General features: G+C 42.5%; 4 protein-coding genes across 7 annotated transcripts in view; 1 reads left to right on the top strand and 3 right to left on the bottom strand.

Annotated features, from left to right (window-relative positions):
• The window catches only part of ttc14 (tetratricopeptide repeat domain 14), an 11,083-nt gene extending 724 nt beyond the window's left edge, over nucleotides 1-10,359 (bottom strand). Inside the window, exons 1-12 of one of the 3 annotated variants that reach the window (XM_041935851.1) lie at nucleotides 9,793-10,359; nucleotides 8,668-8,795; nucleotides 7,817-8,016; nucleotides 7,438-7,522; nucleotides 6,383-6,512; nucleotides 5,656-5,811; nucleotides 5,421-5,492; nucleotides 5,121-5,240; nucleotides 4,526-4,648; nucleotides 3,376-3,493; nucleotides 1,206-1,312; nucleotides 1-1,073 (exon numbers count right to left, since the gene is read on the bottom strand). The exon at nucleotides 1-1,073 is cut by the window's left edge and continues 724 nt beyond it. In XM_041935851.1, the coding sequence (XP_041791785.1) occupies nucleotides 59-1,073; nucleotides 1,206-1,312; nucleotides 3,376-3,493; nucleotides 4,526-4,648; nucleotides 5,121-5,240; nucleotides 5,421-5,492; nucleotides 5,656-5,811; nucleotides 6,383-6,512; nucleotides 7,438-7,522; nucleotides 7,817-8,016; nucleotides 8,668-8,795; nucleotides 9,793-9,926 (2,388 nt within the window). In that variant the 5' untranslated portion in view covers nucleotides 9,927-10,359 and the 3' untranslated portion in view covers nucleotides 1-58. Of the gene's footprint in view, nucleotides 1,074-1,205; nucleotides 1,313-3,375; nucleotides 3,494-4,525; nucleotides 4,649-5,120; nucleotides 5,241-5,420; nucleotides 5,493-5,655; nucleotides 5,812-6,382; nucleotides 6,513-7,437; nucleotides 7,523-7,816; nucleotides 8,017-8,664; nucleotides 8,796-9,792 lie in introns of those variants that run through there. The other 2 variants (XM_041935852.1, XM_041935853.1) reach the window with 2 other exon arrangements.
• A 19,078-nt stretch (nucleotides 10,360-29,437) lies between these two features.
• On the top strand, nucleotides 29,438-35,783 carry LOC121605652 (mucin-2-like). The gene is made up of 4 exons (XM_041935654.1): nucleotides 29,438-29,553; nucleotides 31,103-32,998; nucleotides 33,964-34,058; nucleotides 34,192-35,783. Exons 1-4 carry the CDS (start codon nucleotides 29,490-29,492, stop codon nucleotides 34,270-34,272), a joined length of 2,136 nt encoding a protein of 711 aa, XP_041791588.1. The 5' UTR covers nucleotides 29,438-29,489; the 3' UTR covers nucleotides 34,273-35,783.
• A 1-nt stretch (nucleotide 35,784) lies between these two features.
• On the bottom strand, nucleotides 35,785-38,459 carry LOC121605653 (G2/M phase-specific E3 ubiquitin-protein ligase). The gene is made up of 3 exons (XM_041935655.1): nucleotides 38,217-38,459; nucleotides 37,951-38,060; nucleotides 35,785-36,432 (listed from the first exon to the last, which is right to left on the bottom strand). Exons 1-3 carry the CDS (start codon nucleotides 38,446-38,448, stop codon nucleotides 36,235-36,237), a joined length of 540 nt encoding a protein of 179 aa, XP_041791589.1. The 5' UTR covers nucleotides 38,449-38,459; the 3' UTR covers nucleotides 35,785-36,234.
• A 7,394-nt stretch (nucleotides 38,460-45,853) lies between these two features.
• hps3 (HPS3 biogenesis of lysosomal organelles complex 2 subunit 1) lies at nucleotides 45,854-63,503 on the bottom strand. 2 transcript variants are annotated; one of them, XM_041935002.1, is made up of 24 exons: nucleotides 63,209-63,503; nucleotides 62,036-62,220; nucleotides 61,847-61,918; nucleotides 61,472-61,565; nucleotides 61,176-61,249; nucleotides 60,430-60,642; nucleotides 60,031-60,100; nucleotides 59,272-59,360; nucleotides 58,687-58,801; nucleotides 58,168-58,321; nucleotides 57,994-58,076; nucleotides 57,285-57,459; nucleotides 56,902-56,983; nucleotides 56,441-56,598; nucleotides 52,709-52,817; nucleotides 52,245-52,507; nucleotides 51,477-51,654; nucleotides 50,766-50,999; nucleotides 50,184-50,381; nucleotides 49,829-50,032; nucleotides 49,463-49,567; nucleotides 48,096-48,302; nucleotides 47,894-47,981; nucleotides 45,854-47,105 (listed from the first exon to the last, which is right to left on the bottom strand). In XM_041935002.1, the coding sequence occupies exons 2-24, from the start codon at nucleotides 62,084-62,086 to the stop codon at nucleotides 46,978-46,980; spliced, it is 3,144 nt and encodes a 1,047-aa protein (XP_041790936.1). In that variant the 5' UTR covers nucleotides 62,087-62,220; nucleotides 63,209-63,503; the 3' UTR covers nucleotides 45,854-46,977. The 2 variants fall into 2 exon arrangements, with proteins under 2 accessions (XP_041790936.1, XP_041790937.1); XM_041935003.1 differs by having other exon boundaries at nucleotides 58,168-58,318.
• Nucleotides 63,504-72,089: the final 8,586 nt, after the last annotated feature.

The following is a 72,089-nucleotide window of genomic DNA, read 5'->3' as shown; positions in this document are numbered from 1 at the left end:
CTTTCAAAGTCTTGGTTCACAGGTATTGGGCACATTCTGGACTTTTGGTTTCGAGTTATTATTTTGGCCTGACTCCTTTCTCCTTCTCAAACTGGGCAATCTGATTGAAAATATCCAGCAGGTTAGAAGGGAGGTTTTTTGTCGGCCCTCCTCCTGACACTGAGGTCAAACCACTCTGTTTGCTATGGTTTCCATCACCTTCTGATGTTTTGCTGTTCCCTCCCTCTGACCTGCTGCTTTCTGCCTCTTTCCCCTTTCTACCGTCCCTCTCTATTTTTGCCTCGTCTACCTCACCCATGTCCTCCCGCCCTCTGCTCTCAAACCTGGAGTTCTTTGAAGAGTCGTGTCTCATCCTACTCTCCACGTGTTTGGACGCAGAACCAGAGTTTCCTAAATATTCAGATTTGAGATTGGATTTCCGTGAATACTCGGACTCAGCCGACGAGCAGGATACTTTCCGCTTTCTGTTCTCGTCTAAGCTCCTCCTCCTCCTGGAGTCACTGTCTCTCCTGTCCTTCCTGTCCTCCTCCTTCCCTCTCTCCCTACTCTTATCCCTCCTTTCTCTGCTCTTGCTCATCTGCTCCGCTCTTTCTGGGCTTCGACTGCTTTTCCCTCTCCTTGTCCTGCCCTCCTCTCTGTCCCTCCTCTTCCTCTCTCTGCGTGCAGAGTCAGACTCTTCGTCGTCTGAAGCTGCCGACAAAGAATACAGCTGACTGACTCTTCTCTCTTCAGCGTCCTTCTCCTCTAACTCCTCCTCATCCCTGTCACCAAACCTCGGGCCACCCTTCTGGTTGAGAAAGGTGCCGGTGGTGTTGGGAGGAGCGGGATACCACTCCACCTCGTCCTCCTCTTCCTCCTTCCTGTCGCTCTTACTCTCCTCACTCCTCCTGCTCTCCCTTGAGGAGATCCTGCGATGGCGTTTACTTCCCCGCTCAGACCTCCTCCTCTTCTTTTTCTTCTTCTTAGACCTCCTGCGAGAGGAGGACGATGATGAAGAGGAGGAGGAGTTCCTCCTGGAGGAAGCGGAGGATGAGGAAGAGGAAGAGGCTGATCGCTTCCGTTTTTTCTTCATCCTGTAGAAAAGACACTCACTGAAAATTTTATCCTCGTAAAACAGCGGATGTTTGAAGTTATGTGATGACCTACATGCCTTAATCTGCAGTACATTTACCTGCCATACCTTAAAAGGATCAGAGCCAACTCACCTCTTCTCCTCTTTTAAGATCTTACGCAATTTCTCAGCGCTGGTCTGGCTGCTCTTAGGTTGCACCTGCTCCTTAGCCAGCGCTTCTTCTCGCAGGCGAATCGATTTCTTTACGGTCGCCGGGCGAGGCAAGGCGAGACATGACAATGGCAGGCAGAAGTCCACAGAGACATATTCAAACACACACACGCCACGACCCAAGACACGCAACAGGGACCCCGAAAACGGCAATCAGGCGTTCATTCATTCAATTATTCAGGCATTCGTGGTGGATTAAAAAGTATGGGGAGGAACGGGGAAGCCCGAGGTTTGAGAGGGACAGAAGAACGCGCCGATCACAAACCACAGATGACAGAATGATCGAGAGGTATGCGGGGTGTTGTTTGTTTACCGCAGAAGCAGTGGTGTGATCCAAGAGCACGGCGGTCGGCACAGAAGCAGATAGATGGGCAGAGGTACAGGCAGAGATGTGCAGAGAAAACAAACAGCATTTGTTTCCCATTGAGACAGAGAAGGTTTCAGTGTTACCGTATTTGCAGCGGGGACACGGTGCGCAGCAGTGTCCGGTGGAGGAGAGGTTGTCATTGTGCAGTTTATTTTTTTTCGCCCCGGCAAGGCAGGTGACAAGACCGCGGCAGTTGGAGGGTCAAAGGGCAGAGTCCCAGGGTCGCACACATACACACACAAACAAAACACTTCATCAGTATTACAAACCACAGTGTCAGGAATGTGTTCAAGTCCAAAATCCACATTCACAGTATGAGAGGATGTTGTTCATCAGGGCTTACTTATTTTGATAGACTTGACATCACCTTCAGTCTCCTGGTAGTTTTATTGCAGCTTTTAGGTCAAGACAAGCTACTCCATATAGTTGTAAGATACAGTACATAAACACACAAAGCTGACTTAGAATATAAATCTTTAACAGCTAGTAAACCATTAGCAGATACACGGAAGTTTCAATCCTACCTGAGACATTTTTTTCCTTTGATTGGTTAATGATCAGAGAGTGACAAACAGAGAGCCAGTGTGACAGGCCATGCATGTATGAAAATAAACGTGCCTGTTGTCCAATTTGTGAAAACTGTCAAACTGCTGTCTGACAAAGTTGGCAGCCAGCACAGCAGGTGACCCTCATTGATTCAGCTGCTAAAGATGTTGCACCCTCGCTGCCTGTATCAAACACCTGTGAGTCTGTATGAACATCATGGCTTGGTCAGGTTTAACAGGCCTTGGTTTGATCCTAGGCTAGGATAAGAGGCACAAGTGTATCCTAATGCCACCCCATAAATAAAACGGTAAAGTGTGAGTGTGTTGAATGTTGCTCTACACGCACACGAACATGTCTCTGCAGTATTAACCTGCTACAACTGTTTTTTTTTTTGGCCATTTGGGCGAAGTGGAAACAAGCTGTGAACTCAACACAGCATGTGTTGTTAGTAAACAGTTGGCTATGTATACTACATCTAGCAGATAGAGCTACATCGGCATTCATTTGGAGTGTCATTACTGGTGACATTGCAAATTTTTAGTCTAATACTCATTCTTTGTTCTTGGACTCCACCAATTCCTGAAGGAAATATCTAGCCCTTTCGCTGCTAAGGGATAATTGTCATTTGGTGCTGCACAGGAAGTGTTCACTCAGCTCCAAGGAGACAAGGGGGAATATCATATAAAAATACTGATTGTATTCGCTTTATGAAAGGCTGGATCACAGATCTTTGTCACAAAGACATAAAACAGATGCAAACAGACATTTTTACATCTGTTTCGGACACCAGGGCACACCTCAGTTGTCTTTATGACAAACTAATCTGGCCTTAGCAAAGTCACACATTCCCACCGTGGTCTGTTGTCTTAAGAAGCAGCTGCTCAATATCTGATTGTGATAAGTGCTGGTGTGCACCATGGAGATAAAATAAAATGTCCAAAAATCCTTGATAGAGCAGGCAATAAAAACACTGAACAATCTTTATTCATTTGCTTCCTGTGATGTGTTTTTCTGAAACCATGTGTAACACCACATTCATAAAGTAACCCATTATTGTTGGCACGAGTTTAAATAGTTAAGCCTAAAATACACAGTCCTTGCCTGCCAACTTCCCTGAACCGCTGGTGAGCGTGTGTGTGTGTGTGTGTGTGTGTGTGTGTGTGTGCTGTGGCCCGCTCACCTGTATAGTGTCTGTGATCTTGTGCAGGGCATCCTGCGCCTCAGGGTTTAAATCATCGAGAGACAGAGCTTTCCTGTACAGTCGCTCCGCTGTTACGAGTTTCTCCTGTTCTTCGAGCCTAGACACAGAAACAAACACAAACAATAGACTTATGAGTAAATTAGGTCACAGATATTAGACAGAAAGATTTTATCAACTACAATATTCCTTTTACCACTCCCACTTCAACATTCACATCTTTCTTATTACGGGAACAAAACAGATTAGTTGATGCTCGCCTGTTCAAAACAACATTTCTGCCACTTCTTCATGAACGCTGACTGAGCCCGAGAATGTCCAAACCCTTTTTGGACTCTGCTGTGTCCTAAGCATCATTTTAATTGTACACTAGTACAAGAATTTCAAATGGATGTATTTTGAGGCAGCAGAGAAAGTGTTAACACAAGCTACAGTAGATAACTGCTGTCGATGGCTGTTCTAACGTACAGCATCATAATAATTACTTTGGGATTCTTGTCCCTTTATAGACACACGTTACAAGACAGATTAACCTCATCTTGATGCAATTAACCAGAGAAAAACAAGCAGGGTATCTAAAGGCACAGGTCCTTGTCTCAGGCTGGAAATACAACTCTACACTTGAACTCATCTTAAAAAAAATAAGATAAAAAAAACGTTTAGTTGGTGGAGCTTGTTGCACAGCCTGGGAGTGAGCTGTGCCTGACGGCTAAAGTCAAGGAAGTCATTTAACCTAAAGTTACCTTTGATGACTGTCTCCCTGGCTGCTTGACTACCTGTCCAGAAAGTTTAATGCTCCCAGCAGTGTCATAAAAGGGGTAGTCAAATCAATCTAATGTGGCCACATTCAATATTTCTGTGCTGACTTAGCATGTCCATTGCACATTCTGGTGAGATCACAGTGAGAGGGCATCGTCACAGGTTAGTTTCAATCATGAAGCAAAAGTTCAGATGCACCTAAACAAAGATGATACAATGAATGGTGTCTTAGTGGATACCGGCATTAAAAAATCTGTTTTACCAACTAAAGTAAATGCTGAAGTGATGCGGCTCTTCAGTCTTTGATCATGAGCTCAACCAATTCACTGTTGTGGGAAAACTTCTTCTACCATCATGAATAAGCACTGCTTACTGCTTTCCTCTCTCCACCAATGTCTGGCAGAGGTACTTCTTAGCGTTGCGGTGATCGGGACAGCTCTCCAGGGCCAATTCAAAGTCCATTATAGCCTTCATGATGCTGCCTTTGTTAGCATACCTGTGAATAACCAATGAGGGAAACACAATAAAAACAAAAAAAAACACCAAATGGAAAAATGACAATCCAGTCATTACTAATGCATACAGGAGGATGATAAAGTCTATTCTTACATGCGTAAAACAGTCAATAATGCAAATCTATACGAGAAAATCTTGACCAGTGAGCAACATTATAGCAATTTTCCACAATAATTATATGCTAATCAACTTATGAAGCAGCTCCCTTTCTGTTACATCATCACAACAGTTCATTATTAGGGTTCAAAGGCATAAATTATATGTGTTTGTGTTATGTGTATACAGAGGACGCACCAAGCCAAGAACACCTTTTCATTATATCATCAAATATTTTCTTTCAAATTAATTGCTGTATATTCTTTGTCTAAGGACTTCTCTGCCAGTCCAACTCTTAACAAACCAGAGTGATGCAGTAATATAACATCAAGCAGGCTGTATAAGAACCAACTCACAGAGCTCCTCGTGCCACCAGTGCTTCTACGTTATTCGTGTCTATATCCAAGGCTTTGTTGTATTCATTCATGGCTTCTACGTGACGACCATGTTTGAAGTGGTCTACACCTGCACGGACACTGAAAGCACAAAGACAGACAAAGAACATGGAAAATGGGTTTATATTGATGTCAAGTCAGAAAAAGAGAAGAGGGTAAAAGGGTAAGTTGTTCACTATGAGAGTCAATGAAATGAAACACAATAAAGGCACTAGACCATCTAGGTATTTCTTGTGGTCAAAATTAAAAGTTTAGCATTACCACTTCAAAGCCCACGATGCAGACTGTTTCTTCCTGATTGCAGAAGCAAAATCCTCCTCTTGGAAAAGTTTGCTGTGGAGAAAAGGGGCAAAAGAGGAAAAGAACTCTAGTGACCTTCAAAGCAGACTCTCTCAACATTGTAGGTTTCTGTTTCCTAATGAAATACAAACCTCCAACAATCCTCAACCTCTAACAACACATGGTGGTACTTTGGGCAACCGGTCGACATGTTTACCTTTGTAGTCCTCTCATCATTGACGGTGGGTGGGTGTCACCAACTCCCACCTTCTCCAGCAGGTAGTCCACTACAGAGGGGTTGTGGTAACCATGGCAACTCCTCAGTATACACTCATACGTCTCACTGGAGTCAGTGGATGCACGAACAGCACGACTAAGAGGAGAGGAGTCAGAGTCCCAAAAGGAGTTATTCATCTTCTCTGATTAAGAAGCTAACAAAGAAAATGTTTACACAGCCATTAGCCGATAATGAGGAAGAGCATAATATGAAGTGTGACAAGACTAGTAAAATGGCACCTACCATCAACAAACAAACAAGGTCAATTTAGTTTAAACAGATTTTATGAGGATTTGATGTGAGGTCACAGTGACCTTGACCTTCGTCCAACAAAATCTAATTCGTTCATCCTTGAGTCCAAGTTTATGTTTGTGCCAGATATAATGAAATTACTTGCAGGTATTCCTGAGATATTACAGCAGAATGTTGTGATCGACTGTGTCAAAGGCGGCGCTGAGTTCTAGAAGAACAAAGGCTGAGCACACCCGTCATCAGCAGCCATGACTCATGGTGTTTCGTCCTCAAGTAATTCTCAAAATACAACCATTTCATTCATGTTTTTATTCATCGTATGCATTATTTGTTTAAATAAGAGCTACCTCTTCAAGTCTTTCAGAGTTTGCTGCTACATTTTTTTGTGTTTTGTCATGTAGAGTTGTGTACTTACCTGTAGTGTATGGGCAGCTCCTCCCGGGGAATGACACCCAGTTTGATGTGCTCCAAGCTGGGGGAAAGAGAGGCCTGGTGGAGGGACACTGTGATTTTCTCCTGGTAGCGGTCGATATCTTTCACTGCAGCTACAGAACGAGAAAGCGCAGAACTTAGGAGAAGATTTGACATGTCTGATGTGTGGAGTGAGAAAACAGCAAGAATTTACAGAAGAAATAAAGACAAGTTGTTCTACAGAGATTTAGGTAGCTTCAATTTATGAATGGATTTCTAGTAGCCAATGTGATTGTTAGCTTACTGAAAGTCATGCACATATATTACAGAGCTTCAATGACTACATTGACATGCACAATGTGTCCCTTATATCCTTGCTAATAATTATTATAAGATTGACGGATTAACTTATCAGTGACGACTGGAGGAGCAGAGAAAATCAAAAGCACTGCGTGAAGCTCTAAAATTGAACAACATTTTACCCAATTTAAATAGTAAAGCATAAAAACCAACAGGTGGTGGTAAATATTGATATTGTAGTGGGTTGCCGCAAACAAATTAGTGAATGGGAAATACAGAGTTTAAAGGCTTATCAGATGCTCAAACACTGCATATTGTTTTATAATATGATGAGCAATTCTTAAAAGTTATCACAAAGACCATCATTTGTCCTCTGTCCTGATGATCACAAGGTGAATGGCAGAATTTGATGTAACACTGCAGTGCACTGTCAGATGTCATTACATTGTGCTGCAGCAAAACTTGAGCCAGGTTCAGCCTTTCCTCCCTGCAGTTATATTTTGTTTTCTTTCATTGCAGGCTGTGCCAACATTTATTGAAATGAATGAGGGCACTGGATTTTAACACAGTGTGAGTGCTGGTCTGAACAAGGATTAAGGCATTTCCAACATAAGCGACCATGCAAGGTGCCTCTCTATCATCTCACACTTTCCTTCAAACCTGTATGTGTCAAAAATCAACTTACTGAGGATCAGAGCCTAAAACCTGGCTGTGTACACTCAGCTGGGTGTTTAAAACAAAGCCAACTCAGACACCAACCTTTGATGAAGTCCCCAATCTGGTAGTAGGACAGAGGATCGTCATGGCTGCCAGTGGAGGGAAGTTCTCTGATGTGACATAGGGCCTGAAGGTAAAGAGGCAAGAAACATTTGGAAAGGATATCAGGGGTTGGTATAGTTTGTATGAGGGAACGAACCAGGTACATGGCATTTGCCGTAAATTTAGAGGAATTACTTTGTATGATAAATAAAACACAGAAGAAGTTATGAAAGTAACCACTGGCACTTCCTGTGTAGCTGGCCAACTGACAGTTCTTCAAGTCTTTTGCATCTATAATGGTTGACTAATTGTTTTCGATCTCTAACAAAGTTTATGACATGGCTCAAGTTTATTCAATCGATTACGCTTGTTGACCTACCGACAACTCCAGGTCTTCTACGTCTCTCTTCAGTCCTCCTGCCGTGCAAAGCAGAGTGAGGAAGAAGCCGTATTCTCTAATGTTATTGATCCTCCCCACCACAGCGTCTCCTCTTTCCAAGTCCCTGTATAGCATGGCTCGTCTTTCCTCGTAAGACACCTCCATGAATAGCTCCAATGGTGGCATGACAGCATATGGCTCTGGAAAAGCACAGGCAGAAAGCTGAATCAAACATGTGTACAAAGATGCATCTCTCTATATTTGACAGGGTCTGCATAAACAGAGTATATCCGCATTAATCCCCTTAGATTTAAAAACATTTTACTATCTCTGCATTTTTCAGTCATCTGTCTTACGCACATCTGATGTAACTACAGTTTTTGTGCATTTGGCTCTGAGCACTTCCAAAACGCAGGTGACCTACACTCAATGCTGTGCCTGAATGCATCCTGTGTAGATGGAGTGCCAAAGCTGCTGCTGCTCTGCTAAGGAGCTGCTCACACTACGACTTCTGTGTAGACACGGTTGTATGGCCACTTAATTGGTTGTCTGACATAGAAACAGGAAAACGTGCAGGAGCACATTTAAATGTGAATTTGGCTCCATAACATGGTGCAGGTGATCACAAAGAGCAGGAGGGGACTAAACAGGTTTGGCAAGCTGAGAGTTCCTCATCAAAACCAACTAAATAGATGTTGGCTATGATGTACATGATGAACATGGATGAAGTGATTTAACTGCTTTGCTATTGATTAGGTGTTTTAGTGTGAACATAGATCTTTACAAAATGAACACATCTGACAACTTAATGTGGCTGGAGCCTGAGATATGAGGTCAAACCAACACACAACCTGCAGCCGCCTCCTCCTCACACTCCTCTTCTTGATGAGTAGCAATCTTCCATGCTGGAGAAAACAGGATGTCAGCCTTCCTAGCAATGAACTGCTCCACAAGAGGGCTGTCCTTCCCTTCACCCCTGCTGCACAAAAAACACACATGTTCAGCAGAGGCTCTTTAGTGAAGAATATTTTGTCACACTAAGTGTTGAGTCATGCACAAAATTATGCAGAAGAATAAGCTGCATTTCTGCACACTACCAACACTGACTTTATTGGAGATACAACTTTTCAGTCCTGGATCTTCATTAGGCACCAAATTCACAATATGAAAGAACAACAACTTTATTCTAGAGCCACAGGATACAACAATCAATAAAAGTGCTGTCAAATTGCAAATACCTCACAATGACACCAACAATAACCCATGAAAACAGAGCCGAAAAAACTGGCTTAGGGAGTTAGTCAAGACAGAAAATGAAGCTGGATAGAAGGGTTATAGAATGCAAATGGGAAAAAAAAAACAGAAGAAAAATATGTAACAAAACATTACATGACAAATGCAAGATAAGTGATTTTCTATCTACAAGAGAAGCTCAAAGAGGAGAACGGACAATAATAAATCAAAGCTCATTATCAAACTGGAAATATCTTCATAACCCCAAAATACAGCTGCAAGGATTAATCAATTAAATAGTCAGTCAATCAAAAGAAAATCAATTGGCATTCTTTGATAACTTAATAATCATTTCAGTCGTTTTTCAAGCAAAAATGTCAAATATTTGCTGGCACCGGATTCTTCAATGTAAAGATTTGCTGCTTTTCTTTGGCATTTATAATAATAAATTAAGAGTCTTTTAGACTGTTGGTTGGATAAAAGAAGCAGTATGAAGGTGCCACTTTGGGCTCTGGGAAACTGAGATGGCATTGTTCACATTTTTTTTAATTTTACAGGCCACATGATTGATTAATAACGAAAATTGGATAATGGATAATGAAAACAATCTTTAGTTGGAGCCCTACAAAGTAAACCATCAGTAAAGTACGTTTCAGACACTGTTGACAAATAAGGGCCTTAGTGGGACATCAGTGAAATCTGCATTTGGAGCTAGAAATCATAAAATGCTGACTTAATGTTACCTTTCGTACGTGGCCTTGCACAGGTCAGACACCACAGCTTGGAAATCAGGATTTTCTGTTTGCTCACATTTCAGTTTGCTGAACAGTGGCTCTCCGTGGTGCGCCAGACACTGCCTCAACAGTTCTCTGTCCATTATGTTTTTACAGGACTACAATCACATTATTGTACAAATCAAAAGTACAGCAACCGTAGGCTCTCGTTAGCGATACTCAGACAGATTTGGCGTTTGCTATTAGCTAATTTTGAATTAAATATTAATATTAAATATTGAATTATCAAGGTAGCAGGCTGAAAAATGCAGTTTAACGGACGTAACTTCAGTAACGACGTTGCTCTGAGTCGATTAGCTAGCTAGCAAAACAAACGCTGGTTCGTCGCGCTAATGCCTGGTACATTGAAGTTATCTTTGAAAAACCTCACAATCTTCAGATGATTTTACAGGTCCGAAGTTCCCCCATAATCTACAACACAAAACACAGCCGTCGTTTTATTTGCGCAAAGTTTTGGTACGCCTGCAAACTCAACTAGTTAGCGTTACCCAAATCTGCGTAACACACAAGTACGAGTGAGCGTGCACAGCCTGTGTTACACTTAAAGTGACCGGGGAAACAAGTTTCCTCTAGGAACTATTAGAGTGTTTTATCACGTGACTACTAGCTAATTTTTCACTACACCAAAATACGATAATTTGCATCCATGAAATATGCTTTCATTAAATAAGTAAGTGGTATCGTCTGTTTTTATCAAAGTAAAAATCTATCTAAAATATATTAAAAAATATTAAATATTAAAATAACCTCGGCAATCGGTTCACAACCATTTGGACATGTGATCCTTTGAAACAATACAAAGTCAACACAGGACCACTTATCAAAGGTTACTTCTATGAGCTGTGAGCACTTCAAACAAGCAAAGATTTTTTTTTTTTCAGAAACAAAAGCAACGTTAAGAAGAAGAACACTTACTTTATTCAAATATATATATATATATATATATATATATATATATATATATATATATATATATATATATAAATGGCAAGAATAAAAGAATACCTAATAATAATTTACATTGGTTGGTTGGTGTTGTTGGGCATGGGTATACAGCAGTTAAGCAGACTATTAAAATTGGATTAACATCATAAATACCCTATAATCATGGAAAATTCACTGTTAAACATTTAAAGTACAATGCCATCAAATGGAAGGATGAGAAAATGCTCGAAGCAAATAAATCCTGCTTATCGAGATGCCCTAATCATAATGCTAATCATTTTATTTTGGCCTTATACATTTGTAGGTTCATTTGTTTGTTTTAAAGAAATTAAATTAAAAAAAGTTAAGAAATTGAACTAAATTCAAAATCAACTAGAAAAAAAAATGCATCACCTGCAATATAACATATTAGCCCACCTTACAGAAATTATATTAAAAGTACAATACTTTTACCACAATTCAGTCCTACAAAATCAAATTCTTTAGCATGCACAAGATACGATTTCTGATTTTCTGTAAACCTTTCAGTGCAAACTGTACAGTATATATTGATTGTTTTGAAGGGAGCCAGATACTGTATGTTGTAAAGAATCAGCACAGGATTTTTAGAGTTTAGCTTAGAGTTCACAGAAAAAGAAAAAAAGTAGAACTGTAGTTTCCACAGACCAAAATCCCCAAGCACCACTACTAATTACAAACTAAAATAGGTGCAACGACAAGCACATCCACAACTAATGTGTAATATGTGTTTTATGATTTAGTTGTTGTTGTTCTAGATTTTGTGCAAATGTGTGTCTGTGACTTAACCTGGTTTTTCAGGTTCCATGAAAGTAGCCACTGTCACCAATGCCTTCTCACTCCCTCTACAGCTGAGGGAGGGGTAATTTGCAAACTAAGTGCAATGTACAATAACTGACTAAATACCTGTCAGTACCTGGAGTGGTGAGAAGTAACACCAGTCAACATGGAAGGGACAATCCTTTGTTGGATATTTTTGCTTGGATATGGACATGCATCCTCTGGAGAAGGTAACCATTTACAAATTTGTTAGATAGATTTTCATGGCTTTGAATGTTTGTATTGTATGACTTTCTATACCCTCTTGTATCAGTTTAGATTACAGACAGTAGTTATGTTAAGGATTCAAAAAGTGAAGTACTTCACTTTGTGTTCTACATTTGACATTCAAAAGAATCTGTAATTACCTGCTATTGGTCTCTGTTTTTTTTTAAAAAAAACTAATAACTGTAGTCTAATGAAATGAATGCATAGCAACAGTTTGAATTATGGCAAGTGGGATAAAAAAATATTGAACAGAAAATGTATTAATTCTTTACAGAAATTGCAATAAAATGACTAATTATACATATATTGGACTGTTAGCCAGAATCATGTTAAAATTAGATCATCAAAATTAATTTAATAAAATAAGTAAATTATGTTTATTATCAAATTATGCTCTTTAAAAAGAACTGATTGAGTTGTGTTGGTAAACTTCCAAGATGCCATCTACTGCCTTAATGGTCCTCTCTCAAGGACATTGGAGAATCATGAACAAGACCATGAATATAAATCCTGGTTTGCACAGAACACTGGGTTTCACCTGTGGTGATTATTTATTTTTTATTGTTTGTTCTTGCAGCCATATTGATTTAATGGATGTTCGGCACTGAAACTTAATATTGCAAAAAAAAAACAAAAAAAAAAACCCACTACATCTAATTGGGATTAATACTGAAACCCAAAAAGCATTCATTACAAATTGAAGCGCATATGAAACAATAACTCACAAATAGCTGTTGAGCTCTTTGGTGATGATTTTACAAACGGACATTCCAACAATACATCCAATTATTTCTCTTTTTTTTATTATTATTATTATTTCTCTATTGATAACTTTGTCACCACAACTGCAGCCTCCACAACTCTGGCTGGAAGCACAAGCACAATTGCAGCCACCACAAATCCAACTCCAACCAGAACTGCTGCAACCCCAAATCCGGCTCGAACCCCAAATGCAGCCACTGCAACTCTAGTTGGAACTACAAGCCCATCTGCTGCCATCAAAACTCTAGTCCCAACTGCAACCACTGCAACTACAGCGCAAACCACAACTGGAGCCACCATAACTCCAGCTGGCACTACCACTACTGCAGCCATGACAACTCCAGCTACAACTACCGCAGTCACCACAACTAGAGCTGTGACTACTGCAAATACAGCCACCACAACTCTGGTTCCAGCTACCACAACTGCAGCCACCACATCTTCAACTCCATCCACCAAAACAGCAGTCGTCACAACTACAGCTACAACTACAATGACTGCAGCAACCACAATTGTGGCTTCGACCATACATGGCACCAACACAACTCCACTGGCAACCACCTCTACTCCAGCTCCAACTACCTCAAATGCTGCCAACAAATGTACAGCTGTAACTACTGTAACTGCTGTCAAGAAAACCACAGCTCCAACCATGACTTCATCTTCAACCACAACAACTGTAGCAGCTGCCACAACTGCAGCCATTGCAACTCCAGCTGTAAAAACCACATCTGCAGCCACCACAAATCTGGCTCCAACCACAACTACATCCACTGAAACTCAAGCTGTCACTATCACTGCACCCACAAACACTCCAGCTCAAACCACTAGAAATACAGGCACCACAACTCCAGCTACAACCATCACAACAGCAGCTAATACATCTTCAGCTGTAACTACTATTACTGCTGCCAACACCCCTCCAGCTCCAACCACCACAGCTCAAGCTCAAGCTGGAACGACGACCACATTTGCCATGAAAACAACTCCAGCACCAACCACAATTCCAGCCACCACACTTTCAGTTGTCACGACCACATCTGCAGCCACCACAGCTCCTGCTAGAACTACTGGCACAGCTTTAGCAACCAAAACTCCTGCACCAACCACAACTCCAGCCACCAAAACTCCAGCTACAACTACCTCAACTGCAGCCACCACAATTTCAGTCATCACTACCGCTACAGCAGCCACCACAGCTCCCTCTGGAACTGCTGGCACAACATCAGCAACCACAACTCCAGCACCAACCACAACTGCAGCCACCACAGCTCCAGCTACCACTGTGACTGGAGCAACCATAACTCAAGTTAAAGCCACCACAACTTCACCTCCAACCATCACGACTCTAACCACCGTTGCAATCACCTCAAATGGAGCCAACAAAACACAGGCAGGAACTACTAGTGCATCTGAAGCTATGACTACTCTGGCTCCAACCAGAACAGCTGCAGCCTCCACAACTCTGGCTGCAAACGCAGCTGCAGCTAGCATAGCTCCAGCTCCAACCACCCCAACTGGAGCCACCAGAACTCAAGCTCCAGCCACCACAGTGACATCCACCAAAACTCAAGCTGTCACAGCCTCTGTTGCATCCACAACAACCCCAGCTCCAAGCGCCACAAATGCAGCAACCACAACTGTGGCTACAAAAACCACAACAGCAACAAGCACGTTTCCAGCTGTAAGTACTATAACTGCAGCCACCATAGCTCCAGCTCCAACCACTCCAAACACAGCCAGCACAACTCCAGCTGGAACTACCACTACTGCAGCCACAACAACTTCAGCTCCAAGTATGACTGGAACCACAATACCTCTGGTTGCAGCCACCACATCTCTGGCTCTAACCAGCACAAGTCTGGCTGCAAACAAAACAGCACCCACCACAACTCTTGCTCCAACCACCGCAGCTGCACCTGCAGCTCCAAACACCATCAAAAATACAGCCACGACAACTCCTGCTCCACCCACCACAGCAGCAGCCCATGGATCTACAGCTGTAACTACTATTACTGCAACCACCACAGGTACAAATACAACACCACCACCTAAAGCAGCCACCACAACTCTGGCTCCAAGCACCACAGCAGCAGCCCATAGATCTTCAGATGTAACTACTATTATGGCAACCACCACAGCTCCAGCTAGAACTACTGGCACAACTTCTGCAACCACAACTCCTGCACCAACCACAACTGCATCCCCCACAACTCCAGCTACAACCATGACTAGAGCAACCACAACTCCAGTGACAGTCACAAAATCTCCAGCACCAACCGCCACAACTGCATCCCCCACAGGTCCATCTGCAAACACCTCAACTGCATCCACCACAGCTCCTGCTGGAACTTCTGGCGCAACTTCAGCAACCAAAACTCCAGCTCCACCCATGACTGGAGAAACCAAAACTCCAGCTGCAGCCATCACAGATCTGGCTACAACCAGCACAATTACAACCACAAAATCTCCGGCTCCCAGCACCACAAATGCAGCAACCACAACTCCCGCTACAAAAACAACAACAGCAACCAGCGCATCTCCAGCTTTAACTACTATCACAGCAGCCACCACAGCTCCAACTCCAACCACCACAAATGCAGCCACCACAACTCGGGCTGGAGCTACCACTGCTGCGGCCACAACAACTTCAGCTCCAAGTATGACTGGACCCACAATACCTCTGGTTGCAGCCATCACACCTCTGGCTCCAACTATCACAGCTGCAGCCGCAACAGTTCCGGCTCCAAACACCACCAAAAATACAGCCACTACAACTCCTGCTCCAACCACCACAGCAGCAGCCCATACATCTTCAACTATAACTACTGTTACTGCTACCAACACAATCCCAGCTCCAACCTCCACAACTGCAACCACCACAGCTACAATTACAACAACCACAACGGTAGCCACAACTCCGTCTGGAGCTACTAGCACATCTGCCATGACCACAACTCCAGCTCCAAACACAGCTGTAGACACTATAACTCTAACACCAACCACAACTGCAGCCTCCACAATTTCAGTTGTCACTACTGCTACTGCATCCCCCACAGCTCTGACTAGAACTACTGGCACAACTTCAGCAACCAAAATTCTTGCACCAACCACAACTCCAACCACCACAACTGAAGCCCATACATCGTCAGCCGTAACTACTAATACTGCTGCCAACACAAGCCCAGCTCCAACCACCACAGCTACAAATACAACAACCACAACAGCAGCCACAGCTCTGTCTGGAACTACTAACACATCTGCCATGACCACAACTCCAGCTTCAAATGCAACTGTAGCCACTATAACTTCAGCACCAACCACCACTGCAGCCACCACAATTTCAATTGACACTACCACCACTGCAGCCACCACAGCTACAGCTGGAACTCCTGGCACAACTTCAGCAACCACAACTCCAGCACCAATCACACCTGCAGCCACCACAACTGCAGCTCCAACCACCACAACTGCAGCCCATACATCTTCAGCTGTAACTACTATTACTGCTGCCAACACAACCCCATCTCCAACAACCCCAACTGCAACCACCACAGCTACACAAACAACAACCACAACAGCAACCACAACTCAGTCTGGAACTACTAACACATCTGCCATGACCACAACTCCAGCTTCAAATGCGATTGTGGCCACTATAACTTCAGCACCAACCACAAATCCGGCAACCACAATTTCAGTTGTCACTACCACTACTGCAGCCACCACAGCTCCAGCTGGAACTACTGGCACAACTTCAGCAACCACAACTCCAGCACCAACCACACCTGCAGCCACCACAACTGCAGCCCATACATCTTCAGCTGTAACTACTATTACTGCTGCCAACACAACCCCAGCTCCAACTACCCCAACTGCAACCACCTCAGTTACACAAACAACAACCACAACAGCAACCACAACTCTGTCTGGAACTACTAACAAATCTGCCATGACCACAACTCCAGCTTCAAATGCAACTGTAGCCACTATAACTTCAGCACCAACCACAACTGCAGCCACCACAACTCCAGCTTCAACCACCACAACTGCAGCCACCACAATTTCAGTTGTCACTACCACCACTGCAGCCACCACAGCTCCAGCTGGACCTACTGGCACAACTTCAGCAACCACAACTCCAGCACCAACCACACCTGCAGCCACCACAGCTCCAGCTGGACCTACTGGCACAACTTCAGCAACCACAACTCCAGCACCAACCACACCTGCAGCCACCACAACTGCAGCCCATACATCTTCAGCTGTAACTACTATTACTGCTGCCAACACAACTCCAGCTCCAACAACCCCAACTGCAACCACCACAGCTACAAATGCAACAACCACAACAGCAGCCACAACTCCATCTGGAACTACTAACACATCTGCCATGACCACAGCTCCAGCTTCAAACGCAACTGTAGCCACTATAACTTCAGCACCAACCACAACTGCAGCCACCACAACTCCAGCTTCAACCACCACAACTGCAGCCACCACAATTTCAGTTGTCACTACCACCACTGCAGCCACCACAGCTCCAGCTGGACCTACTGGCACAACTTCAGCAACCACCACTGCAGCACCAACCACAACTGCAGCCACCACAACTCCAGCTCCAACCACCACAACTGCAGCCCATACATCTTCAGCTGCAACTACTATCACTGATGCCAACACAACTCCAGCTCCAAAAACCCCAACTGCAACCACCACAGCTACAAATGCAACAACCACAACAGCAGCCACAACTCCATCTGGAACTACTAACACATCTGCCATGACCACAGCTCCAGCTTCAAATGCAACTGTAGCCACTATAACTTCAGCACCAACCACAACTGCAGCCACCACAACTCCAGCTCCAACCACCACAACTGCAGCCCAAACATCTTCAGCTGCAACTACTATCACTGATGCCAACACAACTCCAGCTCCAAAATCCCCAACTGCAACCACCACAGCTACAAATGCAACAACCACAACAGCAGCCACAACTCCATCTGGAACTACTAACACATCTGCCATGACGACAGCTCCAGCTTCAAATGCAACTGTAGCCACTATAACTTTAGCACCAACCGCAACTGCAGCCACTACAGCTCCAGCTGGAACTACTGGCACAACTTCAGCAACCACAACTCCAGCACCAACCACAACTGCAGCCACCACAACTCCAGCTCCAACCACCACAACTGCAGCCCATACATCTTCAGCTGCAACTACTATCACTGATGCCAACACAACTCCAGCTCCAAAAACCCCAACTGCAACCACCACAGCTACAAATGCAACAACCACAACAGCAGCCACAACTCCATCTGGAACTACTAACACATCTGCCATGACGACAGCTCCAGCTTCAAATGCAACTGTAGCCACTATAACTTTAGCACCAACCGCAACTGCAGCCACTACAGCTCCAGCTGGAACTACTGGCACAACTTCAGCAACCACAACTCCAGCACCAACCACAACTGCAGCCACCACAACTCTAGCTCCAACCACCACCACTGCAGCCCATACATCTTCAGCTGCAACTACTATCACCGCTGCCAACACAACCCCAGCTCCAAAAACCCCAACTGCAACCACCACAGCTACAAATGCAACAACCACAACAGCAGCCACAACTCCATCTGGAACTACTAACACATCTGCCATGACGACAGCTCCAGCTTCAAATGCAACTGTAGCCACTATACCTTCAGCACCAACCTCAACTGCAGCCACCACAGCTCCAGCTCCAACCACCACAACTGCAGCCACAACAATTTCAGTTGTCACTACCACCACTGCAGCCACCACAGCTCCAGCTGGAACTACTGGCACAACTTCAGCAACCACAACTCCAGCACCAACCACACCTACAGCCACCACAACTGCAGCCCATACATCTTCAGCTGTAACTACTATTACTGCTGCCAACACAACCCCAGCTCCAACTACCCCAACTGCAACCACCTCAGTTACACAAACAACAACCACAACAGCAACCACAACTCTGTCTGGAACTACTAACAAATCTGCCATGACCACAACTCCAGCTTCAAATGCAACTGTAGCCACTATAACTTCAGCACCAACCGCAACTGCAGCCACCACAGCTCCAGCTGGACCTACTGGCACAACTTCAGCAACCACAACTCCAGCACCAACCACACCTGCAGCCACCACAACTGCAGCCCATACATCTTCAGCTGTAACTACTATTACTGCTGCCAACACAACTCCAGCTCCAACAACCCCAACTGCAACCACCACAGCTACAAATGCAACAACCACAACAGCAGCCACAACTCCATCTGGAACTACTAACACATCTGCCATGACCACAGCTCCAGCTTCAAACGCAACTGTAGCCACTATAACTTCAGCACCAACCACAACTGCAGCCACCACAACTCCAGCTTCAACCACCACAACTGCAGCCACCACAATTTCAGTTGTCACTACCACCACTGCAGCCACCACAGCTCCAGCTGGACCTACTGGCACAACTTCAGCAACCACCACTGCAGCACCAACCACAACTGCAGCCACCACAACTCCAGCTCCAACCACCACAACTGCAGCCCATACATCTTCAGCTGCAACTACTATCACTGATGCCAACACAACTCCAGCTCCAAAAACCCCAACTGCAACCACCACAGCTACAAATGCAACAACCACAACAGCAGCCACAACTCCATCTGGAACTACTAACACATCTGCCATGACCACAGCTCCAGCTTCAAACGCAACTGTAGCCACTATAACTTCAGCACCAACCACAACTGCAGCCACCACAACTCCAGCTCCAACCACCACAACTGCAGCCCATACATCTTCAGCTGCAACTACTATCACTGATGCCAACACAACTCCAGCTCCAAAAACCCCAACTGCAACCACCACAGCTACAAATGCAGCAACCACAACAGCAGCCACAACTCCATCTGGAACTACTAACACATCTGCCATGACGACAGCTCCAGCTTCAAATGCAACTGTAGCCACTATACCTTCAGCACCAACCTCAACTGCAGCCACCACAGCTCCAGCTCCAACCACCACAACTGCAGCCACAACAATTTCAGTTGTCACTACCACCACTGCAGCCACCACAGCTCCAGCTGGAACTACTGGCACAACTTCAGCAACCACAACTCCAGCACCAACCACACCTGCAGCCACCACAACTGCAGCCCATACATCTTCAACTGTAACTACTATTACTGCTGCCAACACAACCCCAGCTCCAACTACCCCAACTGCAACCACCTCAGTTACACAAACAACAACCACAACAGCAACCACAACTCTGTCTGGAACTACTAACAAATCTGCCATGACCACAACTCCAGCTTCAAATGCAACTGTAGCCACTATAACTTCAGCACCAACCGCAACTGCAGCCACCACAGCTCCAGCTGGACCTACTGGCACAACTTCAGCAACCACAACTCCAGCACCAACCACACCTGCAGCCACCACAACTGCAGCCCATACATCTTCAGCTGTAACTACTATTACTGCTGCCAACACAACTCCAGCTCCAACAACCCCAACTGCAACCACCACAGCTACAAATGCAACAACCACAACAGCAGCCACAACTCCATCTGGAACTACTAACACATCTGCCATGACCACAGCTCCAGCTTCAAACGCAACTGTAGCCACTATAACTTCAGCACCAACCACAACTGCAGCCACCACAACTCCAGCTTCAACCACCACAACTGCAGCCACCACAATTTCAGTTGTCACTACCACCACTGCAGCCACCACAGCTCCAGCTGGACCTACTGGCACAACTTCAGCAACCACAACTCCAGCACCAACCACACCTGCAGCCACCACAACTGCAGCCCATACATCTTCAGCTGTAACTACTATTACTGCTGCCAACACAACCCCAGCTCCAACTACCCCAACTGCAACCACCTCAGTTACACAAACAACAACCACAACAGCAACCACAACTCTGTCTGGAACTACTAACAAATCTGCCATGACCACAACTCCAGCTTCAAATGCAACTGTAGCCACTATAACTTCAGCACCAACCGCAACTGCAGCCACCACAGCTCCAGCTGGACCTACTGGCACAACTTCAGCAACCACAACTCCAGCACCAACCACACCTGCAGCCCATACATCTTCAGCTGTAACTACTATTACTGCTGCCAACACAACTCCAGCTCCAACAACCCCAACTGCAACCACCACAGCTACAAATGCAGCAACCACAACAGCAGCCACAACTCCATCTGGAACTACTAACACATCTGCCATGACCACAGCTCCAGCTTCAAACGCAACTGTAGCCACTATAACTTCAGCACCAACCACAACTGCAGCCACCACAACTCCAGCTTCAACCACCACAACTGCAGCCACCACAATTTCAGTTGTCACTACCACCACTGCAGCCACCACAGCTCCAGCTGGACCTACTGGCACAACTTCAGCAACCACCACTGCAGCACCAACCACAACTGCAGCCACCACAACTCCAGCTCCAACCACCACAACTGCAGCCCATACATCTTCAGCTGCAACTACTATCACTGATGCCAACACAACTCCAGCTCCAAAAACCCCAACTGCAACCACCACAGCTACAAATGCAACAACCACAACAGCAGCCACAACTCCATCTGGAACTACTAACACATCTGCCATGACCACAGCTCCAGCTTCAAACGCAACTGTAGCCACTATAACTTCAGCACCAACCACAACTGCAGCCACCACAACTCCAGCTCCAACCACCACAACTGCAGCCCATACATCTTCAGCTGCAACTACTATCACTGATGCCAACACAACTCCAGCTCCAAAAACCCCAACTGCAACCACCACAGCTACAAATGCAACAACCACAACAGCAGCCACAACTCCATCTGGAACTACTAACACATCTGCCATGACGACAGCTCCAGCTTCAAATGCAACTGTAGCCACTATAACTTTAGCACCAACCGCAACTGCAGCCACTACAGCTCCAGCTGGAACTACTGGCACAACTTCAGCAACCACAACTCCAGCACCAACCACAACTGCAGCCACCACAACTCTAGCTCCAACCACCACCACTGCAGCCCATACATCTTCAGCTGCAACTACTATCACTGCTGCCAACACAACTCCAGCTCCAAAAACCCCAACTGCAACCACCACAGCTACAAATGCAGCAACCACAACAGCAGCCACAACTCCATCTGGAACTACTAACACATCTGCCATGACCACAGCTCCAGCTTCAAACGCAACTGTAGCCACTATAACGTCAGCACCAACCACAACTGCAGCCACCACAACTCCAGCTTCAACCACCACAACTGCAGCCACAACAATTTCAGTTGTCACTACCACCACTGCAGCCACCACAGCTCCAACTGGAACTACTGGCACAACTTCCGCAACAACAACTCCAGCACCAACCACACCTGGAGCCACCACAAGTCCAGCTCCAACCACCAAAACTGCAGCCCATACATTTTCAGCTCTAACTACTTTTACTGATGCCAACACAAGCCCAGTTCTGACGACAGCTCCAGCTTCAAATGCAACTGTAGCCACTATAACTTCAGCACCAACCACAACTGCAGCCACCACAGCTCCAGCTGGAACTACTGGCACAACTTCAGCAACCACAACTCCAGCACCAACCACAACTGCAGCCACCACGACTCCAGCTCCAACCACCACAACTGCAGCCACCACAATTTCAGTTGTCACAAGCACTACTGCAGCCACCGCAGCTCCAGCTGAAACTACTGGCACAACTTCAGCAACCACAACTCCAGCACATACCACATCTGCAGCCACCACAACTCCAGCTCCAACCACCACAACTGCAGCCCATACATCTTCAGTTGCAACTACTATCACTGATGCCAACACAACTCCAGCTCCAAAATCCCCAACTGCAACCACCACAGCTACAAATGCAACAACCACAACAGCAGCCACAACTCCATCTGGAACTACTAACACATCTGCCATGGCCACAGCTCCAGCTTCAAACGCAACTGTAGCCACTATAACTTCAGCACCAACCACAACTGCAGCCACCACAACTCCAGCTCCAACCACCACAACTGCAGCCACCACAATTTCAGTTGTCACTACCACCACTGCAGCCACCACAGCTCCAGCTGGACCTACTGGCACAACTTCAGCAACCACCACTGCAGCACCAACCACAACTGCAGCCACCACAACTCCAGCTCCAACCACCACAACTGCAGCCCATACATCTTCAGCTGCAACTACTATCACTGATGCCAGCACAACTCCAGCTCCAAAAACCCCAACTGCAACCACCACAGCTACAAATGCAACAACCACAACAGCAGCCACAACTCCATCTGGAACTACTAACACATCTGCCATGACCACAGCTCCAGCTTCAAACACAACTGTAGCCACTATAACTTCAGCACCAACCACAACTGCAGCCACCACAACTCCAGCTCCAACCACCACAACTGCAGCCACCACAATTTCAGTTGTCACTACCACCACTGCAGCCACCACAGCTCCAGCTGGACCTACTGGCACAACTTCAGCAACCACCACTGCAGCACCAACCACAACTGCAGCCACCACAACTCCAGCTCCAACCACCACAACTGCAGCCCATACATCTTCAGCTGCAACTACTATCACTGATGCCAACACAACTCCAGCTCCAAAAACCCCAACTGCAACCACCACAGCTACAAATGCAACAACCACAACAGCAGCCACAACTCCATCTGGAACTACTAACACATCTGCCGTGACGACAGCTCCAGCTTCAAATGCAACTGTAGCCACTATAACTTTAGCACCAACCGCAACTGCAGCCACTACAGCTCCAGCTGGAACTACTGGCACAACTTCAGCAACCACAACTCCAGCACCAACCACAACTGCAGCCACCACAACTCTAGCTCCAACCACCACCACTGCAGCCCATACATCTTCAGCTGCAACTACTATCACTGCTGCCAACACAACTCCAGCTCCAAAAACCCCAACTGCAACCACCACAGCTACAAATGCAGCAACCACAACAGCAGCCACAACTCCATCTGGAACTACTAACACATCTGCCATGACGACAGCTCCAGCTTCAAATGCAACTGTAGCCACTATACCTTCAGCACCAACCTCAACTGCAGCCACCACAGCTCCAGCTCCAACCACCACAACTGCAGCCACAACAATTTCAGTTGTCACTACCACCACTGCAGCCACCACAGCTCCAACTGGAACTACTGGCACAACTTCCGCAACAACAACTCCAGCACCAACCACACCTGGAGCCACCACAAGTCCAGCTCCAACCACCAAAACTGCAGCCCATACATTTTCAGCTCGAACTACTTTTACTGATGCCAACACAAGCCCAGTTCTGACGACAGCTCCAGTTTCAAATGCAACTGTAGCCACTATAACTTCAGCACCAACCACAACTGCAGCCACCACAGCTCCAGCTGGAACTACTGGCACAACTTCAGCAACCACAACTCCAGCACCAACCACAACTGCAGCCACCACAACTCTAGCTCCAACCACCACCACTGCAGCCCATACATCTTCAGCTGCAACTACTATCACTGCTGCCAACACAACTCCAGCTCCAAAAACCCCAACTGCAACCACCACAGCTACAAATGCAGCAACCACAACAGCAGCCACAACTCCATCTGGAACTACTAACACATCTGCCATGACCACAGCTCCAGCTTCAAATGCAACTGTAGCCACTATAACTCCAGCACCAACCGCAACTGCAGCCACCACAGCTACAGCTGGAACTACTGGCACAACTTCAGCAACCACAACTCCAGTACCAACCACACCTGCAGCCACCACAACTCCAGCTCCAACCACCACAACCGCAGCCCAAACATCTTCAGCTGTAACTACTATTACTGATGCCAACACAACTCCAGCTCCAACCACCCCAACTGGAACTACTGGCACAACTTCAGCAACCACAACTCTAGCACCAACTACAACTGCAGCCACCACAGCTCCAGCCACAACTTGGACTGTAAATACCACAACTCCATCCACCACATTTCCAGCTCCAACCTTCACACCTGCAGCCACCACAGTCATGGTTCCACTCAACACATTGACAGTCCCTAAAACTACCACTCCCCTTGTCATCACATCTACAGGAGAACCATCAACCCACAGTATGTGACTTCCTGTTGTATTTGTCTTTTTTATTCCACTCTCCTGGCTATAAAGGAGGACTTTTCTTTGGTGGTTGAAAGCAGTAAGTGAAGGGTAAAGCTCACATTGACGAAGAAACTTCCTGGTGTACATTTTGATCCAATTTTGATAGGCCATCTGTATAGTTTGACTCAACACTTTATAATGTTGCAAAGTTTTCCCCAAGTGTATCAAATAGCCAAGGACTAACCCACACAATTTTGGTTACACATGGATAGATATACATCCAGGGTGGAGATGTAAACAAAAGCTTCTTTATTTCTTTCTTTGTTGCTCGTGGTCATAGCAAAATGAATCATTAGTTGTACTTGACTGAAAATAAAATTCATTTCAAATTCATCCTAAATGTTATTTACAACAAACTGACCCCAATTTATGTGGAAATAAAATTAACCAAAAATGATGAGTAATTCACAGAATGTAGCTTCCAAGTGATCTTCAAATGTGATTTCTTATTCTTTCATGATATGGTCCTGATGTTACCTTTAAGATGAGTAATGTAACTGCAATAAGTATGTATGTTCAAGGACATGAAGCATTTACCAGGAATTCTTTTGGCACTGAAATACACGAGTGCCAAATTTCTTATTACTCTTTCATTAATTTCCAAGTAATGTTTTTTTTTTAAATCCCTACAGACTTGATATCACTGGCACATCTACAAATGAAGATAACTTCTTTTGGAGAAGTCAGCAATGCAACCATCACTGAACTTGTTAAACAGGTAAACAGAATGTGTAAAATAACACCTAACAATATCAATGCTAATGCATGCACACAATAAAAAGGATGGAATGAAGGGGATGAGCTACATCTTCTCATGCTTATTCTCTGTGTTTTCTCTCCATTTAGTTTTTTACAGAGCAGCTCCTGAATGGAACATCCCACACAGTGACAGTGGCAAACATTCAAAGGGTTACAGTTGCCCCATAGAAGCTTCATGTGGACAGAAATAGTCACAAATGAATGTATAAAGACAACAATTCAAAGCTGTGGAGGTGGTTTTGTTTCAACACAATGCAAAGTGGCAGTTGACCTCGACCGCTTCATCATATGTGGAAATAGATGTTTCTTTTGATTTTTCAACAGTTTGAGCACAACTCATCAAATATTGTATCCACAGTGCTGCAATGAGCTACAGCCAACATCTGCAAACTATCAGGAGTACGTTAATTGCAAGAGGTTTAGCTTTCCAGCTCAGTTCCCTCTTATGCCATCTTCATTTTATCAAATTAAATCTTTGAGACCTCCTTACGTGTCAACATTTAGACCCATTTTCACTTTCTGTAATCATCAAACAATATATTCATTTCTTCACTGTTGACTGTATTTCTCAGGAATGTTAGTGGAGATGTGCATTTGGCTCAGGTGTCAAATGATTTGAAAGCACAATGGGAAGTTCAGACCACGCAATCTGACCCATCAAAGGGGTTTTTATAAGAGGTGACAGTAAGTCCCTTGCTTTGTAACTAGAGGAGCAGCTGCCCTGCTGACACGCCTGGTTACCTGGAAACTAGTGAACTATGTTTCTTGCTCACTCCTCCCTTTGATTATATATAAATGAGGAAACATTTCACACAAACCACTGGCAACAGTTCCCTTGGTGAATGCCTGCCTGAAAAACTGCTTTGTTCATCTTCATTGCAAGTAGCGGACGTTTATTGTTAGGTTGCGACCTCTAGTGGCCGTAGCGTTAGGTGACAGAGGGTGCGTCCCAATTTTCTTAAAATGGATCTCCGTTTCCCTCACTTGCGTCTTTTCCTTGCATCCTACTCCCTCCCACGGAGGGGGAAACCAAGCAAGGAGAGAAGGAACCCATCAAAAAGTCAGACTTTTTGATTTTCCTTGAATTTAACACTACATTTATAACACAAGATGAGCAGTTATGTTATTTTATGTTGTATTATAACATTTTGAAAGATGAATAAAGATATATCGATTTTAAGTGCTCTTCTTTGTGTTCTTTCATCAATCCTTTGAAAAGAAACTTTAGCATAAAAGGATAATATCAAGTGAAAATGTTGCTAACTGTGTAAATAATTTTTTCAATATATCAAATTTAACATCAGTCGAGACGCAACGAAAGATGTAAAAATGAAGTGTTCAAATGAGGTATTCTGTGAGATATCAGAAAGAGGCAGTTTGATGTCGTTTGATGTCGTGTTGGAGGTGCATGACTTTAGAATCTGTATCACCAGTATCCTGGAATAACAAGTAAAAGATTAAAACCAAACAAAGATGACTATCTTAACTCAAAGAATTCATCCATGAGAGTTTCATAGTTCACTTTCCTGTATCTGTGTCAACAACTGAGTACATTATGTCAACACAATTCTTCATATCTGATCTACAACAAAGCTCCTAACCCTCCTTATAGTCAAGTACCATTCTCTTCCACTCTTCTAAAAGGCATCACTGTTCCCATGGCGTTACAGTTTGTGCACAGGTGATATTATACACCTGACTCTGAATGAATAAAACCTTTAGTAAGGCAAAAACTGGTCTCGACTCCCTCATCAGGTCACATGACTTATCGTGACTAATGCAACAAACTGCTTCCAGACCAGCGCCTGTGGCGTGGTTTACTTCTCACTCACATTGTTCACATCCTGCAGAAACCTTTGAGCTCCTCAACGTCAGCTTCAGCGGGACGGTACAGAAGAAAGTATCCTCAAGGGTGTCACTTCATGAACATGGTGGTTCTAGATCATTTCCAATTAGTACCAAATATATTAAGCACGACAGTTATGTACCACCACCACCCCAATAAGCTTGGTTCTCAAAAAGACTAATGATGCACATATATCAATAAACATAATAATACTCATTTGTGTTAAAATATTTTTTTTATCACTGTGCATGACTGATTACAATTTCCTCTCTCTCTCTAAGTCTGCCAGGAAATGTCCTTTATTATCTGACTTCAGTGTCTCATCATCCCCCTACATATGTTATCTTCTTCCAACTGAATATTAAAGCCATGGGTGAGGGTGGGTGGGTGGTAGTGGGTGGTACCACACTGACTTGAAGGTCTTTGGGTATAGCTTCAGGCTGCAGTGGTGCACTGCCATTGTCATTGTATGATGTTATCAGCCATCATACCTGTAAATAGTTTTGTTATTTAATATGTCAGTTATATAAATTGGGAGTCACTTCAAAATGTAGACATTTTTTTAAAAGAGAGGCAATCACTTTTATAGTGGAACAAAGACAAGAACCAATTTGATCTTGATTACAGTACACTTTTCAATCAGTTTGAGGGTTATTAATATAGGAATATTATATATAAAATCATATATATATATATATATATATATCAGAGGCTGGCAGAGCAAGTCTTCTTTATCACACTCCTTGATGCTGGAATCATGTGCAGGACAAGCTCAAACTTGAGACCCTTTCAACTAACTAATGCCTAATTTCATGCTGCCTTGTTTATTGCACTGTATTACGCAATGTATTGCTGTAATTGCTTATTGCTTTTATTGTGATTTGATGTTGTCCTGTTTATGTGCTTGATGCTGCTATTTGACACTGCTTGGTCTCAATTGCAAAAAAATCCTTGACAAGGCAACTGTCACAATTTCTAATTGTGACAATAAAAAAACACAGGAACAGCAAGCACGGCAGAAACATCAACAACAAACAACGTCAGCTATATTTAGCGCAAACAAGGGCCTCATCACAGGTTACAAAATAACATATTATGTACGAAAATGCACACTTGAGCTTTAAATATATGGTATACAAGGTATTTCCGCTTTTGCTTTCTAAATACATAATTATGGTTCGTGCAGTACACATACTGTATATCGATTATTTTGAAGGAGGCACATGCTGTATGTTTTTATTAGAGTTGAGCTCAATGGATGCAAATAGTGATATCAGTAAAAAAAAAAAAAAGTAATAATGTAGTGTGGAAGAAGAGTTTGACCAGAAAGAGCGGATGAAGAGAGGAATTGCATTACGTAAATAAGAAACCTGTTTGACAGCCTTGATGAGGGTTTCAAGTAATGGTCTGTTAAGTGCAATGGCATTTTATCTGTAGAAAACCCAGTGTTGATGAGGATTTATTCTCCCCTCCATTTAATTTACAGGTATTCAACACCAGCTAAACTAGTTCTAAAAACGGCATGTGTTACTTGCACCACATTCTGTGTTAGTAATCTGTCATCTGTGTTGAAATTCTGTCCGACAGACTCAAATAATTGACTCTGACGAAACATTTCCCACCTTGGCTGTAGCTTAGAATGTGAATTGTGAATGTGAATTTCTATAGTGACAAACATTCAAACACAGACCCAGCTGTGTTCAGACTATCCGACCTTACAAATCATGACGCATTAAAAATCAAAATACTTTCCAATTATCCTTAAAGTCCTGTTTGAGCTGACTGTCAGCTATTTTTTCCAAGTGTGTGATGTGTTTCATGACTTGGGTTGTAGCGTCCTATATTTTGTAAACATATGTGCGTGTGTGACTTAGTCTACCTGGTTTTTCAGGTTCCATGAAAGTAGCCACTGTTATGTCTTGCTACTCCCTCTATAGCTGAGGGAGGGGTTAATCACAGGCTAAACGCAACATGCGGTCACAGACTGCATACCTGTCTGTACCCAGAGTGGTGAGACGTAGCATCAGTCATCATGGAAAGACAAGTCCTCTGTTGGATATTTTTGCTTGGATATGTACATGCATCCTCTGGAGAAGGTAACTATTAATTACAAGCTTCTTTACAAGTGAGATTTTTGTGGCTTTGATTGTTTCTATTTTACTTTCTACTATACCTTATTATATCAGATTAGACAAGAGATAGTAGTTATGTTCAGGATTCAAAAACTGAAGTATTTCAGTCTGTTTTACATTTGACATTCTACAATATTGAGCTCTGCTTTAAAAAAAACAATGAATTGTAGTCTAATGAAATAAACAAGTACTGTCAACAGTTTGAATTACTGCAAGCAAGATCGAGCAAACAAAACAAGCCTGCAGTACATACATGCACACATGTAGGAAATGATCAAAATTGATGTTAATAAAATAAGTAATTATGTAATTCGAATACATTCACTGGGTTCGAAAAGTGAAAAACAAAATGAAAGCATTGAAATGGTTGCTATTTGTTCTTGTACCCATTTTGATTTACAGTAATCCCTCGTTTATCGCGGGGGTTACGTTCCAAAAATAACCCGCGATAAGTGAAATCCGCGAAGTAGATATATCTTCATTTTTACTATTATTTTACAATGCAATATTGTACTATAGAATGAAACAAAACGCCAAAACTTGTTTTCACGCCTAAAATGCGTTTAATAAATGCAAATATTAACGTTTTTTTTAAACAAAAACTATGATACAAAACAGGAAATATTGTCACTCGCGTATTTCAGTCCATCCAGCTGTGCCTCTTCGTCCTGACTCCGCTGCGCTGTAGCGTCTTTTTCTACTGAAGGCTGCGCAGGAGTCTTTGCCCGAGAGAAGAACATAGTTATGGGTAGTTGTCGGCACTCTTTCTTTTTCTGAGCAAGAAGATTTTTATAAACGGACATCCCACCTTCAATTATATTTGAGAACTGCAATGAACGACTCATCAAAGGGTCCCATTCGTCATAAAAATATCAACTTTTCACTTCTAAACAGTGAAGCCACTGAGCCAAATAGGATTCAGAGTACAATGCACTGTAAAAAAAAAAAAGCGCTGTAAAAAAAAGCGCTGTAAAAAAAAAAACACTGTAAAAAAAATCCGCGAAGCAGCGAAGCCGCGATAAGTGAAGCGCGATATAGCGAGGGATTACTGTATTGGATGTTAGACATTGAAACTAATATTGCAAAAACATTACATCTGATTGTGATTAACACTGAAACCCAAAAAACATTCAATACAAATTGAAGCACATATAAAACAAGAAATCACATATAGAACAATAAAGCATCAACGTTTTAACTAAATCTAAGCTAGACATTAGTTTTACAGTCTGTATTATATTATGTCGATGACAATAGTGATAAGAGGGTCGTTTCCAGATGGTCAGAGCTCATGTAAAGGTGGTAGGGTCAGCTAAGGCTCTTTTTTTGAGAGCATGGATGGTCGCATGACATTTTGTGCCAACCCATAAAAATAGCCGTTGAGCTCTTTGCTGATGATTTTACAAATTGATATCCAACAGACAATAGACCCTATTATTTGCCACTCCTGGATGAAATATCATATAACTGATTTCTGAAATTCTTTGATATCAACAATACACCACAACTCCAGCTCCAACCGAAACTGCAACCACCACAACTCGGGCTCCGACCACACCTGCAGCCACCACAACTCCAGCTCCGACCGCACCTGCAGACACCACAACTCCTGCTCCGACCGCACCTGCAACCACCACAACTCCAGCTCCGACCGCACCTGCAACCACCACAACTCCGGCTCTGACCGCACCTGCAGACACCACAACTCCGGCTCCGACCGCACCTGCAACCACCACAACTCCAGCTCCGACCGCACCTTCAACCACCACAACTCCGGCTCTGACTGCACCTGCAGACACAACAACTCTGGCTCCAACCGCACCTGCAACCACCACAACTCCGGCTCCGACCGCACCTGCAACCACCACAACTCCGGCTCTGACCGCACCTGCAACCACCACAACTCTGGCTCCAAACGAAACTGCAGCCACCACAACTCTGACTCCGACCAAAACTGCAGCCACTACAACCCCGGCTGCAGCCACCACATCTTCAGCTCCAACTTCACCTGCAGCAACTCCGGCTCCGGCCGCACCTGCAGACACCACAAATCCGGCTCCCACCACACCTGCAGACACCACAACTCTGGCTCCTACTGAAACTGCAGCCACCACAACTCTGGCTCCGACTGGACTTGCATTCACCACAGCCCTGACTCCGACCAAAACTGCAGCCACTACAACCCCGGCTCCAGCCACAGCTGCAGCCACCACATCTTCAGCTCCAACTTCACCTGCAGCAACTCTGGCTCCTACTGAAACAGCAGCCACCACAACTTCGGCCCCAAGTGCACCTACAGCCACCCCAACTCCGGCTCCAACCGCACCTACAGCCACCCCAACTCCGGCTCCAACCGCACCTGCAGCAACGACTCTGGCTCCAACCTCACCTGTGGCCACTACATCTTCAGCTCCAGCCACACCTGCAGCCATCACAGCTCCAGCTCCAACTTCATCTGCAGCAACAACTCCGGCTCCATCCGCACCTGCAGCCACCCAAACTCTGGCTCCAACAGCATCTGCAGCCACTACATCTTCGGCTCCAGCCACAACTTCGGCCATTACAGCTCTGGCTCCAACCTCACCTGCAGCAACAACTCTGACTCCAACCGCACCTGCAGCCACACCAACTCAGGTTCGAGCCACACCTGCAGCCACCACAGCTCCGACTTCACCCGCACCTGCAGCCACCACAATTCCAGGTCCAACAGCAACTGCATCAACAACTCTGGCTCCAACTGCACCTGCAGCCACCTCATCCCTGGCTCCAGCCACAGCTGCAGCTAGCACATCTTCTGCTCCAACTTCAACTGCAGCCACAAGTCCGGCTCCAAGTGCACCTACAACAACTCCAACTCTGGCTCTAGCCACAGATGCAGCTATCACAACTCCAGGCCCAACCACACCTGCAGCCGCCACAACTGCAGCTCCAGCCATACCTACAGCTTCCACAACTTCAGATCCAATCATGACTGTACCTCCGACCACCACAGTTCCGGCTCCAACCACAGCTGCAGCTCCAACCACACCTACAGCCACCACAACTCGGTTTCCAAACACTGTAACTGCAGCAAAACCAACTGCAGATATAACTACTTCAACTGAGGCCCTTCTTGTTATAACAACCACATCGCTCACTACAAAAACTACACCACTAACGATCACACCCAAATCTGCTACTCCAATCATTTCATCAGCCCCAACCACCACAACTGCAGCCACCACAGCTCCTGCTCCAACCATCACACTTGTAGCCACCACAATTCCTGCTCCAACCACAAATGCAACCACTACAATTCCAGCTACAACCACTACAGCTGAGGCTCCTGTAGTTGTGGCAACTACACACTCAACCACAGCCCTAACTACCAGACCGATCACTTCAATTACAGGAGAAACAGCAACCCAAGGTACTGGACTCCCTGATTTTCTCTCTTTAATTTCTACCACTTTCATTCAAGTTTTTTTTTAAAGATTCAACTATTTATAGCTGACAACAACAGTAGCTCTACGCCTTTGATGGGTCACTTAGAAATTAGTTTAGAGCATCCAAATGGAAAAGATGGGCAATTGTAGGGGGCTCAAATTCAATTCAATCAGTGCCAAAGTGTTTTAGCCAAAGACTAAAGCACAAAATTCTTGTTATAGGTAGATAGATGTATATCCAGGTAGGACAGGTTTGCTGTTAAAAAGGTACTCCAGACTATGATCCACCCATTCTTAGATCAAAATGTGAAAAAGCTCTGTTGGTCCACATCACAAAAAGTATTAGTCTCACAATAATGGCTCTAAACCTGCCATATGCTTTTTTTTCCCCACTATTTTTTTTCTACATGCCTGCGTTCACTTTATGGGACTATCATGTTTCTTTCTATGATCCAAAAAATGGCAGATATTCTTTTTATTCTCAGTGGAAAATGCAATATTTTAAGGTATTTTCTGCACTAAAATGCATTTTAATTAACCTCCTAGCAAGAAATGTACATTGTGTTTACATCTTCTTTCACTGAATGTGCACGATTATTTATTACAAAGATTCTTTTAGGTCTTGTCAGAAATGTGCAAGGTTTTCTATCGTTGTTATGATAGTGCTGTTTAAAATCACATAGCTTGTATGTTTGAAACATGATTGCCTTCGCTTTTTGAAGTCATTTGCAGTGTTATGTTACTTGTGTAGCTTTTGGTAATTAATGAGGTATTCATCAGTGATTTCATCCTGGTATTGCATTAATATGAGTAATGTAATGGCAGTTATTGTATGTTGAAAGATATGTATTATTAACTAGGAATTGTTTTAGCATTTGGGACATACACAAGTCCCACATTTCTTATTCATCTTATAAGTCTATTAATTTCAGTGTAATGTTTTTTTCAGTCCCCACAGGCTTGATATCACTAGTGCATGTACGGATGAAGATAACTTCTTATGGAGTGGTCAGCAATGGAACCATCATTGAACTTCTTAAAAAGGTATGTCAAACAGAATGTGTAAAATAACACCTAACAATATCAATGCTAATGCATGCACACAATAAAAAGGATGGAATGAAGGGGATGAGCTAGATCGCCTCATGCTTATTCTCTGTGTTTTCTCTCCATTTAGTTTTTTACAGAGCAGCTCCTGAATGGAACATCCCACACAGTGACAGTGGCAAACATTCAAAGGGTTACAGTTGCCCCATAGAAGCTTCATGTGGACAGAAATAGTCACAAATGAATGTATAAGGCAACAATTCAAAGCTGTGGAGGTGGTTTTGTTTCAACACAATGCAAAGTGGCAGTTGACCTCAACCGCTTCATCATATGTGGAAATAGATGTTTCTTTTGATTTTTCAACAGTTTGAGCACAACTCATCAAATATTGTATCCAAAGTGCTGCAATGAGCTACAGCCAACATCTGCAAACCATCAGAAGTACTTTAATTGCACTTCAGGTGATTAAACTAAGAGGTTTAGCTTTCCAGCTCAGTTCCCTCTTCATTTTGTCAAATCAAATCAATGAGACCTCCTTACGTGTCAACATTTAGACCCATTTTCACTCTCCGTAATCAACAAACAATGCATTAATTACAACACTGTTGGTTGTATTTCTCAGGAATGTTAGTGGAGATGTGTATTTGGCTCAGGTGTCAAATGATTTGAAAGCACAATAGGAAGTTCAGACCACGCAATTTGACCCATCAAAGGGGTTTTTATAAGAGGTGACCCTCTCTCAAGAGTCCCTTGCTTTGTAACTAGAGGAGCAGCTGCCCTGCTGACATGCCTGGTTACCTGGAAACTAGTAAACCATGTTTCTTGCTCACTCCTCCCTTTGATTATATATAAATGAGGAAACATTTCACACAAACCACTGGCAACTATTACCTTGGTAAGTATCTCACACCAAATGTGACTATATGCCAATGACTAGTGTGCCCCGTGTCAGGGAATTTCAATATTACTGACAAAATTCCTTGTTGAAAGAGTCCTTTGAAAGAGTCCTTTCAACTAAATGTGAAGGAGTTTTGTCCTGTGTCAACAAGAGGTGAGTTATGAAGCTTGTTGAATGTGTCTTTCCACTTCATTGGAAAACCGGACAATAAAAGCTTTGCATGTTTGTTGTGTGGGAAGTGATCTGTTATGAAAGAAATATTTCAGGACAGAGAAGTAGGCCTACATGGACTTGTGACACAGCCTACATTAATGATTAAACACCCATGTTTGCATTTAGATTAGTTTGGTTTTAGCTCTTTGTCCTCTGTTTCAGTCGCTTGTCGATTTGGTAAACTTGCCTCTCCTGGTATTTTTACTTGGTGAAATATATCGAACTGTACAATATGTAAAAATGTGACACAGCTAAACAGGATAAGCTACTTGTGATCCTGAACTGAGGCAAGGATGTGTCAGTCATTTTTTATTGTTCTTATGTTTATTTTTGCAGACAGAATGTATTCCTTCTAAACATCACTGATTTCAACACTTTTCAAATTAATATTTTTGCACTAAAATTCTTATTTATTGTTCAGATGTAAATTAGACTTTTAAACAAGTATTTAGTGTAACATTCTTGTTACCCACAATCCCTTTCACTTTAGGCTGTATGACCATCTTTGTGGTTCTGCTTTGCTTTAGCATTAGATTTATACACAAGATGAGCAGTTATGTTATTTCATGTCTCCCCTTTGAAAGATGAATAAAGACACATGTCTATTTGAAGTGCCCTTCTTTATTGAACATTTGATTTGGAAGCAACAAGAATTCTATGTACAGCAATGGTAAAGATCTGCCTTAAAACCAAGGATAATATCAAGTGAAAATGTTGCCATTAATCGTCTAAAAATATCCTCAACATATCACATATAACATCAGTAGCGACATAATGCAAGATGAGTAATTAACTATTCAAATGAGGTATTCTGTAAGAAATCAGAAAGAGTCTTAAAATGTCAGCCAACGTGTGTTAGAGGTGCATGACTTTAGAATCTGTATCCCAGGTATGCTGGAATAACAAGTAAAATATTAAAACAAAACATAAATGACTGTCTTTACTCAAATAATTCATCCATGAGACTTTCTTCTCAGTCACAGTGTTCATATCCTGCAGAAACCTTTGAGCTCCTAAGCATCAGGTTCAGCAGGACATGAAGTATCCACGAGGGTGTCCACTTCATGAACTTGTCATCACTTCCATACAGCTGTCCTCTCCATCTTCCTCTGTCTGCAAACATGTAAAGCCCAGGGCTTCGTGCACGGCTCTGCTCAGCAGCATCAGCAGGTCTGCAGCCCCTGCTGCTCCCCTTGGCAGGAAGAGCTCCAGAGAGCAAGTGGAGGTGTAGGGCAGACGCACACCTGACATGCCTGCATCCTGGAAAATGAATTCAAGGCAAGGTTAATGTGTTATCAAAATTTATCTCAAGACAGAAGAAACAAATTTTAATTTAGTAAGAAAGTGAATACCTAATAGTGAATTTCACCTACCAAAGAGTACTTAATGTTAAATACTATTGAATTTTTAGCACTAAGAATTTTGAAAACTCTGAAAACCATCTACCAAAAGCTATGAAGTATGAATTAACCTGTTAAAAAATGTAAACTTTAATAATGTCAAAAACTTTTTTTTTTCCTTTTATTCTTAATTTCAGGGTTTCCAGTGATTCACTGAAGATCTCTTCTCTTGGAACACTGACTAACAATGCCTATCCTGACAGGACAGAGGTCTGATTGCAGTCACATTTTAATGCATGCCCTTGATATTTTTAATCTTGAGTTTCGGTGTCTGAATTCAACCAACTAAATTTGAGCATCTAACTTTTCTGACTTAGCAAACTGAATGCAGTTTTTTGATTTTTGGAACCTGGAAAAGACATATGTTTTTGAAATTGCATTACCTAAACTGAAAAAAGTGAAAAAAATCAAAGATTTTAAGTAATAGGTTTTTTTTTTATTTAAGTAAATTTCATCATTAAATATTTGGTAATGAATAAATGTCACAAAATGAAAAGTGAATGAAGTGTGTTCATTAAAAGACACATTCCAGTTTGAAACAGTGTTCTGTTATAGCTAAGTAGCTAAACTGGACAAGTGAGGACAGTACTGCATGCAATCATTCAGTTTCTTGCTATGATATTTACCAGCTTATGTGATAAGATACCAAAATGTAGCAAGATGTCCCTCTTGCTACATTTTACCTCATGGGTTGAATGTAAGAAAGTAGAATAAACTTGGCTAAATTATGGCAAAACTATTGCAACAGTGCCGTCTACTGGCACTGCAATAAGTGGGTTGGCGTTGGGGTGGAGTGCACTGTACTGTGCAATGTAATTAAAATTCAAACTGAAGTCTTATCTTACACTATTTACTGTTTTGAGCCCAATCTGTGACCCATCTCATCCTTCAAATGATATCTTGGAAACTAAAACATACATGGTCAGTGTTAAACTGGCATAATTATTTGCATGTGTTCTGTTATCCAGACTGTTAACCTGAGATGTGTGACATGTGACACAAACATGACTTCAAATACATGCTAAGGTTGCTCGATGTCTGGATTGGCAAAGCTGTATCAGCTTTATAAGGTGATAATATGGCAGTGCTGTGTTGTTTTTGTTGCTGCCCCCAAGTGGGCAAAACATCATTTAATGCAGGTACAAGTACCTTATTTGAGTAAATGCACTAAGTTGTGTTTTTAACTGCATCTGGCTGAACTGACTCATAATCTGCCCTGCAAGTTACCAGATTGTCTCTCCCACAAGTAAATAGTGCTGTATAAGCCACACAGCCCCCCATTGGCACTGGTTTGAACTGAGAATTCTGTGTAACATGAAGTGGTCACCATCTTCATTTTCATATCATTTGGACCTGTGCTGATCTGGCAGATACCAACCTGGGAATAGAAACGCAGGGAGATCAAACTGGGCAACCCAAGAGGAGGCAGATGATCAGCTCCTGTCGCGAAGGTGAGGAGGTCTTCGAGGGAAAAATCTGCCCCACCACCTGACAAGGACAAATTTTCGTGAAAATATTCTCATAGTAAATCCTGAAACCTTAAGGTCACTTTAAACCTTTTTTCTTCTATCAGGGCCTGATGCAAGAACCATAAAGGGTCTTTAATTCTTTACTGCCATCCTCCATCCATCCCTCCGTTCTTACCGCTGACCAAGGTAAGGGCGGCTTCCCAGTGTCTAGCTGTGACCTCCTCAGCTGCCCTCAGCCGGCTGTCTGGACGGCTGTAGCAGATGGTGAAAAGCTGTTTGAACTCTTCCAGGCTCAGAGGCTGCTGCTTTGCACTCGTCATCACTGGCACAAACACCTCCCAATGGGACCGCACTGTATCCCACAATCCACCACAGCTGTTCAGCCCCTCGTTGAACTGGGCGATCATGCTGGCCACCCTGAAGGACAGCAGAGGCACTGAGTGATTGTGTCATTGGCGAACGAGCTCAGATGCTATTGGGTGATTTGAGTGTTTGTGTCTAAAACAGACTGAAGAATGAGACAGCACTGATTGTTCCTTTCATTTTCAGGGCAGCTGAACTTGCAGCAGCCATGAAGATACAACAGAGGACTGCAGTACTTTATACATAAACATATGAAAGAAGAGACAGAAGAGGGCAACAAGCGCTGAGACAAACAAAGTTAAAAACATTCAAGAAAACAGGGTATGAGATATAAAAGCATTAGTGTGTGAATGCATGTGTCTGTGTGTGTGTGTTCTACCTGTGGTAGATGTAATGTTTGACCAGGCGAACATAGATTGCTGGTATTTCCTCAGACTGGGCTGAATAGATTCCACGGATCCCACAGCTCGACACCCAGTCACACAGACTGAGAGACAGCCGCTTCACATCAGTACAGCTATGCAGCTATAAGAGCAGCAGAGGAGGGTTATTTGTGTGTGTGCGTGTACTCGCTACGGCACGTGTTACAGTTTTTGTCCATTCGATGGTGGACAGATGAGAGGTGACAGAAAACGAGGGAGAGAGAAAGATGAAATGAGACCCAACAAAGGCCCCCTGCTGGAAGCAAACCGGTTTGGTAGATCTATTTGTGTTCTGTTTCTCTCAACTGTGGCAGAACAGCGTCCAATAGAAACAAAAAATGTGGAAAACAGTGACTCATACACATTAAAGCAGAATTAAATCACCAGTTAAAGGCACAGGCCAAGGCACACACGGTATAGAAAGATTTTTCACTCGTTTCATACTTTCCCAAACTTTGTAGAAACCATGTTGTTTAGCAATTCTATTTAATGCATGTGGTGACTGAATTGTATTGTGTGGAAGTTGGGATTCAGGTTCCTTTGTGTGTGTGTGTGTGTGTGTGTGTGTGTGTGTGTGTGTGTGCACGCGCGCTACCTGTTGCAGTCGGATCTGTGCTTCAGCATCAACAATATCAGTCCAGCTGAAGTCCTCCAAAGATGGATTCTGGCCACACATCAACTGTGACACCAGAATAAAATACAATGAGTCACCACAGCTGCTTGGCATAATGTGCGATATGTTTTACTCCAGGCTTTTCTTTTTGTAGCACACACAATGGAACAAGCATCAACAAGCAGTGGCTTAATGTCACATTATGTTTGTATTATATGTTATATTGTATAACCATGCTTTCTGCTACATAAGACATGCATGCACACAACCTGGTAGAGTGTCGGGTGTAGGCAACGAGGTCCAGGCCCGCCTTGAGCCAGAGACCAGCCAATCAGAACACCTGCTTCGTAATACTTCCTGTCTTCAAGAGCTGTGAGGTCATAGGTCAAGAATAGACGCCCTGGAAATCCCTCAAACACAGAACTTTCCTGTAGCTCCAGCAAAGTCAATCTGTGTCAGAAGATATTGAAATATCTTTTGTCAGGGATATAATCATATTTAAAAGATACAGCAGGATTATAGAACCAGAGAGTGTTGACATCTCTGTTTACGTTTCACAGTCAGGTTTGGACACATGATTGAACTCACCAACACAATCACAGCACATGCACTTCAGGAAGAATATGAGGCGAATAAACCTAACCTGAAGAACTCTCTGAGAGGTCCCCCGTGGCCGTCGGTCTCCTCCCCACTGAAGGAGATGATGGGTGTCGCCCTGAAGCTGAAGCCCGGCCTCCTCACTTCCTTCAGGGCGCTGTGGAGCAGGTCTCCCCTCCTCACATGGATGCAGGCCTCCACATCTCGATCCATGTTCTCCTGTCTGAACTGCCTCAGGATGGTCTCCAGGTCGGGGGTGAACTACACATCACAGAGACACAGAGGAAATGGCGTCCGCTTAACGAACACTGACTTTTTCAGATCAATCAAATACCTTAAGGATTAAGATTTGGTCAAAAAGTTGCATTTGTTCTTTTTCTTGTCGACTGTGAGTGAATTAAACTCACCCCCTCTGTGGCGCTGTCAACATGAGGCCGGGTCTGTCTTTCCAGCTGACTGTCTTTGTCCAGGCAGCTCGCTGTGCTGGCCCCCAGACACAACTCCTTCCTTTCAAGAGACAAGACAGATACAGTCGGCTCATTCAGTCATATGGTTTTTCATTTTTGAATGATTCGTTATAGGAGTGGTCAGTACCTGTTCACCACAGGTGTCTCGCCTGCTGACCTCTCAGATTGTGCCTGTTGAGAGAAGACTCTTTAACTTCATGCACTGTAAAACAAATGTGTAAAAGCTAAAATAAAGAGTTTGAATTGACATATTAATGGAAACCAAATACTCTCACATCTATTATTATTTTGACTCATTGAATGGGATGAAATTATAGAGGAAGAGTTCAACGGGAGCAGCAAGTGACTGAACACACATATACAAAAGCCTCCACCATCAGCACGGCAACAATGAAATCAAGCTTAAAACAGAAAACACAGAGCCGCTGTGGTTCACCTGAGGGTAGTCCTGGTGGCTGAGGATGTACAAAGCACCATGTCCAGAGATCCTGAGGACCTGCTCTCCAGTCCAGCCCTCTGCAGGGGTGTCAGGGACAAAGAGCACGCTGGAGCCCTGCACACACTGGAAACCACACACACCATCAGACATGCAGGCAAAAGTTTGGAGACACCTTCTCATTCAGTTGTTTTTCTTTATTTATTATTATTTTCTACATTGTGTGTCAATATTGAAGACATCAAAACAATAAAATTACATACAGTGTGGAATACATACTGTATATTATAAATGTATTATATTTTAGATTACTCACAGTAGCCACCAGCTCTGCACACTTTCAGCTTTCTGTCAACAAGTTTTAAAAAAACAGCTTTTTTTGTTCACTACATAATCCCACATGCATTATTTCATAGTTTTGATCTCTTCAGTATTAATGTACAATGCAGAAAATGATAAAAAGAAAGAAAAAACATGGTTGAGAGAGTGTGTCTAAACATTAACTGGTACTGTATATACACCACAATATGGAAGGGAACCTTGAATTTGCCACCAGATGTCAGATCTCAGATTCAATTTGCTTTGTAGTTAACTAAACTTGAAGTCAGACAGCTCTCACAAGGACAGAAACTACACACGCGCACACACACACACACACACACACCTGTAGATATGTGAAGGAGAACCGTTGTCCTGCCTGCTTTACAAACTGCCGTCGGAAGAGCATCACCAGTCGACTCTGCATCTGATTGGCCGACCAACCATAGTCAATGGTGATGCGAGCAGTCATTCCCATGGCCGCTAGAGCTGCTCGTTCTTTACCTCGTGGAACAATGCATCTGGAAGAACAGATATGTTTTTAGTGGATACATTTAATATATGTAGACATCTGCAATTTAGGTAATGTCACCTGCGTAATTATTGTGTAAATTTGTAATAATTTCTTTAGAAAGAACACACAAGCTGCATATGTGGGCAAGCATGTGTTTGTATGAATTTGGCTTAATGGTGGCACTAGAGAAATTATCAGAGTTTCCAGATTGGTGGGGGTTCATCCTCTGAGGAGCATGAATGGTGATACTGGAGAAAAAGTTCATCAAACAGAGACCAAATTTCATACCAATATAGTTGAAACATTTTAAAAACAACCAATTTTTCCTCACTGAGCCAAATAGCACTGGACAGATGATCTCAAACTACAATAAGAGCTCTCACCTCTCCAGCTGTGCCAGGTGGTGTCCTCTGGGTAGACAGACCACATCTTTAACCACCAGGCCTGTCTTTTGCGGAGTCAGTCTCTTCCATTTGAGACGGCTAACTTTGTTTGGGGACGGCTGAAGCACCCAATACAACACACAAAATGAAGTCAACGGACAGACAAGACAGGCAGATTAGACACATCGATAAATCTCTTTAACACACTGTCTCATACAGAATATAACTTCAAACAGAAAAACTATTTGTTGCTGTTTGATGCAAAACCATCCAGGAAAAGGACAATAAGTCTTAAAATTCAGCTGCAAATGTGGCAGGAATCAACTGCTTTAAGCATGGAACAAAACTAAACATTACCACTGAAGCTATCAGTAGATTAGTCAGTCAACATCAGACAATTCAAATATCTGATTACTGAAATTGTTGTAAATAATGCATCAAATAAAAAATCCGAAATGTTTATAGTAGGTCCCAGCCTTTCTCCTTAAAATCAGTATAAAATAATTAGAAAGTAGAAAATGCTCTGGGAATTAGCAGTGGGCATTTATCCTTTATTTTCTGACATTCTGTATCTTAAACCAGTAATCAATTAAAAAACAAATAAAAAACACATGGATGACACACAAAATAAGAGAAGAAAATGAGCAAACAGCAACACAGTCCATAGTCTAACAAACGCAAGCAGAAATCTTATATGTGATTTAAGATTTTTTTAAATGGTTTCAGCTTCATGTTTGCACACGTCACCCTGCTGGAAGGCAATTTTCTGATCAGGAAATGACTCAATAAAATCTGAAGAGACGTACAGGAGTCATGATGGAAGGATCATCTGATTTTAGCTCCACCAGCTCACTCTCAGACACTCTGAGGGGAGGAAACACCTGCATGGAGCGAGGAGAGAAAGAAAATGAGCTACTTAGATTTGGGTTGTGTTGAAAAATGCAGAGATCACATGCAAACCCACAGGTATGAGCTCCTGAACAGCTGCTCAGCAGTTTGTTTTTCATTCAGAAACTTACATTTGCACTTCAGTCCACAGTATTACACAATGTGCAGATGGGATTCTCTTTTGCATTACAACTCTATCAATTTAATCACTAATATTCACTAACCTCCATTTCTATCTCAATTTCCTCCATGAATCCTGGGACAGGGGGGCAGTGCTTGACCTCTTCTTTGGCAGGAGGCTCTGTTTTGGGCTTGGCCTGCTGCCTTGGTTGGGTCTGGACCTGCGACTCTGATTCCTCTTCACAGTCAGGGACCAGAGGATGCTCCAGGTTTTTCTGGGTTCAAGAAAAAAAGAGGACAATGTTTATAGTGCACGAGCGTACGAATAACCCCAAGAGGGAGCACACTGGAAGGATGGTACGGTATAGTGACTGGTTGCAACATACTTTGATTATTGAAAAACCATGAAGTTTCCATGTATTTGAACTACTTATACTATGTTTGTTTCTTGTTTGAGTTCTTGTGGAGTAATTTTCTATTAAAACACAATAAGTTGTTCTAATGAGGAATCTTCATGGTTTAAAGGGCCAGGGCCAACCTCGGGCAGTGGTGCATTCGACCAAAAAGTGATGTCCATCTTCTTGTGTTTTTATTTTCAGAGGTAAGATTATACAGTAATTCACAAAGAAAAAAGATTAGAAGACAATGTTTAAAAGTAAGTGCACCTTGCTGTAACAGAAATATATTTTTCCTGTTTTCCTATCCTCTTAATCATCTCTTGATCTCTCATACTTGTCATTTTCCTCATATTTTCCATACTTCTGCTGCAACCCAAAACAATTGAAGTGTATGAAATGAAGCATTTGGTGTTCAATGCAATGAGCACATCAATGGCAATGCTTTTTTTTTTCTTTCAGAAATGACAGCCATTGGCAAGAGTACTTGCTTCCATTGTGTCTGTGTAGTTGCGGGATTTTCGCAGAGCCTGGACAAACAAACCCAAAAATGTCTGCACAGCTAAACACTGTATAAGTGACAAAACGTGATTTGGGTGACTTGATTCTTTAATGTTACTTTCAGTATGAGGCTTAATCAAAAGATAAATTTGCTACAATAACATCAGCTATGTAAGTTTTAAATAATGTCACCCTGTGATAGCACATGTGGACCAGTCACATGATCTTTACAGTGATTCATTTGTGAAGTGATCAGCAGAATCTGATCTCACTAAATTGAACCATTTACCAAAGTTCCTACTATATAGATTCCTAAAGGATCACACGGCCCTAACTGTAAATGGAAACCTATAATGTGTGTGAAGCGACACATTTAGACACAGCAATCAGGTGTGTATTTTTTAAATGGCTTCAGTCTGAATGGTTGTATTTTAGGCTTTTACCTGCAGAACATGCGATTTGAGGTTTGTATGAACTGGACAAGCCTGTCAATAAACATGAGATGTTACAAAGCAGCACGAGGATCGCCACAGTTTAAATAGATTCAAATTCATATTCAGGACACACACCTGATAAAAGCTGTTTTCTTCCTCCTTCTCCTGTATCACCACGCAGGGCTCCTCTGTAGACAGCAGCTCCATCTCAATGTTTTCTGTGATGGCCAGCAACACCGCCTTCCTCTCGCTCTTCATCCTCTCTGATACAACTACAATATCTCCTGTAGTTCTTACTTTATTAGTCTTCTTTATTGTTCTGCTGCTTGACAGAATAATTTCCTTTTCACTGTGCCTTTACTCAAGTCCTCTGGGTCCTTTTTGTCTTAGATTCCTGTCCTTGCTCTTGCTGCTCTTTCTCTTTGTTTTGACTGATTTCTTTTTTATCTCCTTGATCGCTTGTCCCTCTTTATTGTGTTCATTCCTGGTACTGCTTTCTATTTCCTCTCTAGTTTACCCCCCAAACAGCTGAACCTCCAAATATTCCTTAGGTGCTGGTGGCCCTCCAAACATCTAAACAGCTGAACTCTCATTACCTCAAGCTGAGATCTATCAGAGTCTAAAGCTCTGATTGGCTCAGAGTTGTGCTCTTGGGCTATGATTGGTTCTGTGCACTGTTCTGAAGCTCTCATTGGTCCAGAGCTGTGTGAAATAGCTCTGGTTGGTTCTGCAGTCTCTTCAGAGCTACAACATGCAAGACTTATGTAAATGGTTGATGTCAGTTTCAACATAATGAAGTGTCGGGTGGCTCATGCAGGCCAGGTAATGTCATCAATCAGGCCCTCTTCACACATCCTTTGTGGCCCGTTTCATCACTGACCTGATGATTGAGTCACTTAACACTATCTCAATTATTTGGTCCCAAGTTAAAAAAAAATAATTATAAAATTATAACACAGATTATTTTATGTATATATGAATGACTTTTGGCCTCCATAACCCTGAGAATGAGCTACTGAAGTGTCTTTTCTAGACTTTTTCAGACTTGCATTCAAACAGCTCAAGACAAAAGACAGACTTACTAATTTCTTATTGACTTCAAGTTAGTAGCCCACATAGCAGATACTACACAACAGTGATCAACTATCTTATCAGGTTTCTTTGGGTCACACTGAAAAGTGTTTGTTTGAACACATGCCTTATATCTCTGTTGAAGCTCTAGCAAACCACTCACTGGGAGATCTGTAATCAATGTTGGCTAACTGATGCAGCAACACCAGGAAACATTTACAACTTCATGTACACAAATATGCAGGAAACGTCATACCCATTCTTAAATGGCGAAACATCAGAGGCATGAATGACAGGTTTCAAAGTTTTCTTTAATTAAAAAAGAAAAAGTTGACAGCAGCAGGGTTGTGTGAGTAATATAATAAGTTTTGGTGACTAGCTGATAGAAGTTTGAAAAATCTTTGGGACAACGAAATGAAAAACATACTCGCTGTTTTAATGATGAGGACATTTTTTTTGTCCAACTGAAAACAATTTGACATCTCAGAGATACAAGGTTTTCACTCAGCAGAGACAGTGTGAATCAAACAGAAACCAACTGATTGATAACTGTTGGGATTGTTGCTGCATAATGTAAATACTGATCTAATCAAATGTTTTTGACACAACAGCTGTGAAACTACATTTGAAATTTAAGGACTGTTTACTCTTGCAAGTTGGGAGAACAAAACATGAAATAAATTATCTTCTTAATTACAACAATTAACTAAAACATGTAGGCTTTTATCACCACATACAATATGGACCACATTAAGAAATGTTTCTGTGCAGCTGTGACAGCATGCAGATACAAGCATTTTATAATGTTACAAAAATTAAAACATACTACAATGTGAATGGCAAACAAAACTCAGTCATATAAAACACTATCCATGTACAAACAGTGAACTGAAAATCCAGGGAAAGAAATGTATACTGGATATACAGGCTGGTCTGTGTGGCTCCCAGGAACACGAACCTGCAGGGGAGCCTAAAACCATTTTTTTAATCATATCTACTCTGCATGACCTGCCCTGTATTAAATGTCCAATCTTAACTGCTTAATACTGAAAAAGTGGTCAAGTACTTGTGCCATCATAAACATGCAAAACCTGTATATGATTGTCTGAGGACAAACAAATTGCTGGTCGCAGCATAGAGATTTGAGAGCCAAAATTATATTTTGAGTTTTGCAAGGTTGAATAATACTCAAACACCTCTGTTGAGGGTCTTATCACTGGACCCCCCCCCCCCAACTGCTCCGGTGCTGCAGTTCAGGTACCGACAGTAGACTGCAGTTGTTCTGTGCATCAGTTTGGATGAATGAATGTTAAACCGATGTTCATGTTGTCTTTGTCAATTCATGAAGTGTGTGTGTGTGTGTGAGTGTGTGTGTGTGAGTGTGTGTGTGTCTATGTGTATGTGTGTGCATGTGTCAGGCCACCAGGTGTCTCTGGCTACATGCCAACAGGTGAGGCAGGAAGTACGAGGCGGTGCCGTCGTCAGGTATCAGCTCCAGAAATTCTGCGGGGCTTGTCTCCATGGCAACAACAACAAGCGTCTCTGTTGGCATGAAAATCAGTTGCATTAAACCCAGGCATCCAAACATCAACACCAGAGTGCATCTCACTCCCTGACACTCCTTTGGCGTTTCAACTGTCATTCTATTTCTGATGAAACATGTTGTCCCTTGGTGTGAGAGAGGGCCAATCAGGGTCGTAGCCTGGATTTTACACATACTGAGGTTAGAAGCTTCCCCGTGCATCCTCCTTCCCCCTCCTCAGAAAGTACTAACCAGGCACTAAAAGAAAGAACTATAAAAGCACTAGTATTACTAGTATTTCATGCTGCTCTGCATGGCTAATCTGTGCAAAATTATTCCATTCACTCGGCTGTACAGGCCCTATAATGGTATTGCTCATTAGTGGTCTGTTGCTTTGAATTTCTGCATATAGGGAATAGATGATAAGATTGTTTTATTATTTGAATTGATCACATTTTATGTATTGAACTAATCAATTATATTTTGTTGTGTAAATCCAATTTACTATCATGAAGAAATAAACTTGAGGTTAGAAAATAGTGAATTCTTTATCGATGTACCTCTTTTATTGTCTTAAAAGTAGTCAAATAAACATTTACATAGGACATCTGTGTCCTAGTATCTAATTTCCTGACCCTGTTGGATGTCCTGATTGTTGTCAATCTTTCTTGATGTTTCAGGCCAAAGGAGCCGAACTGTCACTCTGGCCAGTGTCAAGTCAAAAATGACTCCAGGTAAATACGAGATGCCCTTTGACATCGCCTAAAGAAGTACTGGTACTACATTTAACAGACTGGTGGTGTTATACCTCTGAGAGCAGCCAATAGGATGCTGTTGTCTGCAGCATCTCTCGTCCTGTTACAAAGCTCAGGCAGCAGCTTCTGCCACCATAACACCTGCAGAGATGAGACAGACAGACAGGATGACATTCTTTTGACACTAAAATGCAAACTTGACACAGATTGAATAGATTACACACTTCACAGCTTAAGCTACTGCTCAGCACACACCATATTTTTATCTTGTAACTGATGATTGGCGTAGGCTATGATGGCCTGAGGACATCGGTCAAGCAGCTTTTCAATGCTGCTGTCATACTGCCCCCTTCTGGTGGCACAGAGGAGGTGCAGGCTGAAGCCCCATAAGGTTTCCTCTGACAGACGCTCCAGCAGAGGCACGACAGAGCCCATAGACAGGGACGGACCACAGAGGAGAGACTGGAGGCAGGGACACATAGATGAAAGGAGGACAGTGTCACTTTGAAAAGATGAAATAACACAATGTTGAAAAGTTGAGTTCATTGGCAAAAAAACAGCAGTTTAACCCTCAGGGGTTTTGCAGGCACACCCTCACTTGGCCTGATATGACCAGTAGCTTATAGTGGCTAACATGAGCTAGTTTTAGCAAACCTTGGCTAGATATTGCTGTGGAACTGAAATGATGTAAATTTCCTTTTAACTTTTCTGTATTTGCGCTACTGTTGGGGCCAGATTTTAGAAATACTGAGGTGTTACGTGCAAGCAGCCCCACCATCTCAGATTTTCTATTATTTTGTGTGTTTTTTTGTGTGACTTTTTTTTGTGTGTGTAAAATCTCATGCATTTAAAACAGCTGTGTGTCCCTGAGTTTTTCTACTAAAATTTGATACCGATACCCTCCTCTGCCAATTTAAAGACACAGAATTTAAAAAAAAACAAACACTTATACCCAGCTTTGAAAAGTGTAACTTTAGATTAAACAAATTAAAGTGTACATCAGTTCCTGAAATTCACAGAACAAAAATACTGAGGACTTCATCACTGCACCCTCATCAGTAGCTACAGCTTCCTACTGTTGTACAACCTTTTAGCATTTGGCATTATGCTATAACTGTCCCCTGTGGTCACAGTGCACATTGTTCAGCAAACGTCACCTGGCTCAGCTGAAGGCTACATTTGGGTTGAACAAACAGTCTGTCTATTGGTAGTCATGTCTACATCCCTTATTGCCACTTAGTTCAATTCCCTACAAATGCTGTTGTTTTCTCAAAATGTTATTTTCTATGAACATACCTTATTATATCTAGTTTATTGTGTACATATATGCATTTTTATTTTTTACTTTTACAGCTAAATGTAGCTGCATTTTGGTAGTTTATTATTTGTCTTAAAAATTGAAATAAAAGTAGTGCAGAGGGAGTATTCCTGCATTGCCACTGAAATCTTGTGATCTTAATGATTCATTCAGGTCTTTTTAAGTTTTACTTTACAACTGATAACAGCTTGAAGGCAGATGGTCTGTGTAGTCTCTGTTAATGTCACTTGATTCCAGTTTCTTACTGAGGCAACTTCATTTGTGGCATGCTGAAGCAGAGTTATTTTGTTCACAGATAAATTACCTGCAGTTTGTGTAGCGCCTCCTGGTGTTGGGAGCTAGTGGTGTGAGCTGGGCTGAGAACAGTGAGCCAAGGGTACAGAGCACCGTAATGGGAGCACGAGTTGATCTGAAACACACAGAAACACGAGGGCCTCTGAAAAGGTGTGAAAGACTTGTGGAGCAATTGATTTCAGGAAAAAAGGTTTTTTTTGCAAACATAAAAATGTTTTTAGAACAAACTTGAGTTGACCAATGCATTTCTCACAAGGTGACTTTTAAATTGGATCTGCTTGCCTCATGCATTTATTAAATAATTTCTACACGTGAGGAGAAAAGTGTGTTGTTAATAAACAAAGACAATAACAGCAGTCGTTTTCAGCTACTCTACCAGATCATCAGCGCTCTTCAGCGGCCGGCGTCTTGAAGGTGTGTGTGGGGGGCCGGGGTGTGTATCTGAGTTTGTGTTTGTCAGTCGGTCGATGTAGACGGACACCACTCGGAACAGAAGCTCCTGGATGACAGCTTCCTGTGAGGAGGCCATCAGCATCGCCTCCCAGAAATCCACCTGTAAGCAGTTCTCACAGCCCAGCTCCTACACACACACACACACACACACACAAATCAGTAAATCAGTAACATAATTATAATCATAATAATAACTCGTAGCCCCATAGCCCCATGAATTACCAGGTGCTAGTGACGCACACACACACACACACACGCACACACACACACACGCACACCTTGAACACGTGATCAGCCTGTTCCAGCTGAACTTTGCTGTTTTCATGTAAAGCCACCATGGCAGCCACCAGCAGCCCTGGCTGAGTCTTGGCCAGCTGGCGAGTCAATGCCGTAGGATGGATGTTCATGTGCTGGCCTCCACCTCCACCGTGCAGCAACAGCCTCGGCTCCTCGATGAACCCGTACACCAGCACCATCTGAACACACACAAACAGTGTTTTGGTTTCCTGTCCTGTTAGTTCTTGTTCCCATTTACTCATTCCGTTGCCCTTGAGCACACTGTAGGTGTGTAATAATAACTCTTATACCATGGTCGGCTGAATACTTGTTTCTATAAAAACTTGTAGTGTTTAAAGGATTAAAGATCTATATCATCAATATTTACAAGGTAGCTGGTCTCACACTTTTGACAAGTAGAATAACTTACAGTACTAGGTAATCTAGCTAAAAGGTATTAAATGTTAACGTGTAGTATTGGATTACTGACGTCTATTTAAGGTAAATACTGTCAAAAACAGAACAAAGTAGAGACTTCAGTTCTACCTGATAAATTCCTTAACACACACACCATCCCTTCTAACCTCAGCATGTCTTTCCATCAGCTGTGTGTACTGTGGCAGGTCGCCCAAAAGCAGCATCATGGTTGCCATGGTGATTGTCAGTGTAACCGAGACGCCAGCGGTGTCCTCTAGATGTTGTAAGATTCGCAATGTCTGGGCAGGACTGACATTTATCATGGGCGGGCTGGCACACACACTGACGAGCTGTGAGGGCTCTGATTGGCTGAAAATGTCTATGACCTCATCGGCTGCTTCCTGCAAAAAGAGAGTTCATAAATTCTTCTTTTTCTTCAGTTTCCTCATATGTTAATCATTGGATTTCGGACAACTGGTGGTACAAGTGTTTACAACATATCTGATAAACTGAGGAATAGAAAAATGGTCCAGTTTACTTGAATAAATACTTAATTACATGTTCGTATATAATTTCTAGGCTGTATCATAGCTTTCCCATAGTCACTTCTCCATGTCAGCAAAGGGAAGACCTTTCTGAAGACAACACTGAAATGTTCAGGGAGAGCTGCACAGAGGCAGATAAAGTGTGACACTGTTTGTGGTGATGGATTTGTTCCATGTTCTTCATTCTAATGCAGCAAAGTAAATGTAATAATGACTTATTCCATATGGCACCATCAAAACAGATCTAGTACCTGGTTGTAAAAGCCTCCCATCACAACAAGACGAAGCATAACACAAGCAGCATATTAGTAGCAGCGGGACGTTTGTGTGTACCTGACTGAGGATCTGCTCTGTTTCTTCTAACAGGTAGTGCTTCAGGTAAAACAGGAAGCCGGGGCCGTAGGTGTGAGGGCTGCTGGGGAGTGGGCGGTTCCTGGCCATGACCTCTGTGACTGACAGGCCAGACATCCTGTAGTAGGGCAAAGCCAGGTGGCAGTCCCTCTGACCGCCCCTTACAGAGCAGGGAAGAAAAAAATTAGTGCTGAAACAGCTTTTACTTGATTGACAGTAGCAACTCTGATCATCAATAAATCATTTATGAAGGAAAAATGCCAAAGATCCTTTTCAGCTTCTCAAACGTGACCGCTTGCTGCTTTTCTCTGTTTTATGTCATTATAAAATAAATAATTTGGGGTTTTGGTCTCCTGGTTGGACAAGATCGAATAATACTACACAGGACGGAACAGATTGATACATCACACATAATGATACCCAATACAACTATGTGAACAAAACCTCTTAACTGGAAACTTTTAAAATCTCATTAAAATATAAATACTAAGAGTATGTAAAAAATTATCATAGATTAAGTAATTTAGTGGGGTGGCACAAATGTATTTAATCAATAATAGACCAAAGGACGAGCTCTAAATGTTATCAATATGCTCATCATTCTGCTCTTACTTTAACAATTATGGGCTAAACCACTTACTTTAAAGCGTAACTTAACACCATACTGAAAAGCAGTGTTTTGCTGCACACTCCTGCCTCACCTCTGACCACACCCAGGACCACTGATCTGGTTGGGTGTGTGTGTTTTACCTGCTGAAACTGTCTCCCAGCTGTGCGCAGTTCCGCCTCAGAGCCTCCTCCAGTTCTTGAACGTCTGTCTGCGCCGCTGTCTGTTCCTCGGCCGGTTTGTCTGTATCTGCCTGCGGAGACGCTGCGGGCTCACCCTGAATGCTCCTCTGCTGCTCTGATGCTTGGAGTAAGGAGGCGCGGAGGAGGAGGTGAGCCTCACTGAGGAGGTGCCGAAGGCTTTGGGCCTGCGGGTTGGTCTCCGTGTACCGCTGACTGTATTCAACCTGACACACGAGTCATGTACAGACACACAGGTGAATATACAGACTAATGAATGTTCTTTTCTTTCTCTTCTCTGCATGTTCAACACAGGTTTTATGTTCTGGTTATATTTCTTTGGTCAGTCATGATCATCATTAATAACTGTACATATAATTGCAAGAAACACACGACACACGACAATGAATGGGGCATGTGTGCGTTACCATCTCTTGGTAAAGAGCGAGGGGGGAGACGGTGTCGACCACATAGAGGTTCCAGCCGTGCCCCGCTGTGCTGGTTTCTCTGGGAGAAGAGATTGTCCACTTCCTGCTCCTGAGGTGAGAGGTCACACAGAAACGTCACAAAAAGTAGCTTTAAAGGGAAATAATGATGGTCTGTTCCGCTGTTTATTTGCCTTCAGTGTTTTCACTTTTTGTTGCTATCGTGAGCAGGTTTTTTATTTGTAACAGGCTGTTTCTGTGGATGTATTTTTAGAGGACACTGACAACAGACTGAAGACATACACAAACAGTAAATGTGTCATGACATTGGACTTGCATTAGAAACCACTCAACCAGAGAGGCTTTCATACTGGGTGGGTAAATACTGTCTGCATCTCCATCATACGATATGCCCAGTGAAGAACAGCCTTTTGGATACTGTAGCTATGTAACACAGCACATCAACTGGTTAATACTAAAACGTTTTACTACATTATACATGAGCAAACAAACAGTTAGTGAACTGTTAGTGAACAAGCTAACATGGGACAACACTGATTCGAAAATGGTTGGGATGCTGTGTAAAACATAAATAATGTCATCATTTGCTCATCGTTTTTCACATTTACTCAATTGAAAACATTACAATGAAAATATATTTAATGTGTCACTCATGAACTTGATTGATTTTTGTAAATATCTGCTTATTCTGAATTTGATGCAGCAATATGTTTTTAAACAAGTTGGGACAGGAGCAACAAAAGACTGGGAAAGTAGTGGAACGCTCCAAAAACACCTGTTTGGATCATTCCACAGGTAAACAGGTTGATTGGTAACAGGTGATAGCATCATGATTGGGTATGAAAGAAGCATCCTGGAAAGGCTCAGTCGATCACTAGCAAGGATGGAGAGAGGTTCACCACTTCACTTTGTGAACACATGATTGTATAAAGGAGATGACTACACGGGCTCAGGAACAGTGGCGTGCACAGACTTTTTGAAGGGCAGGGGCGAAAAAGAAAAAAAGGGCACATATAGCGTGTTCTCGCCACTGAAGAGGGCACTTTAGCACGCGTTTTGGCTCCCAGGGGGCACTTTAGCACGCGTTTTGGAGTCCAAGAGGGCACTTTAGCGCGCGTTTTTCAAAAACTGGGCCACGAGGGGGGGCGGTCGCCCCCCCCTTCCCCCCCGTGCACGGCTCAGGAACACTTCGTAAAACTGTTGGTAAAAACAGTTGATTAGCAAACGATCACATTCTGTTTTTATTTATGTTTTACACAGCATTCAAACTTATTTGGAATCAGGGTGTAAAAGAAGATGTTGTATTTGGTCTACTCGTGCCCCCCCCCAAGGAAAGCTGTCTGGAGACTTCGATGTCTGACTGCAGGAAGGTTTATTGATGCAGAGATATTACCAACACAGTGCGAACACTGCCTGATGCCACCACAATTCTGAGGAATGCTTCCTGTGAGTCCTTTAGCCTAGCTGGGAGCGCCAGACCTGGTTCATGCCCAGTTATGGTCGTTCTCCAGGCAATAAGAATATGTGTGATCAATTGATTGGCTCTCCATACCTAAAACAAGGAACTGTGCTCATCCATGTTCCCCAGCTCACGTTGCAAGCGTCTTCAGGTCGCCATCAACACATTCCTCTAACAGGGGACAGACCCGCAATGTCTGGAGGACAGCACAGCTTATCACCTATGTCCTTGATCACCTCAGCAACGGGGCTTCTCTGCCTATCCGAAGGGCGCCAGTTTCTCTAAACAACCCAACAGCTGCATTCTACTCCAGCAGAGCAAAACAGACCTCTCCCTTCACCTGGATCCAGAGCTGGCCTGAAGAAGACCCCTTTACCTGACCACGACCCTGAGGCCCCCACTTAGTGTAGTCCTGTGACAGAAAATTCCATCTCACAGGGTTGTAAAAAGGCAACCTGGGGCTCCTGTGGCTCAAGCCATGACGGATAATCTACTTGTGTGTGTCATGGCAGCTGCTGACACTTGTCACAACATGTGGCCTCAAACCTTTAGTTCAGTTTGGCAGCATGAAAGTGGGAAATGGAGATGATTGTGATGTTGGAAAACGCCATTCTTAAGTGTGCTTTCAAGCAAGCCCTGCTCAGCGGGAGACTTTATAATTTATTTACACATGTAGAATCAAACCCTGAACCATTCAAAGCTGGTGGCAGCTATATCTGGACTCTGCATCTTTGGGTCAAAAGCTTGGCCCAAAGATCTCAGGTCACTTCTGTTTTTTTGGACTGGTAAACAAAAACAAAAAGGAAAAAATGGCAGTATTCTCACCTGTCATGCAACACTGCGAGTAAATAGAAGATTTTATCATTTAATTGTTCTTTCTTTGGGGCCCAAACTATTTCAGTAAGTAATAGTAAGTAATTCATTTTGCATGGTTTACAAGGTCCCAGGAGTCTGTCCTGGATTATGAAGTTAGCTGTGTAAAATCCAACACTTTTTCTGTGCAAAGATAATTAGTTTGTGAGCAGAAAGGCACAGACACTGGGGGCAGTTAGGTAGGTTATGGTTGGACAAGTTTAGGAACTAAAACAGGAAGTGCTGTCACTTTTAGACCAAGGTGCAAAGGCAAAAAGAAATTCAGATTATCAGCATGGCGCTGTCTAAAGTCACTGCCTGAAACTTGACGCAACAAAGACGAGAAAAAAATGTAACAGCGTTTGCAGGTGATGGATGCTTTATATTTCATCTAAGGCAAGAAATGAGGGACAGATTTGGCTGCTGGTAAATATAATTTGATTTTCCTTAGCAGGTTGTAGATTTTCAATATCCATGTCAAATGTTTAGTATGGTTTCATTCTTCATGTGTTGTGGTTATTCCAAAGGACATTTGCAGTGTAATCACTATTAATTACTGCACCAGTGTTTAACTTCTAGTACAGACTTCAGGTCTAAAATTCAAATGCTTGAACTTCTAATTTAATGGAACTTAATAACATTTGGTGATTCATGTTAATTCAAAGCAGCAGAGGCAAGTACCTGGTATTTTTATTCCCTACCTATTTTAAATGCAGTAGTACCTTTCTGCCTCTGAGAAGGGTTAGACTCAAGCTCTTAAGAGAAACCAGGCTGTTCGCTTGCAGCTAGGAATACTGCTTTCAGTGACAAATCCAAAAAACACAAACAAATTGCTTCGATGGAAGCTGAGAGAAAAAAGTCTTTTGTTCCATGACATTGAAGGTGACACACAACTGTTGAGGTTTCTCTTTTAAATAGGGGCTGATATAAAGATTTGGTTAACATTTATCTGTTAAGGTGAGTATTTCAAGGCTTTCCTGGCATTGCAGCTTGGCCTGGAAGTGACAACAGACACTGGGGGGGGGGGGGTTGGGGTTTGTCTTACAGGAAGGGGCGTGACAGAAGGCTCTCCAGAGCCGGCGTGGTAGCGGGATCGATTCCCACTGCCAGGAAAATACCCGTCAGCATGGTGTGTTCTTTCAACTCGCTAAAATAACAACACACACACACACACACACAGTAAACAGGTTTATAAATGCATGTATTCCTGCACGCACACACACATCACCGGTGCTGAGAAATCCCTCTCCGGAGCATTCTGGTAGCGACAGGGAGGCATTAGATGATGCATCCGATGAGGCTTTCAAGACTAAAAGGTGTATGATCTACATACACTATCACAGTCATGTGTGTATGTCTAACTCTGTGTATTGTATGAGTGTGTTAGTATGTGTGTGACTTACAGGCCTCTGCGCTGTGTGGTGCGTTCGGTCTCCTCTGGCGTCTCCGCGTCGGCGGTGGACAGCAGGATGACGTGGCGGCCGTGGACACACACTGACCGCAGACCAATAAACAGCTGCATCCTGAGCGCACACACCTCCAGGCTGCAGGGCGGACAGGCCTTCAAACGCACACAGGTGGAAAGACATGCAGTCCATGATTATTAAATGATGCCAGTGAGAAATACTTAAATACATCATCTACATACCAAATATTCACAACACTCAGAGGCATTTGTGCTTTTGATTGCAACAGAAATTAGTACAATCGCACCAAAACTGAGTGATTTTTTTGGGTCATATCAGCCCCTAATAAACTGCACTGGCTGTAATATTCAATTCCTCTACAATCCTGCTGTGTTTTGGTCTCCACCAACTCCAGAGAACAATATCCACAAAGCTCAGTGTTGAGGTCAGGCTCACACCTTCATGGTGGTGTCGATGTAGGGGTCTTCAGTCCTGGCTGCTACTGCTGCACAGCGCACTGTGAAACACTGCAATGCACTCCTACTGGGCACACACAGAAAACAAGACACAAACATACTTTCATGCTTAACAGAAAACTTGAGACTACAGAAGTAAACATATTCCATCTTAAGTCATTTTGTCTAGTACTGAGGCTTAAAAACTCGATGTCTTTAAAGGGAGGTGAATCATTTAGTCTCAATTCCAAAAGATGGCATGTTAGTTTCAATGATTTTCAGGGCTGGTTAAAGTGAGAGCGATGTGCATATCAACTGTTGCAATGCAAAGTTGTGATTCAGTGAAGATGAACTCATTTCCATATCAAGTCAGACTGCAGACGCACTTTGTTATGACGTGCAACAGGTGGTCCGTCAGCACCGCCTCCAGGACCTTCTCTGGATACTGATAGGCCGAGAGAAGCTCGACACCCCCCTTCAGACTGTACAGGTAGCCGATGGTGGGGAGAGAGAAGAAGCAGAACACGCACGCTGGTTCCTCCAGAGCCGCTGACTGGTTACCTGGAGAAGCAGAAGGACAAACAATGTTTGAATTGATATGACAAGATTAAATGTTATTACTAGGGGCTGCTGTTAATTTCATGCAGGGCTTTGCAGCAAAAGAGCAGGAAGCTCATCAGGGTTAAATCAAATTATAACTGGGTTGAAAAATGCTCATCACAATTTCCCAGAGCCCAAAGTGGCATCACATTGTTTTGTCCAGCCAACAGTCCAAAACCCAAAGACTCTTCATCACTATCATAAATGACAGAAAAGAAGAAAAGCAGCTAATCCTTGTGGAAGCTGGAGCCAGCAAACCTTTGACATATTTACTTGAAAAATAAATAATTTATATTCTTTTGATGGACTTGTCAACTAATCAGCTAATTGTTGCAGCTCCACTTGATTTACTGCTTTATTGATTTTGTTCTGACGTGATGATGATGAGAAACTGAGTAGTAATCTCAACATAACCCAACATCCCATCCCATTCCTATGACAACAAATGCTGCTTCTATATGAGCCTCTGTATCTCAAGCTGTCTGCTGTACTGACTGGTGAACAGCGGGTGGAGCTGTAAGGAGTGCAGCTGAGTCTCCTCCACACTGCAGCCCTGGAAGAAGTCTGGAGTAAAACGCCTGCAAGAGAGAAACCAGACGTGTTAAATACATTTCTCATGGCTACATTACACTCACTGCACAGGTCGAACTGGATCTCAGAAACACACACCTGAAGAGAACATATGACAGCGTGTACTGTCCTCTGTCCTCCAGCCCGGTCTTTTCAATGCTGACAGGGACGTCACAGTCTTTCGCTCGATCGCCGAGCAGCTCCTGGTGTCTCTGGAGGACCAGAAAGTCAGAGTGGTCTTCTAGATGATCTGCTGCACATACACACACACACAAACACAAACACAAACACATCACAAATGACTCCTTCATGTGGTCCACCTCACTAAAGCTCACCGATAGTCAGGTGTGAAGTGAACTGCACAGGCTTGTAGCAATACATGTGCTGATGATTGTTCTTCTCTGTTGCCGGTTTTCTTTAAGGGGAGTTTAGCAGTGAATCAGTTATAGATTAGTTTGTATTTTGTTATCAGGCTGTCCTGGTGCATGCGTCTTAAATTCATAAAACAGAAACACAGATAAACACGGTAACAACCCCTAAACTTCAGCTGTAATGAAGCCTCAGAAAGTTAAAGCTACAGCATCAGTCCCACTGAAAAAGACACTGTGTTGTTACAACCTTTATTTGTGTCCAATGAGTCTTCTGGGATTTCAGGCTCAGATGATGCATCCAATTTCAGTACTAGCACCTCCAGCTCCGCCTGCACCGCCACATATCCCCCACACAGTGCCACCTAGGGGGCAGAGGAGGTGTTAGAATAACCAAGGCAACAGATGGTCAATTTTAGTAGTCTCAACTTTAGAAATATCGAAACAAATGCAAATACGAGTCTTTTGTTAGAGAAATTATCAACAACCATTTTGGAAATTCCCTCATTTTATCTTTGTCCCACAGATATTTCATTTTTTTGGGAGAATTTCAGCAAACATTTGTCAGCTAAAACACAGCATGGACACAGAGCTGATATTTTTGTACTCATATACCAGTATAAACGCCCAATTAGTACGAATAATAATGATTGTGTATGAACAAAATTGATAAAGTAGTTATGCTGTTGTATACATGTTACTTTAGGGATTAGAAACCAAATACCAGACCAGTTTGTATGCGTGATATTTACTGGTATGATTGTGTATATATAGATTGAACTACAAAGAAAATACCACCAAAAAAAGAGTATGAAGGAAAAAGTATTGAAAGTACCTGTTTAGGCTTGATTTTCTGTAGATGCAGGATAACAGAGCGCTCAAAATCCAGGATGGAAACATTTTGGCTTGAACTTGAGGTCTGACCTAAAGTCAAAGAGAGGACAGATCAGTCAGTTAGGCGGGGACAGAACAGGTGTGAAGCATGAGTGGAGTGGGTCAGACATTGGTCAGCCCCCACCTCTGGAGGCCTAATCAGTGGTTATGGTGGTGTCAGGCCCAGTAAAAACCGCCTCAATGTCGTTGGACTATAAGAAGATTGGATGCTCCAGTGACTCAATATTACCTCTTGAGGTACAAAGTGGTATTACAAGACAGGATGGGCAAGGCTAGCTGGTTAGCATGCTAACTTCATTTAGATAGATAGATATACTTTATCCCAAGCTGCGAAATTGCAGTAAATATGATATCTCTGCAATACAATACAGACACCTCTGACATTGTGTCAAAAATGTTATTACTTCCCAGTCTGTTTATAATTTCAGTTCATTTTTGATTTTTTTAACTTAAATTCTTACATATTGCTCCTTTAATGTTGGTAAAAAGACAATATGATTAGTGGTGAGAATTTAATGCTGTTTGAGGTCATCTATAATGACTGAACTCCTTTGGTTTCACAGTGTTGGTGTGCCACTCATGTAGAATATTTTCCATGTGAAGACTCGCTTCTCCACTCCAATTCACAAATTACAGACTGTATTTAAGCTTTGGTACAAAATCAGTCTTTACTTGAAAATAACTGTATGTTCACAGTTACCTTGACTCTGACTGGAGCTCTGCTGAGTGTTCGGCCAGGCGCTCTGAAGGATCTGCTGACTCTGAGTCTGCTGTTTTTTCCAGAGAAAGAAACATTATGCTGCTGCAACAATAAGAGTCCACTTATGCTGTGTACAGTAGGTAACTAACAATGACAAAAAGATGCTGTACAGGAAAGACAAACCTGATGGTAAAGACTTTGAACAAATGTGCTACATTTTAATACTTTATGATGACTCAAAGACACATTGAAATGAATATTTTAATATTGTGGAAAACTGGTGGGTCTGAGCATTCAATCTAACCAATTAAACCATTTAATACATTTTATGGTAATCCTGACCTTCTGCCCCTGGTACGAGATCAAACAGCAACTGTAACTAATCTCATTAGATCTTACCAGGCTCTGCTGGTTCTGCCTCCTCAAAGTAAACAGAACCAGAGTGTTCTCACAACCGACCAGAAGGTCTCCTGTTATGGAGCAACACGCCACAGCGATAGGACGTTCTGACAGAGGGATCTCAATGATCTCCATCTGCACTCCGCCCCGCACAGACGCCCCACGCAGCAGGTGGCCCAACAAGCGCACCCCAACACGGGCCTTCTCCTCCGCCTGAAAAGAAAGCAAGATATAACTACAGGAATACATGGAGTAAAGAAAGTTAAAGGAGGCAAGATTATATTGCAGTAATCAAAAAAAAAAAAAAAAGACATTCGCAGATGATCTTCCAGATGGTGGAAGAACTGACATCAAACTGCTTTTAATTGGGTTTGAAACCTGTCTCAGACCAGACTGCTGGGCTTTACAAAGCCTTTTAAAGAGATTATTTGTCTTTGGTATATTTCAACACACCATCAGGACCAGTTGAAACCAGGCTTAATGTTAATGCTGCAATTGAGTACCTAACTGTCATTCTATGCACTTTGTCTCATAGAGAAATTACTTTCTAAATAAAAGCTGCTGTCATTTTAATTCTGGTCCACAGCTAAGATCACATTAAAGTCATAATTTAATAATGGTTTCAGTGAAGATCACATGTCTTCACTGAAACCATATCAATACCTTATATATCAGACACAGAAAGCATAATAGGGTGCATTTAAGTTTTACAGCGCTATGATAAAGGTGTTTGAGAGAAAGCTTACCTGGTAGCGCCAGTTGGTGTAAGCTCTCAGGTAGGTGGCACTGTTCTTTTCCTCAATGGTTACTAGGTAATCTCCTGGATGTGAGAGGGGAGGCAGAGAGGAAAGCAAGGATGTTAAAAAATCTTTTTTATAAACCAGTCTCTTTCTCTATCCAGCTCACACTGTAACCAGGTATTGCTATCAGCTGCTCCATTCACATATACAACAGAAGACAAATAAAGTGGTGCAGGTGTGCATTGATACTTGGGTAGTTGCAGGGACAGAGGTTCACAAAGGAAGCAATGCAGCATTTTTACCGATCTTGCTGTGCGAGATGCTCTTCACGGCGCCCATGGTGGAAAATCGACAGATAAGAGGGCAGCCCTCCTGCTCCACACTGTAGGCCTCCACCTTGGTTCAATTCATAGTACATAGTCAGTATTCTGCAGACACCTTTCATCTCTAAAACATTAACTCTTAAGAATTAAGACAAACCAATGAGTGATGTGACTCATGAGTATTCTCACAGTCTGCAGACATTGAGGTGTGCTTTTTATGAGCTTACACACTGATGCTGTATATAAGGGTTAATATTGGCTTTTGAGTAGTTATATATCCCTTTAATGAAGCATCATAGCATCACTCAAAAACAGGAAGACTATGGTTTAAAAATGTGCATATTTTAAGGTGACCTTGCATCCTCCAGTTGCAACCACAAACAGCGCTCCACCTCCACAGCAGACCAGTCCAGGCTCCTGCTCCACCTGGAGTACAGCGAGGGATTGGATGAATTAAAACATGATATAGATACAAGATGAAAGATTTTGCTTAAAAAAACAGGCATGCTTTGAATATGCCAGCCTCGGCCAGCCTCCAGTTACCTGCACTATCTGCTGTGAGGAGAAAGGATGGCAGTTGTAGACATGCACCATGTTTGGTTCACCTCCCGAAGAGCAGATTCAGTCCAGGGTGGATATTTAACTAATTGTTTACAGCTGGCAGAGAAACCTAAAAACACGACCACCGCTTTATCTGTGTTTCTTGGAGGCTTCATCCAGCAGGACTCCTAGCATCATTTAAAAAAAAAAATTAAAGCATTTTAATTTAGTCCAAAACAATCTCCCATCAGAATACAGACACTTATTAGAGCTGGATCCCGTCATGATATGAGGCCCGAAATGACTGGGGATTTTTTTTTTGCGCTTTTGCGGGTGTCAAAACATTGTACATTCACATGAGACAGGCACATGATTTTCAGATTTTTCACATTAGAAATGCAAGAGGTGAAAACATCCATTTAACGTGTAATATGAAACTGCTACAACTGGCAGAAAATTAACAATTTCGATTACTGATTAATCATTTCTGTCATTTTTTAAGAAAATGGTCAAATATTCTCTGATTTCAGATGTCAGATGTGAAGACTCGCTGCTTTTATTTACCATAATATTGAAGAAAATATGACTGGAATTTTTTCACCGTTTTTCAAACACACATTTTCATAGACTAAAGGATTTATCGTGAAAATACTCACATTAATCAATAATAAAAACTAATCGCTACTTGAAGCCCTAATGTTATATGGCATTTAAACCACCTTTTACATGTAGTAATTCGCGCATGATCAAATGCTGTTTATCACATGTGAAGCAGCATTTCTCATGTGATGATTTAACATTAAGCACATGTGGTTTTCAGATTTGCATGAATTTAACATGACCGGTAAAATGGAGGTAATGCAGTTTAGTTGTGAGTGCTTAAAGTGTTGGAAATGACAAACAAAACACTCAGCAGCAACCCATCTGTCCAAAGTGACATGTATAGTTGTAGTTCCTATAAAAACTGCTCACTAGGAAAGTGTCATTAAAGCTATCTGCGTTATAATTTACTGACAGTTATTTAAATGTTCTTCAGTAAACTGACCCGTGAATGCGTCCCTGCTTCCTCATCATGACAACCGCAATCATCCCTTAAAACTTTATGTGCTGTACGCCTCTAAAATATTATCACACTGTGGACATGGCGGTATTCAGTCAAAATAAAACCGAACTTACTGAGTGAATTCATCTTTCCCTGCATCTCTGGCAGCTGAAGGAAGGCTGGAGCTGTCCCGTGGGTGTTAGTCTAATCGATATCACATGCCGCAGTCTTGTGAGCAGCAGCGGGTGTACCGATTCAGCTCAGGTGGACATATGTCCGCTTGGCTTGACTCACACTCTAGTTAAATACGGACCAAGTTGATTGAGTCATCATAGCAGCGACAGATTTTTCGTAAAGTACGTACTGGGCTGCCAGATGTTCGGTTTATTCTTTCTTCCGACTTCAGGCTTCACTGCTGCAGGTTATCGATTTCACGCTGAAAGGCAGGAAGTGAACCATCAACCACAACAACAACACACCCGCCCTTTCTCGTTTTTCATTGGTTCTTATTCCTGTCTATATTGCGTTGGATGTTCTCATTGGCTATCGAGTGTCGTCAACCAAAGAGCAGATCTGTCCCCGTTATGGAACTTAATTTTTCTGTTTTTTGAGAAATTTGTTTGTCTGTATTTTCGATTATTTGAGGCTGTGTAAACACTCGTGTTCTACAGTGTTTCATTCTAAAAAATGACGTTGTTGTTTTGTTTTGTTTTTCCTAAAGATCGAATTGAAGATGATTTCAAAGACAGGTACACAAGAGAGGTAACGCTACAAAAGTCCTCAAGAAATGCTTTATGAAATATTGTTTACTAACTTAAGAATAATTAGACAAGGGAAAATGTGACATTAATGTAGGCCCCGGCATATTTAGGAACGACAGACGAGACAACCTGCCAAAAGAAGCAGTCAAGAAGGAAATTAAATAATTAAATAATCAGAATGAGAGCGGAAAGGCACAGCGTGGAGAGCTAAATCAGCAGGGAAACGGCGTTTGGTTAACCAATAACACAATAAAGAGAGAATAAAACCTAAGGGAGGCAGTAATGCAATACTGTGAATGGTGTGAAATCTCGCGAAGAAGAAGAGGAAAAAGAAGAAGAAGAAGAAGGCCGGTTGATCTTCGACTAGTCTTGATGATAGTGCTAGATCGGGGGTGTCCAAACTACGCCCCGCGGGCCAACTGCGGCCCGCAGTCCATTTTTAATTGGCCCACAAGAAATTTTATAAATTGACTAGAATGTGGTCAGCACTTGAAACTTTTGAGTGTATTGCACTTCTTAGTTTTACCACCAGGTGTGCTGTACTGTACTGTGGTACAGGGGGTGCTGTTGAACAAGGCAGCTGCCCCACCAAAAAAGGACAATCACAGAACAAATTTGCCCCAGGTTACCAAACATGGCAGAACCAAAGAACCGCAAAGTAGAAGTCTCAAGGCAGCACCACTGTTCCCACTGAGTGCACTTTAGCTGAGTTAAAAATCTATTCCACAGTATCCATGTGTTAATAAGCATGCATGCACATAACTAGTGTGCAGGTACACGTGCGACAAATAATGCCGCATCAGTTCTGTCACTACTCCGCTTTTGCACGTTATATGCGTGTTTCTTGTTAACACGCAGCGCACACACTTTGCAAAATCAGCTGATCTAAACTGATGCAGATTCGATCGGTCCTTGATGAAGTGAAGTTGAAGTGACATTTGTCCGGATTTTTGGCCCGACTGGCATCGGATCAGCACCGCAGCTGGATGATCAGCGCCTTGCTGATTTAAATACCCAGCGCAGCTGATACTCACCAGAATAACTGACTAAAATTATATGCACTCCTGTTTTTAAATCCAGTTCAGTCTGTTGTTTCCAGCAAACGTTAATAGCTGTGTTAATAGACTTAATAACTTAATAGTAACCTTGAAAAGTACCCATCCCATTTTCCCATTTATTGTTCTTCCTCTGTAAGGTGGGGGATCACCTCACTCAGAAGAAATCTGAGGCTGCTGTTCTGAGAATGAGCTGCCAACCCTTTTTCTGAATAAATCAATAAAAATCCATTCATGGAAAGCTGTGATGAAGGCAGTTTTTTTTCTGTAATCATACTCAGCAATGTAGCATATTTGACCAACTTTGAATTGATTTTTCTAACTTTAATACACTAACGGTGAGGCTATATACCCAGCCCCTCCTATATTTTTCTGTATGTGGCCCTCAGTAAAAAAAAGTTTGGACATCCCAGTGCTAGATCCAGGCCTTACGGCCACAATTGCAAAGAGATACAATTTGTCTGATTGGCAACAGGATGATATGTCTTAATTTTGTAGAGATAAAATAACAGTTGTCTATTTACACATTTAGCAAACATGGAGCGCCATTAGCCGTCATTTTGCGTTGTGAGCACCAAGTGAATGCAGACACATAATATGATGTCTTTTTTCTGAACAACCAATTAATCTACTACCATAGTGTGAGAGCTGAAGTTGATTTTTTTGATACTGTGTTATGTAAATGCAATTTTATGGTTTTTAGATTGCTGTCAGACCATCCCGTTAATACAGGTGTGCGCCTCCCTTTGTGTGCAGCAATAGGGAGAGCAAACAGTTCTTTGACCACAGTGAAAATATTGTTTTTGAAAAGCTAAACGTCAACAAATATGGACTGAAGCAGAATATATCGTTAGATAAAATCATGTTGTGTATCTTCTTTCAATAAATGTTCAATGTCATGTCATGAGCTTTGAACTATTCAGCACAGCCCTAGTGTGTTCTTGTATATACAGTATGTCATCATGTATGTTTTCTTCATAGGAGCCTCAAGATGTTAAAAGAAATTTTTGATGTCAATTTTTTAAAATCGTAAATCAGTCATCCGATGGTTCTTTTAAGACTTGTTGAAGATATGAATTGTGTCATTATGCTTAAACTTGATTCAATTTCTTTTAATATGCAGATGGCCAATATCTGGCACCCGAAGAAAAGGGAGAGTAAGAGACGTAAATGGACCAAAGAAGCCATGGATTTGGAATCCCAAAATCCAGCCTGCATGACCAACTCAGTGGACGGGTGGCTGTTGTCTCTGTCCTTGGCCAGAAACAGTTGCTCACCCCCCAAAGATGAGGTTTCCCTGTTTTTGGACTGTTTATTCTCAGCCAGTCACAGTTTTACACTAACAAAGACTCAGGTTTTGGCCCACGCTCTGGCCATTTATAACTATCGTAATCCAGACAAACCGAAGACCGTTTTTGGACATACATGGTGGATTCATTTCAGGGAGCGCAACTGTGAATGCCTTGCCACCCACACCCCAGACTTTGTTGACCATAGTAAAGAATTCTCCATGAAGAGGGAGCCAGTTAGGCTCTTCGCTGCCACCCATCCACTGGCAGCATCAGGTTGCATAACTGTGGATGCAAAGAGGCAAAAAAAAAAAAAAAAAAAAAAGGAAAGGAAAGTATTTTGTGATGTGGATGGTGCAGACAGCCTCAACCTCCACTGGATCCAGAAGTATTGGTGTTGTGGGTTCAATGTGACAGCTGCCACAAATTGTAATGTACTTTTTGTCATATTTCATAATAAATTCAACTTAAGTTTGACTTGATTCGCTATATTCTTTAATTCGACAGCACTGACATTTAATAATAGTGAGGTTTACAGACTCATAGAACTACTCTTAAATTGGTTTTCTATGTATACCCAATTATTGAATTGTAGTAACAACTGCAATACATTGAGTAATCAGGTGATTCATTCAACCACACATTATCCTTTTAGAATGCATACACAAAACAGGATGTACAAATTAACATTTGTTGTTGTTTTTATTGTTTGTTTGTTTGAAATGCATGTATGGCTCACCGTTACACAGTCTGATATTTATCTAGCATTTTAACACAGGGTCCAACAGGTGTTGCTGCTGGGCACATGTAAGGGGAGAAGGGGAAATAAGGGACTTTACATAATGGGCTATGTGTGTTTTGCAGTTCACGTTGACAGGCACAAATTCACGTCCTACTGACGCAGTTACTAAAAAATACCACATGGGGGCAGGAGTGTGCAAAAAACAAGTGAGCCATATCTATGAGACATGACAACTTGAATTTGAGCATGTCGGTGATTGTGATATATTCATTTAGCACAATGGAGGAAGAATCTGAAACACATTTGCATGTACAAATATCAACATTAACGTACGTGCCTATAGCGTCTGTATGATTTTTGTGTTGTGAGGTGTCACGTTCATGTTGTGCGTTTTGTTTTGCGGCCTTTATTTTGTAGCTTCCTGTGAGTACGGAAATGTTTTATTTTGAAAGGAATACGGTCGCATGTAGAAATGCTCGTGAATGTAACGGAAAAGTAACGAAGACGGTAACTTCCACAGACTGAGATACTGTTTTTGTCTGAAATTATGACTGTATTTGAGATTCAGTAATTTTTTCTAGCTACAGTCGAAGAGGTAGCCAGTTAATTTTCATTAATTCATATGTTTGTAAGGATTTACAGTTTATTGTATGGGGCAAGCCTTAAATAATGTTAAGTTAGCTAACAAGGTAGCACAGCGGTTTAAAAGAGTAACGGTCAGTGTAAGTAAGCGTTACATTGCAGTTATTTTTAGTCTTTTATTTGTCTTGCTTTTCTATTTTATGCTGCCTCAAACACTGGTTTAATGAACTTTCAAGACACCAGAATTTATTAACTGCATAATCAACTACGCAGCTGAGACTGTGATGCTAATGTTATACTCTCAGTCAACGGATGCAAATGTTGTCAGTTATAGTACTCACAGTTTATTCCGAACAGGAAACAGAAAACTACCTGTTAATTGATGCTAAGAGTAGATATTTTCCGCAATTCCTACAGTGGTCGTAAAGAATGAAGGATCACATATTTAATATTCGAGGAGGGAATTCAGTTTTTAAGGCAGAACTCTCATATGGTGTATAGTGTCATCCTTTATTAAAGATATCGATGCGAGAGGGTTTTCTAACTATTTAGCATTAACTGTAGTTATCTTGATTTGCAAGGCTATACACGTTTATTTTTGTCCCTCTATAACGGCATCGTGAATGTGAAGCGGACGAAGTATTAAATACGTGCCTAGACAGCATCTCTCTCTCTGTCTCTCTCTCTCTCACTTTCTCCGTGTGTGTGTGTGTGTGTGTGTGTCTCCCTCTCTCTCGCGGTGCTGACAGGTACTTCAAGGTTGTGGCATTTAGCAGACCTCAGCTGAGGTGGCGACAACAGCTCTAGCTGATATCACCAACCCACTGAAACTTTGCCGTTACCAGTACAAGGTGCCAAACCGAGGCTACTATAATCCGTCTTCTAACGTCAACTCTGCAATATATCCTCAGCAAGTGTGCAGACTACATGCAGCAGACACACCGTCTGTGTGTCTATCACTCTACCGCTCTCCCAAGGTAAGACTTCACTGAAATGATTGATGCCTTGTGATTTGTGGATAAAGAAATGCAGCAATGCTACGAAACATTAAGCTGTAGCTCACTAATCACAGCTGCCTGCACCTTGCAGGATGCATGCTTGTATTAGTGAGAGTTAGCATAATAATAATTTTCTTGACTTGCAACTTTAACATTAACGTTGCCCAGTTAAATAGGCTATGCAAGGATAAAGAAAAAGTAGTAAAACAGTTTTGCACTGACTTAGTGAAATTATTGTTCAGTGGATGTTTTCATAGAATCTAAAATGTTTTTACTTCAAGGACTTTCAAATAGATACACTTTTAGACCACTGAGTCCTGTTTGTCAGTTATGATTCAGCATGGAATTGCATGAGATCGGGTTGTACTGTACATTGAATCCTCTAAAATGATTATGGTGACTCTTGCATTGGTACGTACAGGGATTCAGATAAATGAGCCAAAAGTATTCTTCTTTGCTGGGGGGCCGTATACCCTGTTGGACTTTCTTTATAGCTCCTTCAGAAAAACAGATGCTGCAAAGCTGTTTGTAGAGCCACAGTATGTGCAGAAGACATGCAGCTCCCCGGAGGAATGCCCTTACCTCAGAGCTGAGTCATGCAAATTATACCTCCCTTCTCTTTCTCCCATCTCCTATCTTTGAGCTGTTATCACCAGGCCACAATCATTTAACCTCAAGTACAAGTTACATTTCATAAAAAGCGAGTTCTTTTCTAGTACAGTTTTTTTTTTTACATAAAATCTCTTTAGTCCCGTTAGTGACACTACAAATTATCCTCACAAATGTTGCTGAAACAAATGACCTTTTTTCAACAGGAGTTGAGAAAATAAGCAAACTTAACTTAAACCTTCATTCAAATTCCATACAAGTGATGACTAGTTGTAAATGTTTCTGTGCATAGCCAACATGTTACATTTTATCGTGCAGCAAATGGTGACGCTGAAACATGTTGACTCATAGCTTCTGAAAATATCTGAGAGATCCAAGCAGGGATGTGGAGAAACCCACTAAACCAGTTTTTAGGATGAAATAAATCTTTATGATATTGATTCCCAAAAACATGTACTAATTAGTGTCAGCCTTGTGATTTAAGTGACATGAGAGTATATTCATTAAATGAAAAAGAACAGGAGTTGAACTCTGACTGGAAAATGTATAATTTAACGGGGTTAATTTACACTGCCAAAGTATTTTCCTGTTTCCTTCTGGACTTGTAAAAGAAATACAGACACTTGTATTTAAATACCAAATAAAGCAGGGAAAATTTCCCTCTGTGAGAACGTGAATCAATTTGAGACCAAGAGAAAATGCAATCTCCTGGAGGCAAAAATCCAGACCAAATGAAAACTGCTGATATTGTGGTACAGTGTGATAATTGTCCCTCTGCCTGCAGCACAGACACAGTGAAAGTCATCTAGCATTTCACATAAACAAGATGTTTTTCTGCTATGTGGCTATTTAGCTGCAAGCCTAGCCATGCTTTATATGCACCTGTGTGTGTGTGGCTGTCTGTGTGTGTTTGTGTGTGAGAGAGAGATAACTTGATGAAGTTGTCAATTGCACAAACCCCTCGGGCCATGGTTTAGTCTCAGCTCACACATACACATGTGCACCAAATGCAGGTAGCTGTGGAATGGCTTTAACTCTTTATTAAAGTCTCTGAGAAGAAACTGTAAAGTAAATGGATCGACATACATAAAGGAAAGATGAAAGGAGGGACAAAAGGAGACAGGAAGTGCAGAAATTAGGAAGATGAGGCTCTGTCGAAAAAACACAGATGAGGCAAGGAGAGCAGTTCGGAGGTGACAGCATAGTGAGAAGTAAAAGGTTGTGAAAGGAGAAGACTGAAAACCATTAAAGAAAACACTAAAGAAGATTAAATCTTTGGAAAGAAGGAGGATAGAAAAAGAAGACAAGTTTGGAGGATTAGAAGAAAGGAAGATAAGCAAAGGGGATATGTTTTTAACCAGCTCTTAAACACAGTAACTGCCACCTTGTAAAAAACAGTAGTTATTCAGAGTCTCACCTGATCCTCACTTAGCTATGCTCCTCTGTCATATTCTGGCTGCTTCTATAGTTACTGTAACCTACAGGTAAACACATTCAGACATCTTCAGACATGTTCGCAAGGCGAGTACACAACCACAGGGAGAAAATGTTATTCAAATGTTATTCCACCTTTGTCAAATGTTTATATTCACACCTCAGAAAAAAATCTGTTCATTTCACTGTCTACAAAACAAGAAAAATAGGTTTGGTTGGATGTTAGATGTGTGATTTTATGCTTTGTTTTTGATGGTGTGCAGACATTTGCTCCTGAAAAGCATTGCAAAGAAAAAGTTAAGTTAGACAGAATAATGGTTGATGCTTTGACGTGTGATCTGCATGTCTGCCCTAGTTACAGTATAAACTGCCAAGAGAAGCTGTATGTGTCCATTAAGAATTACACACTGACTATGGCAGGCGATGATTTCTAATATAAAGTATTTTATCAGCTTTTGGCGGTATCATGGTGGTGAAATCATATTGTTTTATGTTTCAAAAAATGTAAAGCTAAAAAAGCAGATTTGCCATTTAATGATTTATATCAATATCAGAAAAATATGATGAGCTCAGAACATATCATCTGGCTCCAGTGGCTACATTGTGCTGTTTGTGGTGAAATCATGTACATGTTATCACCCAGTAACAGTTTGCACTTGTTTAATTGTGTGCGTATGGCAGGCAATGAATGAGCAATATGAACTGACCTTTGGTTGTATTCCAGCTGAGATGAGTTAGGTCGTATTGTGTCAATGTTTGTTCTCCCAGAACGTGTCTTTGTTAGTCATTTTGTTCAAATGGGGAGAAACCCTATCTGCCACCTGGATTATTAGCACAGTTGCCTGATATTTTAACTCAGTGAAAGTGTCTCATCTCCCCTCCGTAGCGACCTTTATTATAAACAGTAATACATCTTGCAGCCTGGCTCAGTAACAGGAGCTGGAATTGGCTTGGTGGTGAAGCTGATGTTATTTTTGCAGCTTAATTCAATTGGTTGGATTGTGTCAGTCTAATGTGATTGGCAAAACAGATGCCCTTGGATTACAGAAGGCAGCCAATAGAGGCATTAGAGAGTGACTGAGTGAATGGAAAATTGCCCTCTAATGCTGCTGTGGCTGCTCTGGACTTTGAGTTTGATGTTTTCCATAGTTGCTTTGGTATTTGGTGAGTGTGTCAAATCGCCAGGCCTGTTTAGATCATTCAGTAAGTGAGATGCTGCGATAGGTCAATTTATATTCTATAATTCAATGGAAGCTGGGACAGAGCTCCAGAGAGTTGTGGTCATGGGAAAAAGCTAAGGTCAAACCAACAGGGAGAGGAGAGGAGATGCAGCTTGGATTGGACTGGACAGGAAGAAAAATCCTCTTGGGACAAAGTACGGGTTCAGTTCTCTCTATAGTGATCTTGTTCACTGGTTCCACTGAGAATACTTTTCTTCAGTGCTCACTTCTTTTGTACTCATCAGTGCTGGCCTTTCTTTATGCTCTCGCCCTGTCAGCACTATTGGGAATGTGTACAAGCATGTCCTTCCATTGTAAACAAAGA

This window comes from Chelmon rostratus, chromosome 4, assembly GCF_017976325.1.
Source record: "Chelmon rostratus isolate fCheRos1 chromosome 4, fCheRos1.pri, whole genome shotgun sequence".
Classification (NCBI taxonomy): Eukaryota; Metazoa; Chordata; class Actinopteri; order Chaetodontiformes; family Chaetodontidae; genus Chelmon; species Chelmon rostratus.
This window is presented reverse-complemented; position numbering and strand designations above follow the sequence as displayed.

Coding starts and splice junctions, on each gene's coding strand:
- LOC121605652 (XM_041935654.1), top strand. CDS start 29,490: ATGGAAAGACAAGTCCTCTGTTGGATATTTTTGCTTGGATATGTACAT. Junction 29,554..31,102: donor ACATGCATCCTCTGGAGAAG/GTAACTATTAAT, acceptor CCACAACTCCAG/CTCCAACCGAAACTGCAACC. Junction 34,059..34,191: donor TCATTGAACTTCTTAAAAAG/GTATGTCAAACA, acceptor CTCTCCATTTAG/TTTTTTACAGAGCAGCTCCT.
- hps3 (XM_041935002.1), bottom strand. CDS start 62,086: ATGGTGCATGTCTACAACTGCCATCCTTTCTCCTCACAGCAGATAGTG. Junction 60,101..60,429: donor GGCAGAACCAGCAGAGCCTG/GTAAGATCTAAT, acceptor TGGAAAAAACAG/CAGACTCAGAGTCAGCAGAT. Junction 51,000..51,476: donor CAGAGCAGATCCTCAGTCAG/GTACACACAAAC, acceptor CTCTTTTTGCAG/GAAGCAGCCGATGAGGTCAT.
- LOC121605653 (XM_041935655.1), bottom strand. CDS start 38,448: ATGATCGCCCAGTTCAACGAGGGGCTGAACAGCTGTGGTGGATTGTGG. Junction 38,061..38,216: donor CGCCCTTACCTTGGTCAGCG/GTAAGAACGGAG, acceptor TGTCCTTGTCAG/GTGGTGGGGCAGATTTTTCC. Junction 36,433..37,950: donor CCCTGCGTTTCTATTCCCAG/GTTGGTATCTGC, acceptor TTCATTTTCCAG/GATGCAGGCATGTCAGGTGT.